Source organism: Lycium ferocissimum, chromosome 12 (genome assembly GCF_029784015.1).
Source record: "Lycium ferocissimum isolate CSIRO_LF1 chromosome 12, AGI_CSIRO_Lferr_CH_V1, whole genome shotgun sequence".
In the NCBI taxonomy this organism is placed as follows: Eukaryota; Viridiplantae; Streptophyta; class Magnoliopsida; order Solanales; family Solanaceae; genus Lycium; species Lycium ferocissimum.
In genome coordinates, this window is record NC_081353.1 from 46,786,442 (window position 1) to 46,853,639 (window position 67,198).

General features: G+C 36.9%; 3 protein-coding genes and 1 long non-coding RNA gene across 5 annotated transcripts; 3 read left to right on the forward strand and 1 right to left on the reverse strand.

Annotated features, from left to right (window-relative positions):
- The first annotated feature begins 23,420 nt into the window (after window positions 1–23,420).
- On the forward strand, window positions 23,421–26,042 carry LOC132038941 (uncharacterized). Its single transcript, XR_009410321.1, has 2 exons — window positions 23,421–23,699; window positions 24,960–26,042. It is a non-coding gene; the product is annotated as an uncharacterized LOC132038941 (long non-coding RNA).
- Window positions 26,043–39,777: 13,735 nt separating this feature from the next.
- On the forward strand, window positions 39,778–45,079 carry LOC132038940 (ras-related protein Rab7-like). 2 transcript variants are annotated; one of them, XM_059429443.1, is made up of 6 exons: window positions 39,778–39,781; window positions 40,378–40,481; window positions 40,605–40,757; window positions 41,184–41,279; window positions 41,358–41,500; window positions 44,800–45,079. In XM_059429443.1, the coding sequence occupies exons 1-6, from the start codon at window positions 39,778–39,780 to the stop codon at window positions 44,840–44,842; spliced, it is 543 nt and encodes a 180-aa protein (XP_059285426.1). In that variant the 3' UTR covers window positions 44,843–45,079. The 2 variants fall into 2 exon arrangements, with proteins under 2 accessions (XP_059285426.1, XP_059285427.1); XM_059429444.1 differs by having other exon boundaries at window positions 40,605–40,751; window positions 41,199–41,279.
- A 2,632-nt stretch (window positions 45,080–47,711) lies between these two features.
- Window positions 47,712–54,429, forward strand: LOC132039534 (DEAD-box ATP-dependent RNA helicase 39). The gene is made up of 9 exons (XM_059430007.1): window positions 47,712–48,346; window positions 49,032–49,127; window positions 49,211–49,399; window positions 49,477–49,617; window positions 51,722–51,862; window positions 52,320–52,462; window positions 52,992–53,121; window positions 53,210–53,258; window positions 53,825–54,429. The coding sequence occupies exons 1-9, from the start codon at window positions 47,816–47,818 to the stop codon at window positions 54,280–54,282; spliced, it is 1,878 nt and encodes a 625-aa protein (XP_059285990.1). The 5' UTR covers window positions 47,712–47,815; the 3' UTR covers window positions 54,283–54,429.
- A 755-nt stretch (window positions 54,430–55,184) lies between these two features.
- On the reverse strand, window positions 55,185–60,660 carry LOC132040396 (LRR receptor-like serine/threonine-protein kinase RGI5). Its single transcript, XM_059431029.1, has 2 exons — window positions 57,422–60,660; window positions 55,185–55,736 (listed from the first exon to the last, which is right to left on the reverse strand). Exons 1-2 carry the CDS (start codon window positions 60,264–60,266, stop codon window positions 55,357–55,359), a joined length of 3,225 nt encoding a protein of 1,074 aa, XP_059287012.1. The 5' UTR covers window positions 60,267–60,660; the 3' UTR covers window positions 55,185–55,356.
- Between the last annotated feature and the right edge of the window lie 6,538 nt (window positions 60,661–67,198).

A 67,198-nucleotide genomic window follows, 5' to 3' on the forward strand; every position in this document is an offset into this window, starting at 1 on the left:
GAGAGAAGGAGGTTATTAACTTCATATGGGACCACATCGTTTGTCGGTTCGGCATCCCAGCCGAGATAACTTGCGATAACGGTCGATAATTCATTGGCAATAAAGTTAATAACTTCCTCGAAGGGTTGAAGATCAAAAAGATTATGTCAACTCCGTATCACCCAAGTGCAAACGGACAGGCGGAATCAACGAACAAAACCATAAATCAAAATCTGAGGAAACAGTTAGAGACATCAAAACACAAATGGAAGGAAGTGCTACCGGAGGTATTATGGGCCTACAGAACGACATCAAAATCAAGCACGGGAGAAACGCCATTTTTTATGGTCTACGGGGCCGAGGCTTTAATCCCCGTAGAAGTTGGTGAGCCAAGTCTAAGGTTCCGGTATGCCACAAATGAGTCAAACGAAGAGGCTATGGCTGTAAAGCTTGACTTAACGGATGAACTACGCGAGAATACGTTAGTCTGTTTAGCAGCTCAAAAGTAGAGAATGGGAAGATACTACAATCGAAGGACAAACCTTCGACATTTCCAAGTTGGGGACTTAGTGCTTCGGAAGATTACCCTGCACACTAAGAATCCCGATGATGGAAAGTTGGGGATGAGATGGGAAGGACCGTATAAGGTAACCGAAATAACTGGCAAAGGATCGTATCAATTGAAAATCGGAGATGGCCAACAGCTGCACAACAACTGGAACGTGGCACACCTGAAGAAATACTATTGCTAAGGTATGACCCGCTAACCCTTTTGATTATTCTAAAAATTCTCACCTATCTTTCTACAGTGTTGTACCAGAATAAATTATGAAGGTGTTAGAATTAGGTCTGAAAACACGTGTTGCACTTTTTTCCTTAGCCCGATTTTGTCCCTAAGTGGGTTTTCTGCAAGGTTTTTAACGAGGCAACAAGTACAACGTGTTACCCTAGAAAGACGAGGCTAAGTGCCCATAAGCTCGAAGACTAGCTAAGTACCGGGACTGGATAATTGGCAGCATCATTTTTTGAATAGTGTTGCCCCGTTCATGCTTTATGGACAAACACTAGGAGACTACTATACCCCCGCCAAGACCCAAGAAGAGCTCATCGAAGCAAAACAAGAAACGACGTCAAGAAATCGTTTTTTGAAATTTGTTTTTTTTTGTAATTACCGAACCTTCTGTATTAGATTTGAATGTAAGGGCCAAACGATTGAACGAATCGTGCCTAGATAGTGTTGCTACGGTAAGAGCAGAAGGGATCGAATGAAATCCTTAGATTTGTATGAGAAAAACATTTGAGATATTAAGAGAAATACTTTTGAAAAGTATGCTTTAAATACGCTTTAACCCTATCTTTTACTACTATATAACCCTCGACTGGGGACTGTCGTCATAAAATTGACAAAGGCGGAAAGGTTGGAGTTAACCGAGCCCAATTCACTAAACTCAAACAGTCGGAGGAGGGTCTAATAGTCAAAGACCTCGACTCAAATACCCAAGGTGGTTCAGAGACGTCTGAATTCACAAAGCATAAAAAGGCCCCGCGGGCAAGCCACCTATAGTCATCGGTCAATATGAAATCGAAAAAAATAAAGCCCACAACCAATGAGTTAAGGTTGGCTCGATTTTCTAAGAAAAACGGTTAAAAGGCTTAGGGTCGAACCTCAGCCATTCTTTACGAAGCAAACATTAAAATACTAGTCGAAAAAAGTGCCCGACTCAAAGATCGAAGAAAATGATGGCAAAAGGAAATACGAATTTCATATATGGCAAAATAGGTCGAAGCTTTACACTTATGATTTTCATAGATCAAAACCAAAAAGAAAAAGGCTCATACAGGCCCTATTTTTACATAGATAAAAAAAGGCTCGTACAGGCCCTATTTCACTCTGTATGAGAAGAATCCGAGTCCTCAGAAATGGTCTCTTCAGAATCATCTTCGGAGCTGTCCTCGAGAGCTTTCTTAGCCCTATCCTCGATCATCTTTGCATCAAGTATGCGAGCCGTAATGTCTTCCATACCCCGTTGAACCTACTCGGGTGTGACCCTCCGGGATTTCCACTGCTCATGTTCAGCTAAACGAGCTTCGGTGGCCTCGATATCTTTACAAGCTTCCTCTAGGTCGGCCTGAGCTTTCTTTAATTTCTCCTCCAACTCGGACTTCATGTCACTCAGAGTGACCCGAACCTCGTTGACAGATGCCAGTTTGGTCTAAAAAGCATCATTGGCTAGAACAGTGGCCTCGAGCTGACCCTTGCGCTCATCACTTATCTGGGCTCGTGTCTCGGCCTTTTCTTCGATTATCCTCAACTTGTCTTTCTCGGCGACTCTCTCAGCTTCGAGCTGCCTAAACCTCTCTTCCGTTTTCGTAGCATCGACCTTAAAGGAATCAAGCCCTTCTCTTAGTTGGGCGATAGTAGCTTCGAACTCACTAAGTTTTGTGGCAAAATCGGTATTCTCTCGACTGAGATTTTTGTTATCCCCATCCAGGAGTTTGTTCTTTTCGACTACGTCATCGAGTTCAATCTTTAAACGGAGATTCTCCCTTTTTGCCGCTTCAAGCTCGGATTGGAGATTCGAGGGAATAGTGACCCGACTCAGTTGATCCTCTTTTTCTTGCAAGAGAAGTTTGAACTTCTCGATCTCTCGGCCTTGAGCATCTAGCTGGGCCCGCAAGTCATCTATCAAGTGCTGGGCTCGGACAAAGCCTTCATTCACAAACACGCTCTGCAAAAGTGAAATAAACAAAGATAACGAATCAACAACCGGAGATAAAAAATCATACATCAGATGCTTTAAAGATACCAAAGAATGCTTACCCGATTGCCTGCATGCATGCCCTCGTTCATAAGACATTGCCACAAGAGTCCTTCCATCTTCTCCTTGTCCGAATCTGAAACAAGAGGTCTTAGATAACTGGTAACCCCTATGGGGCGAGATAAAAAGTTGCAGTCCTCAGGGACGGTGGCCATGGTCGACCTTGTCCTCCTCGGCTCTATACTCAGGGCTGGGAAAATATCTACTAGTCTAGTCCTCGAACCTGACTCAATAGACTGACTAGTAATCCTCGCTGCTCGAGGAATTTGGAGATGGCCAAGCACCGAAGCTTTCGCCATAGTAGGAGGGGTATTGGCAAACATATCATCAAGGTTCTCCCGTTCCGAAGAAGGAGCAGGAGGAGAAGTCGGGTTGCATCGGCCGTTGGCGGTACCTCGACCGTAGGAGCTGGTTCGACACTTGGAGGCGGGTCGATGGCCATTGTAGTTTTGACCCCTCGAGTCGTTTCAACCCTTTGAGCCATCTCAGCCCCTGATGTTGGGCCGGCCCTTCTAGGCTTTTTAACTAAGGGTACCTCCCCGGGTGAAGTGTCACCTGTAATATCAATAAAATCAACTGACCTTAGTGGAATCGGAGCTTGGATATATTCGGATATTGGGGGGAAAGGAACCTCAACTTCCCCACCTGTGATAAGGGTCGGAACCTCCACCGAAGCTGTCTCGACCCCGATAGCTATGGCAACGGAGGGTCTCGATATATTTGCGATCAAAAAATAAGCCTCGGGTTCATCCCTCAGGCCCCGAACATATCCCTCGACCTTTTTTTTCTTCTTCTGGCCCTTAGTCAAGGGTTTTCTCCCTTTCTTTTCAGCCGCAGCATTAAGACGAGTTGACCCTGACATGTCAAAATTCGAGCCTAGTATTGCGGGCTCATCCGCTGGTGCGGGTCGTGAGGTCACAGAACCTTTGCCCAAACCTGGGTATTGGAAGATTAAATGAAGGTAAATTGGAATAGAAAAGGCGTGACAAGGATTAAAGGAAAGGAAAGGTTACCGTGATTCTGCGCGATCCACCGATCACGAGACAAGTATTCCAATGTTCGGTCTTCGTGCAAGTGTTGGCTGATGATTGCTTCAATCCAATCGGCGAAACCCGAAATTGCATTAGGAATTCATGCTTTGGCTGTAATATTGGAAAGTTAAAAAGAAAAGGGGAGAAGGGATGCTCGAAGATACGTGAAGGAGGCAAATCCAAGAAACTTACGTTTGTTATTCCATTTTTCAGGAAAAAGGCATATATTCGGCCGGTATAATATCCGTGGTCCTAACCCGGACAAAACGCTCGAGCCAGCCTCTGTACCTATCATCATTAACGCCGGAAAGAATTGGATTTTTGCCTCGTTTGGAGACCTTTATCACACCCCGCGGAAGATCCTCGGGCAATATAACCGAATGAAGTGAGCTAACGTAAAATCTTTGTTGACGTTATTCGCCAAAAAACGAAGGCAGGCCACGATCCTCCAGATATTTGGGCCAATCTGGGCAAGGCACACATTATACGTTTGGCACATTTCATGAATGAACGGATCAATCGGAGGGTTGAGCTTGAGAGTAAACAGATGTGTATAAACGTATAGAAATCCTTCTTTGAAATCGGTGACCGATTCGTCATCATTGGGAGCAAAAATTTGTACGGGGCGGTTGTCCCAGCCACACTCAGCCCGAACTCGAGAAAGTCGCTCTTCTTTGATCGACGAAGGGTAACGTCTCACATCGTAACCCCAATCAGAAGTCTGCATGACTTTTTCGACGGCAAATTCGTGGTTGAAATTGGGCTTCGAGGGTATTATGTCTTTGGCCGTCGGCTGGAAAGATACTTGTGTTTTATCCCCGGGATTGGCAATAGGTTCGACAGTTGGAGAAGAAACCGATGGCACGTTCTGAGAAGCGGAGTCTGTATTCGTTGACATTTTGAGTTTAAACGGTCAAAATATGAAGATATAAAGATTTAAGTTGAAGATATGAAGATTTGAGTTGAAGGTATGAAGATTTGAAGGTCAGAATTATGAAAATATGACGATTTTGTCACACCCTTAATCCGATAGGGTGTGATGGGCACCCGACCCTTACCTGGGGCCGAGCGAACCCACTGACTCTCGTAACACTTATAATCATACTGGCCCTCAAATCACGACACAAATACATAATGAAAGTTTTTCGAAGAACAATATGCGTTTTACCTTTCTCGAATCAAACGAAATCTGTAACATAAAAAACTTATAATACAATGCGTAGTAATACATCGGCTTACATAGCCGCTCACATAACCGACATCTTATACCCACGACACTGTCTGCAAAGTCTCTAACACAGAACATGAAACCGTAACCTAATACTCTGACTCGGCAAAGACTCCGAGAAAATGGAGCTCGCCAATCCCGCCGGAACATCTTTTTGCTAATATCTTGACTCAATTGGGTGTACCGCGCGGTACGAAACGCAGCCCGAAAAGGGGGTCGATTACGGAATATGTACTGAGCATGTAAAGCATGAAATACAATAAACAGGATCATACTGAAGTAAATAGTATAGAAAATCATAAGACTTGCTTTTGAAAACATAAATCATGCATGTCAATGTCATAAAATCATTGTAAAAACATCTAGCGTGTCCCGGCCCTCTAAGGAGGGACTCGGTGCGTAAAATCATAATATGCATATATAGAGTTATACATATAACGTGCCCCGGTCCTCTAATGAGGGACGCGGTAAGTAAAATCATATCATCATCATGTATGCATGTATGTACATATATATACACTGTCATATGTCAAATCAATTCGAGCCGCCTCGGAAAGTTACAAACATTATTCACTTTAGGACTTTCTACAAACATATCGAAGCGATCCGAGCCTTTCTGTGAAAGTTACGGACGTTCGTAGTTTTAATCGTTTAAGAATAAAACTCTTTTGAAAACAAAACCTTTATGCAACTTTTGAAATTTAATTATACAAATGACACAAGGACCATGATTTGACCACATTAAGAATACAGATATTAAGAAGCCAATAAGAATCATAAACATGCTCGGATCACCGGAATAGAATTACCTCGAGATTTGTGTCATAACTTACTTTCAACTAAGACATGCCAAAGAAAGAAAGGTTGAGCTTTACATACCTTAGCCGCTTCCTAAGCTAATCCAAACTTACGTCTCGACTTCTCACGATCTACAATAATGTCATTAGGTATCAACCATTAGCCATAACACTTAAAAATCCAATTCCTAATTAACACTTTTGTCTACAAAAATTTCGGCAGCATTTCCCCAATAACTTCAACATCCCCGAGAATTCAACTCGGCCAAATCAACAACAACCAAACCAACAACCATACCAACAATATCCATAAGTGATTCAAAACGCATTCTAACATTAATAATTCCTTTCTACATAATTCGACAATATTTCATTTATATTCAAATAAACTACATACGATCCATTCAATACCAATGCTCACATATTCATTTACTCATCCGTAACCATTCAAACAAGATTTAAGAACGCTTCGGACAATCCACAAAATATTCAAGACAATCCACCCCTTCCACCCGAAACTTCCAAATGCCATAAGAACATCAACAATACATTTCTTTCTTTCAAATTCGTCAACTACGCCAACAATTCGCATGTTAACAACATTATCTTCATGAATACAAGAAACTATATTTGATTCACATTATGTTCTAAATCATCCCACACAATTACGACTTCCATTTAAGTCATCAAACCTTCACTTTCATTACATAATCCACAACAAACAACAACCAAAATACTACATAAAATCAATTCATTCCTTCTACACAAACAATCCATATCCACGGCCACACACCATCATACAACATTTCATGATTTTCATCCATTTTCATGCACTATGACACGTCCAAAACATCCATAAAACATGTAGAAAAGGATAGAACCTTACCTTCTCCACCTACTTCCTCCCTCGGCTAGGATTGTTTCGCAAGAATAACGCTTCGCTTGTTCCAACAACTACTCCACGTCGACGAGGACCTTCCAATTAGTAGAGAAACAAGGAGAAAATAATTTTTCTCTTTCACTTTCCATAGACCATGGATGGCCGAACTCCCTCTCTCTCTTTTCTTTCCATCTTTCTTGAATTTTCTTAAAGTTAAAATGATGAGTTGTGCCTTGTAATTCATCACTTATATATATATATATATATATATATATAGTACATGCACATGTCCGGTCATGTGCAAACTTTTTCTCCTTTTTTTTTTTTTGCTTTCTTTTTCTCCAATTTTCTAGAAATTTCTTAAGTCACAAAAAGATGAATTTGTGACCTCGCCTTGTCATCCATGCATATATGTATATATATATATATAACTTCCACAAGTATGGAATGAGCACATGTACCCTTTCTTGGCTCAAGGCAATTGGCCAACCATATGAGTGGGGCCCACGGCCACCTTGGCCTTTTGGCCATTTCATGAAAGTTTTGTTTCCTCTCTTAGCCCTTAATTTTTCCTTATTCCAAATTTATCCTTAATGCTCCATACCAATAAAAGATGAACATACAACTTATGCATTCTTAACAAAACCGAAAAAATATCACCTTGTCCTTAACTTTCCGCCATTAACTCGGAATATCCAAATGTACAAAATGCGAGGTATAACAGATTTGGGGATAAACAAAGGGAGTTAGCAGAAATTCAAGAAGATTCGCTGTAAAATCAAAAAGACTTTGAGATCCTGGATGTATTCCCTTAACAACTTCTCGAAAATATGAAGATCTCGAAGCAAATAAAACGAAGAGCAGAACTAAATGAATGGTGAAAGTGAAAAGTGAAAAGTGAAGAAATGACTATAACTCCCTTTTATAGGCGAACCTCTACGACGGTTACCGAAGACGACCAACTGAGAAAGGACACGTGTCCGGAATTTAATGAGACGTGACCCTGAGGCGGTTACCGAAGTTGGCCAACTGAAAGGCGACACGTGGCCAAAGCCAGAAGGACGTGACTTGAAGAGACGTTTCAGTTCCTGCTTATTTTCGAGGCAAGAATAAACTTACTGGAGAACTCACCGGAAGAATTTTTTCCACTTCCCATCACTTCGGTGCAACTTTGGTCCGGAAAGTGTGGGAACTATCTGTATACGGTAAAAACCGGGTCAACTTGTGGGAACCGGAGTAAAAGGTAGAGCCAAGGGGTCACGAACACATTCAACTCTGCTTCAATACCGAGGGTATTTTACCGGACACGATAAATCTGAGCCTAAAATAGCGCACTCAATATAGGTTCGGATAATCAGTAATGGAGCAGGCCACGCATCATCTAACCGTTCCGCCACTTGTGCTGACAATAGTACGGGTGTCAGGCCGTACGAACGCCTTATCCATTTTAGGATTTTTCTAGAAGGGCCTTTTCTACATTGTACTAGGGCCCATTTGCTGTTAGCTATAAATAGAGGGCTATTCCTTCTTTTTTTAGGTTAGCTTTTTACTATTCAATATATTGTAATCAGCAAAGTAGCATAAATATTTCCTCAAGTATTTTGGCTCGGTTAAAAGAAGCTTCTTCCAGACCGGATCAATTCGCAGCATTTGTCAACTCTTCTACTTTAGTTTCCATCGCTATTATTTGCTAATACATATCATTACTTATTCGTTACTACCTTATATTATAATTAAATTTATCCACATATCCTATCCATCACTTACAAATTTAATTGTTGTCCACTATTTGGGGGTAAACAGTCATAATAAATAAATGAAACAAAATATGAGAAGGTTCTTTTTGCGAAAATGAAAGCAAAAAAGTATTCGACTTTGCATTGTTGCAAACTTCTTAGAAAGCAGAGATGAGGAGATTCTGATATATGTCCACATCAGGTGGGGTTGACAAAGTCAATTGCATGAACGGTTCCTTATTTGGGCACATGTATGAACTTAATTATCTGCTTTACTTTTTTATCCTAGTCTAATTTCGACAGCTAAGAGAAGTCTCAATCTTGAGGGTTGAGATGTAACATACGGTAAACTGAAAGACCGTAGAGGAGACTAAGTCACACATAATATGTAAATATTTGTATTTTGATTAGCTTGAGATTTTGTACCCGATTTAATTTCATGCATAGGAAGGTACCAAAACACATAACACACACACCAAAAAAAAAAAAAAAAAAAAAGAGAAATTAGCGACAGAGTCTTCTGTCAATAAACCTATTTAGCTACGGATTTGCAGCCGTTGCTAATATGCTCGTTGCTACAACGTTTTTGTGGAGAAAGAAAATTGAATCCGTTGTAAACCTTGTGACGGGTTAGCTATTGTATATCGCCAAATTTACGACAGAAAAATTCGTCCCTATTTGATGGAAAATAGAAGCTTCAAAGAAACTAGTTCTCTGTGGATTAATTTTATGCATGATATGATGTTATTATATTCTGACTCGCAAATTTTTCTGTTTTTTATTGCTGTTTGATTGTTAGAAAGACTATAACATAACTAAAACGTGGCAAATATTAGTCAAAGAGCAGATGTTAAGTTCATACTGATGATTTGCCTCTAGAGGGCACAATGCATTAAGACGAAATAAAATTTCAACAGTTGTGAAATTCTTCCAAGTAATATTCTAATAAATTGGATTTTATAATAAGTGCTTTAGGAGTTGGGAAATTAAAGTCTTGACGTGGTTGTACATACATCAAGATTATCCAACAAATTGTTACGATGTATCTCAATAATTTTAGTTCTCGAGAAAAAGCATCCTTCTGGAAAACTTAAAATTGAGTTGGAAACAATTAACAAGATCATGCATATGGACTGAAAAGGTTATTCTAACAAGTCTTTACAAACTTGACTAGAGAATGGCGACCAAGTTAAAAGAAAAAGGGGTGTGAACGGAGGGATATATTTCGTAGCCATGCTGAAATTTAGATTTTACCTTAATTGGTTATAACCCAAAAAATATATTACTTATAAGATCCATACTGTTTTAAGCTTGGACACACTCCCTAAAAAAATATAAACAAAAGAAGCCCCGAATTTTAGTTAATTATGTATGAATAAACACACAACCTTTTCTGTCTTCGCCTTCCAAAGTTCTCACTTGAATATTGACTATTATTACCAATTATCTGTGCCGACGCCCACTGGTTCCAAATACTAATCGTTAATGTCAACATACAAATATGTATAGTTTGTAGGCCGTTGTATAAGTTCAACGAATGTCATCCAATTATCTCCCCCAATTAATTCTAGGGAAAAGGGTAAAAAATGTCCCTCTACTTTGGGAAAAAGGCTAAAAATATCCTCCGTTACGAATTTGGGTCAAAAATACCCCTCCCGTCATTAAAGTTTTCAAATATACCTCTGTCTTACAGAAAATCCCCAACATAACCTGATTTTATTTTTAAACCCACGCCATTTAAACCAACCCAACTAAATAAAAAACTCATATGAGTTACCTGCTCCTGTGCCTAGTGGCTCCATATGTAGGACTCGGGAACAAGTTGGTCGCATACGAGTTTTTTATGTAGTTGGGTCGGGTTTAAATGGAGCGGGTTTAAAAATGAAATCGGGTTATTTTGGGGGATTTGGGCATTTCCGTTAAGATAGGATGGGAGGGATATTTTTGACCCAAATTTGTAACTGAAGATATTTTAACCCTTTTCCTAAAGTAGAGAGGCATTTTTGATCCTTTTCCCTTAATTCTATTGACATTGACAATTTTGGTTAGAATGCTTTAATCTCTATTTGATACCTCCATTTGTTCACTCATTTAAGGATGATAAGGGTCGTCAAGTTGGGAGCTATTTAGAGCTTACTGGTCTTAATAGATAGCAGGTCTGTAAATATAAGTCAATTACACTTCCGTTTAGAACATTAAAAAAAAAAAAAAAATCCCTCCTATTATCTAAAAATAAAACTTAAACATCTATGACCACTTGGTGTATTACTAAGTCAATAATTATACGTACAATATCTCCTTAATGAAATTCTCATCGTAAACGTGATAACTGGTGGGGGATTTTTTTAAATTTAAAGCATAGACAGTAGTTGCAATTGATGTATTTAATTGGAAATTATGTTGATGGACTGAGATGTAATATAAGTTTCACTTTACGTGCACCTATCTCCAAACATGTTTCCTAATTGTCTTCTTGTTGTGTGGTTTGCTTGCCTTTAAAAAAAACCATTGACTTGGTGGTGACTTGCTACTTTTGTTTTTCTTTCCTTTTATGTAGCAAAGCATTTTATTTATTCCTGAATATCTACCAAATAGATTTATTTTAACGAAAACGTAAGATAATTAATAAATTAATTATCGACACTTGAACTATTGAGACTTTATATTTTACCATCAATTACAGGGGTCAAGGGTTAAAACAATGATGAATCAAGTTGGGAAATGAATGTGCCTAATGTCCGATCTAAGATCGGAATTAGGTCCATTTTTCAGTATTTTATCCGGCTATAAACTATGGGTGCACTTCTAGTTACGCTAAACTATTGTGAGTTCATTTAACGAGTAAATGTTTTGGGTGGACATTCAAGTAGGGGTGGGCTATTCAGTTCGATATTTTTAAAGTTCGGGTTCGGTAATTCGATAGTTGAAAGTAGATACCGAATATCGACCGAACCAAAAAAGTTCGGTTCGGTAATTGGTAAATCAAAACTTCGGTTTGGTATGGTATTCGGTGATACTGTATTGAAGTTTGAACCGACTGAATTATAAATTTATTACTGTTCCTTCAATTATTTTTGTTTTTCGATGCGGAGACACGATATAATAAAAGATCAACAACTAAGAAGACATCGAGAAAAGCTAATTGACACAACTAAAAGACATCTAGGAAATTAAATTAGAAAAGGCTAGAAGATAATCCAAATGCTGCTACTAATGGATTATCCAAGAACTGCAGATAGCAATAGCACTAGTTACATGCGCCTATCTTGCTACTTTGTTTTGAGTTACTCAGATACTCAAAGTCGCATACGATTGGTCATAGCTCATAGGGAATAAGGATTCTTTGGTTTACTATTGATGGTTCTGTTAGATATATGAGTTATAATAATTAGGGGTGAAACCTTTATTCAATAGATAATTCAGTATTCGGTAAATACCAAATAGTGAACGGTATTAATATTCATACCAAACCCGAACCCATATACTGTAATTGTAAAATTTTACTCCCAAATATCGTACCGGATACCGAATTACTGAATACCAAATTATTAAAATTTTCAATTTTGTTTGGTAATTCGGGTTTCGATATTTTATGCCCAACCCTACATTCAAGTAATGTTTATTGCACAAAAGTTACAACGTTAGTTTTATCACCTAACTTTATTATACTTAAATTTTGTGTTACACTCGTCGGAAAACCAATTCTTATACTGAAAATCTGATGTGGCACGCCAAATTAGCTAAAATGCCAACTTGGCATGACACATATTAGCACAACATCACCCTCGATAATTTCAACAAACAGAACAAACCGGACACAATGGAAATGATAGCTAAGAAATATAAATAAAGAATGATAGATATTGATGAATATATAAAGAATTTTTGTTCACCAAAATGTAGTAGTAAGTTGCTTGATAATTGCTCTTGAATTGCTAGAGCCGGGTTATGAGTTATCACTAGTGTTTTGAAAGACACGCTTCAGGACTCGTCCCAGGGCTCGCCTCAGGGAGAGGCACTAGCAAAATGTCTCGGGACTCACGTGCGAGGCTTAGTTCCCGTGAGGCTTACGCCCAAAGCGCCGACTGTACGCTCTAAACACACCTAACACCTGTAGAGGGTCGATATTTTCTGATTCGTATTTGCACTTGCCTCATTTAAAAAGGAAAGTGTCCCGGGAAAGTACGGTTGTCAATCGTACCGGAAAAAATGAAAAATATACCTCTACGTGGATGGTGCTCTAAATGGATATTGTTTAGAGTCACCACCTAATTTTTAGGAAATTAGGAAAAATCAATTCGAAAAGGGTTCATCTAAAACGGTTAAATTTTAAAAGAAACCTAATCTAACCAAATTATGGATAAGGATTCTGGTGATCCCCCGGAGAAGGTGTTAGGCACCCCGGTATTAAGGATCCGTAACATACAGTTGACCTACGAGTTCTAATAGTATGCCTTTGTAGATATAAATTGTTTTATAGTGAAAAAAAATATTGTTTTAGCTTATATTTCCGCTACAAAAGAATTTAGTCATTCATACAAGATACGTCACATTTCAATAAACGAAAGTGGTAAAATTTTGCCTAAAATTGAGCGTTTTGGGTTTCGGACTAGAACACCTAGGTTAAAACCCGAAGGCGTTAACTTAAGTAGAACACTACGTAAGCGCACTCGGCGCTTTGGATTTCGGACTAGAACACCTAGGTTAAAACCCGAAGGCGTTAACCTAAGTAGAACACTACGTTAGCGCACCCGAGTTTAGAAAAACATTCTGTAGTTTTATAAAATCATTTTTTGTCATACTATTATTATTATCCATATTTTAACCATATTTTATATCATTTAGATTTTTTAGTCTTTTTAGTCCAATATCAGTCCAGGGTCATTTTAAGTCCATTTGTCCAAATTGTCCATAGGTACGGTCCCAATTTGTCTTAATGTCCATAAATTTCCAAGTCCTTTTTGTCCAAATAATTATATTTTTAAGTTTGAGAAAATGTCCACTTTTTGCCCACAAGTCTGTTTCTGTCTTAAAAATCAATTTTACATGCCAATTATTATCAAAAATCAGTTTTGTTACTTGAAAATGATTTTTAGCAACTCTAAATTTGTGACAATTATTAAAGGGTTCCAATAAGCATATAATAACAAATAAACAATGTAAAGTAGGGAGTTGGGCCTACCAAGCCCAACAGAGAAATAAAATAACGCAATTGACTTAATCCGCTCCAAGTTATGCTCCAATGCATACGTCGCCCATCGACTGAGGTCGACTCGATCTAAATGGAGGTAGGCCTCGTTGGACCCACCAACGTAATGGGGATTTTACAAAATAGAGAGGTATGACATATATTAGTACTAGGACATAAATTTAATTACATAGCCACAAATATGAATTACAAAGCAATTGGGCCAGGCCCATAATATTAACTAAAAGGGGAAGGGTCATTTTATGCAAAAGGACAAAAATTAAAAGGATCCCAGCTGAACTCAACGTCTAGGCCCAAAACTGGCCTAATTTCTCAAGTGAACACATGTGCTTGTATTTTTCTAAGTGTTGGAACATCAATATACCAATATACTAGGTGATATACACATATGTAGAGAGCAAAACCCCCTAAAAGGGCCATTACCCTCTGCATATATTTGCTATAGATTGAGTATTACTCAAGTTTTTTCCTCAGAATATTCAAGAATCTACCCATAAATGACTTTAGCTTTCCAGAGAATACCTAGAACCCAAACAGTGATACAGGCAAGTGAGTAGAACAAGTCTTAGATAGGTAATTCAATAGCACACAAGTGACTGAAGGCCCGCAGTTTGGGCTAACAAATAAGCATCTTAAACACAGTGTATTGTATAGATTTTGAGGTTAAATAAATACTTAAGGTCCAAGATTAAAACAATATAGATTAGGGTCAGTTTTCAATCAGCAAGAGTCTTCAACTTTCCAGTCTTAAGGGAGTAGAAATGCTGGTTAAGTAAATACAGTACATGGGCACAATTTCAATCCAAACTTAGTCAACTTGAGGAAAATTAGGGACGAAATAAGCACACAGATTTCATGTTTTCAAACTACAATTTCCAAACTGTTCCTCAAGGTTTAAACTCACATAGCTTCTCATTGTTAACTTAAAGTGAGTCATTTTACAAGCTAAGGCAGTTTTGAGCAAGTATCAGGCAGGAAAAAACCATAAAAAACCAGCAGTTATGGCTAATAATACAACTAAGAAGGAAAGCAGGAGATGGATCATGGTCTAGCAGGTTACATGTCTATAAAACAAGCAAGGCCAGGCTAAACTCCTAATGCCAAGAATCACACAAGTAGCAGTTTCATGTACATAGAACAAGATAAGAGTCCAAGTGATGAGAGGGGAAAACAGTAGCATAGAGAGGAAATGAGGTAAGAGAGTGTCAATCAAGCCAAAGAAACAAACAAAGAAAGGGTATGAACACCAAACTATTTTTTAGTTTAAAAAAATCAAAGCAAATAAGGCAGGTAAGAGGATTAAGTTAACAAGAGTGTATTTTTTTAAGCTATTCCTAGATTAAACTAGTGTCAAGTTCATATTTTATCTTTGATTACCAAAACAAGATAGCACAGAGCAATCATAAAAATAAGATAGCACAGAGCAATCATAAGTGTAGGAATCTGTCACGACCTAACCGGAGGGCCATGACGGGTACCCGGTGCTAACCCACCCGGGCACCTCTTATCATACATTCACATTTACATCTAGGTGAGCCAAATAGCTAAATCATACTTTCTATCCATCATTCATACTAATCCCATTGGGTAACAATACATTTATATCACCATCAACAACTATGCCCATATCAATCTACATAAGCCGACGAGGCTAACAAAATGATATACAAGTTATAAACCGACAAGACTAAATACATCTAACCATATACACATGTCTACGAGCCTCTAGGGAGAGTATGTCACATCATATAGGCGGGACAGGACCCCGCCATGCCCATAAGTATGTACACAAAAGAATAGATACCAAAAAGTCAGCTCCCGAATGAAAAGTCCTCTCACGTAGTCCCTGAGTAATAAAGCTATGGATCAAGCCTGTCTCCCTGGCCACCTGCGGGCATGACACAACGTCCACAAACAAAAGGACGTCAGTATGAAGAATGTACTGAGTATGTAAAGCATAATCAACATCATTATAGAAGCATAAGAGATAACATAAGAAATAGCATAAGATGGGAGGTAGTAGAACCATCGTCATAGACACTTACTTGTCTTTCATAGGGACCTTCCATTTCTAATGCGTGTTTGTGTACATACACATGTACATATCCATACATTCATATATGTATCCGTATTCGTATCCATATTCATATACATTTTCATATCCATATTCATATTCGTAATCGTATTCATATTAGTATTCTTAGCATACCCGACCATGAAGGATTGGTGTTTCACATACCCGGTCATGGCAAGGCTCGGTGATTATACATACCTGGCCTACCAAGGCTCAGGGTTATCCGTACCCAACTGGAGTGGTGTGCGCGTAATACATAGCATACCCGGCCATATAAGCTCGATGTTACATAATAGTCACACATAGACACATATCCATAAGAGCTCAAAAGCATCTTCGACATCATTACTATCATCGTTTCATTACATCTATCCTTAGAGGATCACCCATCATATAAGGAATTTGGTAGAATCGTAAACATAACGAGAATCATGAGCTTTAGTAGCTTTAAAGATAGAATCATTTGGAGGACATTATACACTCATGAAAGGATAGGTATATAGCCAAGGAACCGTGCCTTATTGAAAGAAGGTTTAGCCTTACATACCTTTTCGTTTAGCTATTCTATCGCTTGAACGTTCTCCTTCAATGCTCACGTATCTACCTTCATTAGAGTTTACACTGACATTAGATAATCGATAGCTTAGCATGCTTGACTAAAGCTAGAGAAAATTGGGCAGCTTCTCCTTTGTTTATACAAATTTCTCCATATCATATATCAACTCCCAAACGTCTATAATAATACTCACAACATCATAAACAATAGTCTTTATTCACCTACGTTATCCATATTTCCCAATTCACTTCAAATCATCCATATCCATGGTCATAGCACACAATTACATTCACTCATATACAATGTCCATCCCATGTTCTTAACGTCATTTATAATATAATTATAATCACAACATATCAAGAATCATGACTCATTCCAACTACTACTTAAAAATGCCACTATTCTCACATTCATGAGCCATTTTCTTTCTCCTTCTACAATCCGAGTCTTTCGACCTCTCAATACTTTAAACAACATGGAAAGACCATAAAACTTACCTTAGATGGTGTAGGAATGGACTTTAGATGGAAACACTTCACTTGAGCCAAAACCCAAGTTCACCTCCAATGGGGTTTCTTGCCTTGGATGAACCCTAATGAGTTTCTTACACTTGATTCTCTTAGTTTGATGAAGTTAATCATTAATTTCCTTTGAATTCTTGTGAAAGAGGTGTGGATAAATATTCTAGAGAGTTCTTGAGAGAAGGGGAGTGAAGATGAAATGAAATGAAATGAATTTGGGTCCCCTTTTTAATAACTCCCAATCTGTCCCGACTCAGTTCTACGGACCAACATACGGTTCATATAATTTATATGGATCGTATGTCTGGCCGTAGTTTTGGTCCAGAGAGGCTGCCATTCTGGGCAGATATACAGCCTAACATACGGCTAGTATATTTTATACGGCCAGTATGTTGGGCCGTATAATGCCCATCTTTTCCGAACTCGCTCTCGTCGACTCGTTTGATCTCCAATCCTTATGGAACCTTCTTAACACTTGTTAAACACCTCATTAACAATCTAAGGGACGTTTTAACTCTTTTCCAAGACATCATTAAGTCATCATTAACTTATTACTCATAAGTCCTTTCCGATACATAACGTATACCTTGCCTTTCTTGGCAAACTTTCTTCTCTCACCTCGAATGTCTTTGAATTCTCAATAGGGTCATCAAATGCTATTTCTTACTTATTGAAATATCGTATACTTCGTGCCCTTCGTTAGTCTATTCATTGTGCATCAACGAAAATTTTTTCGAGGTGTAACAGAATCAATTTCAGTCTAGTTTTTTAGCCTATCACATGATTAAATGCCTAAATGATTCAAACAGTAGGTTCAGGTAATTCCAGATTCCCCAGTTTCATTAGTTAAGGTCAAAACAAGTTCAAGTTCAGAATTTTTCCAAGCAAAGGTTCAACTGCAAATCACAAGGTGTCTCTAACAACATTAGGTCTTATAGGGACATTGGTAAGGTCTTCAAATGATAGTATAACTCAGTTTAACTCCCAGAATCACACAAATGAGCCAAAGGCACAAGTAGAGATCAAGTAGGTACATATAGTAATCAGAACTAGTCACAACCAATAGGAAATTTCAAATAGATGCACTACCAGTTTAGGAAATCAAAAGTGAAACTAAAGAGGAGCATGATACTACTCCTAGGTGCAAGTACAGGTCAGTTATAGTCTTAATCAGAAGGAGTTTAAAGAAGGCACACTTAAAGCTAAACTATGTGATCCAGTTAGGGAGGTATAGTGTTTATGGTACTCACCCTAGATCCCAAGTGGTATATTAAGTCATGGTGCTACTCAAACAATAAGCAAAGACAGGGTACAAACATATAAGCTACAGAATTGTTCAGGAAAATAGCAAAGGAAACGACAAACAACACAGATACTGAACTTAGTCTTTTCAAGCAGTTTTAGGCTTAGTTTAACCCTCCTATGCCTATCTTATATGTGATATAATATGTACAAATTTTCGAGAAACTATGACCAAGAACTAACTTAAAGGAGCACAAGTTATAAGAAGGAACAGACTGCGGGATATTCTAGGTAAGTAACAGGTAAGAAAGGAAGACAAGTCACACAACAGTCTTAAAAAAAAACTAGTTTAGACCTCTTATACTTAGTTTAAAACAAAAATTTAAGCCTCCAACCTCCCTACACTTCTACCTCTTCTAAATAGGTTAATAGAATAGGCATTAACAACACACACAGTGTTCAAAATGACACTTAGATTTCTCAGAAATCAATAAGACTAGCAACATGTGACATAGAACATCCAAAACAATCTTTTACACTCAGGTTCTCATTTTAAAGACCACATAGCTCACTAATGGTTTCTAGAATTTCAAACAAGTTTCAAAATCTAACAAACCAAGTCTAAAATCCACTCAACCCTTTAAAAGACACTTAAAAGGACCAAAGAAAGACAAGACAATATCCAAACAAGGCAGAAACAATTCCATAAATCATTCAAGTTCTTCATCCTTAAGTTTTAACAGCCTCGTAACCACAAAAGGAATCAAAGGTACAAGTTTTTAAAGCATTCATGTAAACACTAGGCAAGTTGTTCATTTGAGGATCCAAAACAACGTTTCAAGTCATCTAAATATCTTCATGTTAGTCAATTTTGATGAGGAGAAGGCTAAGATGTTATTGTTTTTCTTAAAAGTGAGACTAAAGAGGAGCATGATACTATTCCTAGGTGCAAGTACAGGTCAGTTATAGTCTTAATCAGAAGTAGTTTAAAGAAGGCACACTTAAAGCTAAGCTATGTGATCCAGTTAGGGAGGTATAATGTTTATGGTACTCACCCTAGATCCCAAGTGGTATATTAAGTCATGGTGCTACTCAAACAATAAAAAAATACAAGCTACAAACATATGAGCTACAGAATTGATCAGGCAAATGGAAAAGGAAAAGACAAACAACACAAATACTAAGCTTAGTCTTTTCAAGCAGTTTTAGGCTTATTTTAACCCTCCTATGCCTATCTTCTATGTGATATACTATGTACAAAAGTTCCAAGAAACTATGACCAAGAACCAACTTAAAGGAGCATAAGTTATAAGAAAGAACAGACTGCGGGATATTCCAGGTAAATAATAGGTAAGAAGGGAAGACAAGTCACACAACAGTCTAAAAAAAAAAACTAGTTTAGACCTCTTATACTTAGTTTTAAAACAAAAATTTAAGCCTCAAATCTCCCTAAACTTCTACCTCTTCTAAATAGGTTAACAAAATAGGCATTGACAACACACACAGTGTTCAAAATGACACTTAGATTTCTCAGAAATCAATAAGACTAGCAACATGTGACATAGAACATCCAAAACAATCTTTTACACTCAGGTTCTCATTTTAAAGACCGCATATCTCACTACTGGTTTCTAGAATTTCAAACAATTTTCAAAATCTAACAAACCAAGTCCAAAATCCACTCAACCCATTAAAAGACACTTAAAAGGACCAAAGAAAGACAAGACAATATCCAAACAAGGTAGAAACAATTCCATAAATCGTTCAAGGTCTTCATCTTTAAGTTTTAATAGCCTCATAACCACACAAGGAATCAAAGGTACAAGTTTTTAAAGCATTCATGTAAACACTAGGCAAGTTGTTTATTTGAGCATCCAAAACAACTTTTCAAGTCATCTAAATATCTTCCAGTAAGTCAATTTTGATGAGGAGAAGGCTGAGAAGTTATTGTTTTTCTTAAAAGTCCTTTTGACACTAGAAGGAGCCAACAAGAGACAAGTTTTCGTAACTAATCACCCAAATTCGGACAAACCACATAGAAATCGTATAACACCTATTCATCCTTCAAATTTTTAAGTTCAAACAGTTATAAAATGGAGGGAACACAACCAGAAACCAGTGAATCATTTTTAAAGATCCTATTAGATTTTGAAAATTCATCTTTTAGACATAAAACCAAGTCAAATAAGCAAACTAATAGACAAAATCAATCCATGATTAACAGACAGGATCATCTTCACAACATAATGAACAGAAATCAACAAGAACAAGACTAAATACCTAAATTTCTAATGAAACGGTACCACATAACAAAAGCTGGAACCTTAAACAACTTAATACAATAGGACTAAACTCCAAACACAATCCTTTATATCCCATCTTCAAGTTCCAAAATTCCAGAAGGAAAACAAACAAATAAAATCTCAAACATGATTCAAAAACAAACTCAGTGACATTATAGCAATTTAAACATCATCAACACTATATTATCAACTAAACTAAGGCAGAAATGTATTCAAATAAGTGAAATAAAGTCTCAAAGCACATATTTAAACAACAATGGCTTATTTAAACTCATATGAAAACTGAAGTTGAATAAAAGAGTAGTATAGGGATATTACCTCTTACAAAAGCAATACAAAGATCAAATGGAGAGATTGAATCAATGTTCTTCAATAACAATCACTCAAAAACCTTTTACAAAGCTTTTTTCTTCTTGATTTTCAGAATATATCGTATAGTATTTTCGAGTAATTTCTTATATATTATAGTAGTATATTGTAGTATATCTATTAAATTGGTAGTATAGGTATATAAGTATTAGAGTTTTAGGCAGATTCTGATGAAGAACTCATAACCTTAGCAGACGAGTAGTATGAGTTTTTTCCAAAAAAGAACCCCCCTCCAAATATCACATACCTTTTCTATTTATAACATGCAAAATCAATTTAGGGATAAAAATGGAAGATTCTAGGTTTCCCTAACTGAATTTCCCCCCTGAATTCCTAACCTCGTCACAAAAATCAAATTCAAACAAGTAATGACAAAATAAATACAGCACATCGTACTAAATCGTACAAAAATCCCTAATTTTTTGCAAATTGTACAAGGAATAACAAAACGAAATCAAATTGTACATACTAGATGGCGAATCGTACGTCAGCACCTATAAAAATACAAAATCATACCAACAACAAATAAATAGGACCGTTAAAATCTCATCCAAGGCGTACATGTAGCCAACACAATACGAAGAGAGGGTTCATAGCCTTCGAGCAATTCGCCACACCCCCCCCCCCCTTTTGGGGTGGTGTGGTAGCACAAGATGGATAAAGCTTTAATGCCTCACCCATGGCATCCCACACCACAAAAAAGGTGGGGAAATACCAAATTTAGGCTAAAAAGGGTGGAAACACGGTGGAGGGGCAGTGGCCAGTGGTGGAAACCCTAGCGCCGCCGTTGGGTTCACTCTAAGAAAGAGAAAGGAATCGTTTAGGGCAAATAAAAATGGCGCGTAAAAAAGACGAGAAGTAAATATGTGGGGGGGAGGGGGGGTAAGTATATTATTTACTCCCTCCCATTTATAAAATATAACACATATTTTAAAAATATGGCACATAGTTTAAGTTAATTAGCTTAAAACGCCCTCGTAAAATAATATTTTGATGAAATAAAAATTGTAATATGTCAGCTTCAAAATGAGCCCAATATTGATATACTTCGGAAAATATTTAAAAATATAAAAAATGCGGTCAAAATGGGCTGTAATTCATACGTCGTCTTGATTACCAATTTTCCCAAGTTTAACGGAGCGGGATATGTATTTCGTTTTTGAATTATATTTATGAAAGTAAATAACTCGTAATTTCTTGCAATTGTCAATTTTTAGAGAATAATAATTAAATGTCAATTTTTGCAATTTTCTCGGGATTTTGAAATTTTAATTTTTGAGGGTGCATCCTTGCTCCGTCTTTGACTCGGGAATTTTGAAAATTGAAATACGCGTCAACAACACCCAATTCTCGGGGCTCGCCTAACAGTTCTTACACAAATTATATATAAAATTCCTTAATTAAAATCATCGACCCTCATAATTCTTTAACAAATGAATGATACTTAATAGTTTTTCATCTATATAAATAAGAAGATTGGGTGTAACTTAAATAACAAGCCGTAATATTGCATATTTACTATTTGAGAACATCGTGAGGGTGAATATCACTTAATATTTCTTTTAAAACTACATAGCCGATTTGTCCATTTTCACTTGTCATTGGTCTTTTGTTCTATGTATCAAATTTATCATATTTTATTGTTTCGCTATTTGAAAGTAATTTTAATTTTATTCATGAAAGAGTTACGTTTTCATTATGATATTGATAAAGTTTATTGAGATAAAATGAATAGTATGATAGTAATATTATTTTAAGAAATTGTGATTTTTTCATTGTTTGAAAGTTAAGATGTTAGAGTTGATTTGTATTCCATAATAACTTTTATTTCATTTTATTGTATATACTTGTAAAATTATGTTATATATAATTACAAATTGTAAGCAAGGGTGGCTAGAGGGTGAGGCTAGTAAAGCTTTTGCTTTAGGCCCCTAAACTTTTGAGGCCCCAAAAATTTTTACCGATGAATTTTATGGTTTAAGTTTCTCTTAGATAATATTGAAGATTGTAAAAGGAAGTACAAAATATAAATATAACAAAAAAAAGAAAAGGAAAAAGAAAAAACACTATCTATGATTTATGAACTAAACTACTCAAATCTTCATATTATTAAATAAAGTTTTTAAATAACATTCTAGGTAATGTCTTTAAAACACATGGCTAATATCTTATTGACTTGAATGGATTCTTACTAATATAAATATTAATGTTACTATATGAAGTAAAAGACAACAAATTTGAAAAATAAAAAAGACAACACTGGTTTTTTGTACATGTGTCTATACTCAAGGCTTCATATTTAAATTTAGCTTTAGGCCTCTAAACTATATATATATATATATATATATATATATATATATATATATATATAAATAGTTTATTTACAGTTTTCTTTTATTTATATTTTATGTAATTTTACCGATTTATATTGTAATTATATTATTTTATGAACTACTAAAACTTAAATACCCATGAGGCTTACGCCCGTAAGAACAGACTTACACCTCTCCGAGGCAAATGTAAAACACCCTGCTTTACGCTTCCGCCTTTTAAAATACTGGTTATCACATAGTATTTGTTGTGAACGTTGCCCATAGGCTGGATGTGTCCAGACGTAGCTCTAGGCCCATTCACCCTCCAAACCATTTGAAGGACTTTGTGGTCCCAAATGACTAAGGATAAGGAATAGTACCTGCCAATTCTGTTATACAGGGTCGAATGCCACCATTACCTAAGGAATATCTCAGCAACTGATAGTATATAGAGTAGTAAAGGTTCTACAATGAAGGCTATGTTATCCGGCAGAATTCCTTAGTGGTGAAATGTTCAAACTGCCAATTTGGTCAGCATTCCATAGATTATATGGGGCATATTATCTCAGTGTCGGGCTTGCAAGTGGATCCGGCTATAATTGAAGCAATTACTGCTTGGCCAACTCCTTGCTCTATCTAGGACGTTCGAGGTTTTTTTATCCTTACAGGTTATTATCGCCGCTTTGTAAAAGGGTACGCCCAACTTGCCTCCCCTTTAACTGATTTGCTAAAAAAGGATGCCTTTCACTGGTCTGAAGGTGAGACCAGGACCTTTGTTACTTTAAAACAGGCCTTGAGCTCGGTTCCTGTCCTCGCCCTCCTAAATTTCACTAAAGTTTTCTCAGTCAAGACGGATGCTTCCGTGACTGGTATTGGAGCAGTTTTATCTCATGAGGTCCATCCCCTTGTTTTCTTTAGTAAAAAACTATCCTCACGTATGCAGGCTGCTTTAACTTACCATCGTGAGATGTTTGCCATCACCTAGGCTGTGCAAAAATGGCCCCAGTATTTGTTGGGGCACAAGTTCTTGATCATTACTAATGAATAATCTCTCAAAGCCCTCTCGGACCAGGTCATTCAAACTCCTAAGCAGCAACGATGGTTATCCAAGTTGATTGGATATGACTTCGGCATCATATATCGACCAGGACGACTTAACTCTGCTGCTGATGCTCTCTCACGTGTCCCTGCCCTTCATTCTCTCATACTAGCAATAACTGAGATTGCTTTAATTGATAAGCTTAAACAATTGAACCAATCAGATTTCGAATTTTTGGCTCTTCAGCAACAATAGCGTGCAGACCCTGGTACTCTTCTTCATTACTCATTTCAGGAAGGGCTCTCTGTTTTATCGCAACAGGTTGGTCATTCTCAAAGATTTTGCTCTTCGCAGAATGCTCCTATAGGAATTTCACTCTTCCCAAATAGAGGGACATGCAGGAATCTCTCGGACTTTTCATCGCTTATCATCCAATTTTTTCTGGCCAGGCATGTGTTTCGATATCAAAACATTTGTTTCAGAGTGCCAGGTTTGTCAACAAATGAAGGACTCTTCTTTCCAGCTAGCCGGTCTTATGATGTCCTTACCCATTCCTGTTGCTATTTTCGAAGAAATCTCCATGGATTTCATCACAGGCCTGACCCCGTCTCATGGCCGAACTGCTATCTAGGTGATTGTGGATCGCCTTTTCAAATATGGGCATTTCATAGCACTGTATCCACACTTCAACAGCCAAAAAATAGCTGAAGTCTTTGTTCAAGAATTTATTTGACTTCATGGCTTCCCTACAAAGATTGTTTCTGACCGCGATCCATTTTTTTTATCTGAATTTTGGGAAGAAGTGAACAAATTGCAGGGTCCTAAGTTAGCTAAGAGTTCAGCATACTATCCATAATCCGATAGGCAAACAGAGGCCTTAACAAATGCTTGGAACAATAATTGTGTTGCTTTACTGTGGATACGCCCAATACATGGTTTAAACTACTGCCTTGGGCAGAGTTTTAGTATAACACTTCCTTCCAGACCAGTGCTAAGATGACTCCATTTTGAAGTTGTATATGACAGACCACCACTAACAATCTCTCGCTTTGTGATGGACGGCACATCTAATCAAGTTGTTGCTGAGTCGTTTCATCAAAGGATGAAAGTTTGGGAATTCTTAAGGCCAATCTCCATCAAGCTCAGATTCGTATGAAAATATTAGCTGACAAAGGAAGGCGGGAAGTTTCATTTTGATGTAGGTGATTGGGTCTATGTTTGTTTACGCCCATATCGCCAACTTTCACTCCGTTTGCAGCGACACAGCAAACTCAGTAGACGGTTCTTTGGACCCTTTCAAATTATTCAGAAAATTGTCTAGGTTACTTGCAAACTCAATCTTCCATTATCTTCAAAGGTACACCCTATTTTTCACGTCTCTATTCTTCGCAAGTGCATTGAAAAGACTGAGCAAGCATGTCACCCCCATTGATTTGATTAGTCCATCTTCTTCTATTGATCTTGTTCCTGAAAAGGTCCTGCAACATCGCACTATTGCCAAAGATCAACACCAGCTATCTCAATGTCTTATCAAATGGCAGGGCTTGCCTATCTCTGATGCAACATGGGAGGATACTTCTCTGATTCGGCCCATGGGCTGGATGTGTCCAGATATAGCTCTAATCTAGGGCCATTGACCCTCCAAACCATTTGAAGGACTTTGTGGTCCCAAAAGACAAAGGATAAGGAATAGTACCTGCCAATTCTGTTATACAGGGTCAAGTGCCACCATTACCGAAGGAATATCTCAGCAACTGATAGTATACAGAGTAGTAGAAGTTCTACAAAGAAGGCTACGTTATATGCCAAGTCTTTTTATATTTAGTGAAGAGAAGTTCTGTAGCTTTTTCCTTTCTAGGTTTTTCTTTGTTTATCTTTTCAATTCCAGCAATTGTTTGTAAGTTTTCTACTAGTTTTATTGAATCAACGAATTGCAGTTGCTAGAAATCTTGTTCAATTCAAGTTTATATCAGTATTCGTTATATATATATATATATATATATATATATATATATATATATATATGGGTCTTTTCTTGTCATACTACTAACATCTTAGTAGTACATGTAGTATGTTAGCAACCTCCTCATTTTTTAATTTCCATATATGTCCTTACTTTTTATTTAAGCACCTTAAAAGTGAATACCTTTTTGTCATTTAACCAAAAATCCCAATTCATTTCCCCTTCCTCTCTTTTCTTCTCTCTCTCTCTCTTCAATGGTGATGCCATAGCAATTTTTTTTTTTTTTATCTCCCTCATCAACCTAAATCTATCTATTGTTGCAGAAATTTCTTTCTCTCTATGTTCTTCTACATAGTTTTAGTAACACGTCAAGCAGAAAAGCATTTGTGATGCTTTCTCTTCAACTATTGAACCCAGACATTAATGGTGGTACAAAAGTCCTCCAATTTCTGATGATACAGGAGAAATAAATTGGTTTTTTTTTTTTTTTTTTTTTATGAATACAATGAGTACTCTTCATACTGAATCTAACAAGAAAATTGGTCAAATGCTATTGAGAAGTTAATGAAAGGCAGCGTGTATATTTATTCATTCTCTTTGTCTCTTGATTTGGTGTTCCAAATTTATGGCTAACAAATATCAAGCTTAAATAATTCTCTCCTAACAATTCCTTTCATTAAGTACTGGATTCCCTCCAATAATTACTGGATCTTGAGTGTATCATGTACAGCCTCCATTTACTTTAAAGTAGCTTCTTTCCAACTTTTGATACTTTATGCTTTGTTTTCAATAAGAGGACACGGGTCTACTACTGATTTAAAAAAGTTTCACTCATGAAAAAAGTTAATGCTGGTAAATGTTGAAACTTATGTTTGATGTTATTGTCCTAGAGATGGGTAGTCGAGAGATTGAGTCTATTTTATTGGTGTGTTGGACGAAGAAAAAGATTTGAGAAAAAAAAAATGAAACATGTGATGGAGTTGGCCGGAGGAGGAGGATGAAGATGGAGGGTTAGTTTTCTACTGGAGTTCAATATGGCAGCAAAATGTAGAGGAAGAATTGGGGACTTTAAGTGAAAAGACAAAAATACCCATTATACTAATATGTGGTTAGTTTAGCTCCAGGGGTAATTCTGAGAATTGAAAAGTGGGGAGGTTGCTAACATACTACATTAAGGTAGTATGTTATATATATATGGGTGTGTGTGTGTATCTATGTATATGTATGTATATATCTATATATATATGTGTGTGTGTGTTTATATGTATATATATATATATATATATATGTGTGTATATGTATATATGTATATGTGTGTGTGTATAACCCAACCTCTATTTACCTCACTAAATTCTAAGTGAATTGAATTATTTATGACCTGTAATTTACCTAACTTATTTTGACCTGTGTAATCTTCACTCAACCTACTCATTAGTTCTCAGCTAGATAAATCCATGAATGTACTAGTCAGTGACATGCTTAAGCTTTTGACCAAGTACATTCCTATTCTTTCACCCAAACTTCCAATACATACTTGTAATAGCTCATTTAACTGTAAACATCCTTCAAGTTTCTCAAACTTAACCAAAAACATCCCTCTGTGAGTTTTCCATCCACTACTAATAGAATCTATATTTTTCTCTTGCTGCTACTGTTCTGCTCTTTCATTTCTTTTTCCTCTTTCACCCACAAGATTTATTAGTAGATTCTTGAATTTGGTAATAAGTGCTAGTTCCTTTAGCATTTTCCCTATTGAGTAAGTTATACTACTTTTTAACTGTAAATACAAATGAATGAATATCCCGAGTCCAGATATTCTTTTTTTTAAAAAAAAAAAAACTTTATTTTCAAATATTTTCTTTTCAAACTTCAACTAAAGATTCCATTCAAATGCCTAGTAAAATTTTGAACTGTAGTTATACAAGCCTTATAGTCAACTTCTCTAGCTCAAGCTTACCTCCTTGAGAATGGCACGACAAATATATTAAAAACCCAGATCTTGATGCCTATTTTATAATTGAATGCAAAGATTACATCTTTCAATGACTAAACTTCCAGCTATTGAAGATTGTGCAGGCCAGGAAGTGGATACTTAATTTCAATCGTTATGTCAATCAAATCCAAGATTATACTAGTAACTACTAGTAATTGCTTTTCACCTTTAGAGATTGAAAAATGAAATTTCAACAATTTATTAAACTGTTCTCATACCGAAAAATGTTGAAATGCAGAGAATATTTTCAAACTAACAGGTAAGTTAGTTAAAGTAATCCACACAATTAAGAAAAAAGAATTTGAATAAAAGAAGTATTCAAAGTTTTAAAGGGCTCCCACCACAATCATTTATATACAAATCTTAGTACACATATATATAATAACATACATGTCAAGATTGTGCCATCATCAAGTGCATTTGCGAAAGGATCCATATTGGTTAAGCAGGAGAGTTTTCTGTAGAAGGAAGAAAGTTTCTGTTCATTGCCAGAAGTTCTTTGTTTCTGGGTGTTACAAAGGAGTATCACGTGAGAAATATGCATTCCATTAGAATAGATGAAAAACTTAACAGAGGGAATTTTTTGGTTAAGTTTGAGAAACTTGAAGGATGTTTTCAGTTAAATGAGATATTACAATGATTTAGTGAAAGTTTGGGTGAAAGAATAGGGATGTATTTGGTCAAAAGCTCGACATGCTTTCCTATCTCTATGTACAAGTCTATTTTTACTCCTCCACGGGCTCACTAAAAATTTCAGAAATATACAAGTTGGTCACTTACATTGCAAAAAAATAGCTCAAAACTTACATTATAAAAAATAGCCCAAAATATACAAACATATTAATTAAAATTGAAAAAATTATACATGTAATTAAAAAATGGGTCAATTTTGATAGCATTGTTGCCCCAATTAACACATATTCATTATGAATTAAATCTAAAGATTAAATCAAATAATGTTTAAAAACATTTAATTTGTTTCCTTTAATTTCACAGAAATATCGTTAATTTGAGTATATTATATCGAAAATTAGATGATACTTGACATTTTGTTATGATACAATGCACTCAAACAAGGACATCACAATGTAACATAGATTAGTGTCTTTTAATATCATCATTCGTCAAGGCGGTATATAATATTAGGCTGTATTTAGATTGTTGAATAATTAAGATCTTGGCCCTCTAATCCCCCAAACCAAAATAATAATAATAATAATAATAATAATAATAATAATAATAATAATAATAATAATAATAATAATGAAGGAAATATAGCTTGAAATTTATTAATAGAATTTTCAAGTAGTTGCTATACATTATTTTCGGAAGAATAGGTAAAATGAGACGATAACGAGTTATATATTGTATTTAATTCTAGAAAAGAAAAAAGAAAAAAGATCTTTATTAAAAACAAAGATTCTCACCGGAAAATATTGGATAGGGGGTTATCGTTCCCATTCAATATGTGAGGAGGTATCTTTTCCCAACCCTTAAATATTAGGGGGTAAAGTGAGATTCACTCATGTAATAATTTACTATTTGTAACGACTGCAAAAACAAAAGATATTTAATTTATGAAAAGAAATAAAACATCTCTGTCACTGGACTAACCTATGTTTCCGTAAAGGCATCAAATTGCCCTTTTCATATAAAAATATCAAATAGTTATCCCTTTTTCTAGTTAGTACATTTTTGTTCCACAAAAGAAAAAAAGGGGATTATTTCTGACTTTTCTTAATTATATCGCCTCTCATTATACGTATGAAAGAACGACACTTGATTATAAAATTGGAAACTAGTAACAGAAAGTGTGGTGGGATGAATTAGATCTCTCGACTGACCATTAGCGAAGCAAATTTAATATACTATATGTATAAAATTGATTTTTGACCTATATGTATAATATAATTTTTCAATGAAAAGCGGTTAGAATAAATCACGATTCAGTTTATGCGACTCCGACCACTGCCACCAACCTTAACCAGAGGTTTCAAGTTCGAGCTTTCGGAATAGAAAAGATCCTGATAGGGAGAGGCTTTATGCATCAAAATCTGAATTAATCGAGTCAGTATATTTTAAATACCGGATGAGTAGAGGGGAAAAATAAAGAAATTGGAAACAGCATAGAACCTCCTAGGAAGGTGGTGAGGAAGCTCTCTCAAAACAAAGATACACAAAAAAATATACAAGCACACCACCATTCTATCAAAGTCACCCTTCTCTGAGTCACCTTCCTCTCACCAACCATTGAAGCTTCCTCCAAGCTTCCTCACACCTTCCTCCTAGTTTCCTCCTACCTAGTTTTTGTCCTCATAAATAGAGAAGCAGGTTTTGTAAAGCTTTCTATAAGCAAATATTAGATCATCACAAAGACAACCAAGAAGAGTTGTGTAATATCCTTGAGAGATTTGTGAGGTTTTTTTTGAGTTTTTGTTAGAGCTTGTATGTCTCTTATTTCTATTCTTGAAAGTAATAGAAGTATTTTTCTCTCATATTAGCTTGATACTTTAATTTCCCCAACAAGTGGTATCAGAGCCAAGGTTCTGTCTGAGTATGCTCTGTGGTTGCAGCAAGATAGTCTGAACTTCCACATCAGAAAAGAATTACCTTGGTGCTCTCCCGCATCACCGCCACGTTATCGGTCAGTTTTGTAATTTTGAAAAATTGCAGTTTGGTCCCTCAATTTTTTTTGAAAATTATTCAGAAGGTGAAAAATGACCATTGACGAGTCAACTTCATCTTCTGGAGCTATGATTATGCTCACGGCTACCAACTACACGCTGTGGAAACCTCGGATGGAAGATTTCCTCAGTTGTAAAGACCTTTTTGATCCAATAGAGCTGAAGGGTATTAATCCTGACCCGCCCAAGTCAATAGAGTGGAAGAAAATTAATAGAAAAACTATTGGTCAAATCCGACAATGGATTGACCATAGTGTCTTCCACCACGTTGCACAAGAAATCGACGCTTATGCCCTTTGGAAGAAGTTGGAAGACATGTACCTGTGCCAAGACCGCTCGGAACAAGGCCCTTCTGATGAGACGCCTTGTCAATATGAAGCTCAAAAGTGGAACTTCTGTTGCCGAACATACCAGTGAGTTCCAGAGTCTGGTAAATCAATTATCTTGTGTAGAAATGCCACTTGGAGACGAAATGCAATCTCTACTACTTCTTAGTTCCCTTCCTGATAGTTGGGAAACACTAGTTGTTACTCTCAAACAACTCAGCCCCAGATGGCAAACTTACCATGTCTGTGGTCAAGGATGCATTGTTCAATGAAGAGGCAAGAAGGAAAGACATGAGCACGGATCGACTCATGCCCCGTGACGGAGAATCGAGGAAGATCACAAGGAAAACAACAAAGAAACAAAGAGAGAGGAAAATGGCAAAGTAGAGGCAAAAGTCGGGGGAGATCATCAGATGGCCGAAACCTTCTTATACCTGCCACCATTGCGGTATAGAGGGTCACATGAAGAAGAATTGCTACAAATGGCTAGAGGAGCAAGGCAAGAGCAGTTCTCAACCGAAGAACAAGGGTGGTGAAGCGCTCATCACAATCTCAGGTGATGTAGCATACTGCACTACCCATGATGAGACATGCCTTCACGTCTCAAGAGAAGACACGGAATGGGTGGTAGATACTGCAGCATCCTACCACGTAACTCCCCACAGGTACTACTTCACGACATACAAAGCTGGAGACTTTGGAGCGGTGAAGATGGGTAATTCCAGTTCCTCTGGAATAGCCGGAATTGGTGATATACAAATAAAGATAGGTACCGGGAGCACAATCACTTTGAAGGATGTCAGACATGTGCCAGATCTTCGGCTCAATCTCCTGTCAGTGGTATCTCTTGACAAACAAGGGTATGAAAACCATTTTAGCAGAGGCACATGGAAAATGTCAAAGGGCGTTTTGACAATTGCTCGAGGACATGTTTGTGGCACATTGTACAAAACGCATTTGAGAATTTGTACAGACGTGCCTCAACATTGCAGAGGAGGCTTCTCGTGATTTATGGCACCGAGAGACTCGGCCACATGAGCGAGAAAGGGTTGACTACCTTGATGAAGAAGAATCTTATCAATGTTGACAAGAACGCTGCACTATTTCCTTGCAATCATTGTCTATTTGGTAAGCAACACAGAGTATCATTTAATTTCACTTCAACAAAAAGATCAGAGTTGTTAAGTTTGGTACACTCTGATGTCTGTGGTCCTATGGAGGTTGAATCACTCGGTGGAAGCAGATATTTTCTGACTTTTATCGATGATGCTTCTCGGAAAGTGTGGGTGTATTTCCTGAAGACGAAAGACCAGGTGTTCGAGTGCTTCAAGTCATTTCACGTCTTGGTGGAACGTGAAACAGGAAAGAAGCTGAAATGTCTCCGATCTGATAATGGAGGCGAGTATACTTCTAAGGCGTTCAATGCATATTGCAGAGCATATGGCATTCGACATGAGAAGTCAGTACCACGCACCCCTCAGCACAATGGCGTTCTTTGAAAGAATGAACCGGACTATCATGGAGCGTGTCCGGAGCATGCTGAATATGGCTAAACTTCCAAAGCCATTTTGGGGAGAATCAGTCAATACCACATGTTATCTCATCAACCGATCACCTTCGCACCACTCAACTTTGAAGTTCCAGAGAGGCTATGGACAGGTAAGGATCCTACATACTCACATCTTAGAGTATTTGGGTGTTCATCATATGCACATGTATCCAAAGAGCTCAGACAGAAGCTTGATGCGAGAACTATCCCATGCATTTTCATTGGCTACGGAAATGAAGAGTTTGGATACAAAGTTATGGGATCCTAAGGAGAAAAAAGTGATCGAAGCGTGGACGTTGTGTTTCACGAAAATCGACAATAGAAGACATTGAAAAATCCACGATGTCTCAGAAGTCAAATGAGGGTGCTCAAGTTTCAAATGAAGCACCAGAATTGTTCTTGAGAAATAATGACGAAGTGCCAGAAGAAAACTCAGAAGCAGAAGAAGATGAGGAGACAGAAGAGAGTGCTGAGCAAGGGGAGCCACAACCCACCTCACCAGAACCATCACACGACACAGATGATGGTAGTTCTTCTCAGATGGCTCCAACTGCTCGTAGATCTGAACGAGGCCATATACCATCAAAAAGGTACTCATCATCTGAATACCTTTTGCTTACTGAAGATGGAGAACCGGAGAGTTTTCAAGAAGCGATGTCTCATAAGGATAAAGCAAAATGGCTGATAGCAATGCAGGATGAGTTAGAATCTCTGCAGAAAAATCAAACTTATGAGATCGTAGAACTTCCGAAAGGGAAGAAGGCACTGAGAAACAAATGGGTGTTCAAGTTAAAGAAGGATGCAAGCGGACAAGTGGTGAAACACAAAGCTCGGTTGGTTGTCAAAGGGTTCCAGCAGAAGAAAGGAATTGACTTTGATGAGATCTTTGCACCAGTTGTCAAGATGACCTCAATCCGAGTTATACTTGGCTTGGCAGCAAGTATGAACTTGGAGCTTGAGCAGATGGATGTGAAGACAGCATTTCTTCACGGAGATTTGAAAGAAGAAATCTATATGCAGCAGCCAGAAGGTTTTGAGGTTTCAAGTGATAATCTCGTGTGCAAGCTATCTAAAAGCTTGTATGGTTTGAAGCAGGCACCAAGGCAGTGGAATAAGAAGTTTGACTCATGCATGAAGAGTCAAGGCTACAAGAAGACTACTGCGGATGAGTGTGTATACATCAAGAGACTTCCAGACGGTACCTTCATTGCTCTTCTACTATATGTAGACGACATGTTGATCGTTGGGAAAGACCCAATGAAGATAAACCAACTAAAGAAAGAACTCTCTAAGTCTTTTGATATGAAAGACTTAGGACCGGCTCAACAAATTCTTGGGATGCAAATCACTCGAGACAGGAAGAATCGCAAGTTATGGCTATCTCAAGAGAAGTACATTGAACGGGTACTTGAGAGATTCAACATGAATAATACCAAACCAGTTAGTGTTCCACTTGCGAATCACTTCAAGTTGAGCAAAAGAACATGTCCCACATCCAAGGAAGAGATCGGGGAGATGTCAGCGGTGCCCTATTCTTCAGCAGTTGGAAGTCTGATGTATGCCATGGTATGCACACGGCCGGATATCGCTCATACGCTGGGTACGGAGTCGGTTTCTCTCTAACCCCGGGAAGGAGCATTGGGAGGCAGTCAAATGGATTCTCAGATACTTGAAGGGTACCACGAAGTTATGTCTTTGCTACGGTGGAGCTGATCCAGTCTTGGAAGGCTATACAGATGCTGATATGGCCGGAGATATTGATAGTAGAAAATCTACTTCAGGATATATCTACACTTTTGCAGGGGGAGCTATTTCCTGGCAATCAAGATTGCAGAAGTGTGTCGCTTTATCTACAACGGGAATACATTCTTTCGCCGGCTTCGTAAAGAAATGTTGTGGCTAAAGCGCTATCTCCAAGAACTTGGGATCCAGCAGAAAGAGTACAAGATACATTGTGACAGTCAGAGTGCTCTAGACTTGAGCAAGAACTCCATGTATCATTCCCGTACAAAACATATTGATGTTCGGTATCACTGGATACGCGAGACGATTGATCAACAACTGTTGAGACTAGTGAAGATCAACACAAAGGAGAATCCATCAGACATGCTGACAAAGGTGGTGACACGAGATAAGCTAGAACTATGCAGAGACATAGTCGGGATGCTTGTTCTGAATATGCCTGGAAGGGGAGAATTGAAGAATTCAATTTCCAGGACATATCCAGTTACAAGCAAATTGAAGAATTCAACTCCTAGCAATTTCTATGAAGCTTCCTCTAAACCTATGAATGACAAGGGATGCTTCCTCACACCTAGGAGTCACCTTCCTCTCACCAACCATTGAAGCAAATATTTCCTCCAAGCTTCCTCACACCTTCCTCCTAGCTTCCTCCTACCTAGTTTTGGTCCTATAAATAGAGAAGTTCTTGCATTAACCAATTTAAAGCTTTCTATAATTTGCAGTCTATATTAGATCATCACAGTTTTTGAAGACAACCAAGAAGAGTTGTGTAATATCTTGAGATCTTGAGAGATTTGTGAGGTAACACAAATCTAAGGTAAATTATAAATTATGAGCTCATGCATGCCCATCTCACCAATTTTTTTTTCACGAGTTTTTTTTTTTTTTTTTTTTTGTTAGAGCTTGTATGTCTCTTATTTCTATTCTTGAAAGTAATAGCCAAGTAAAAATCTTTTTCTCTCATATTAGCTGGTTTTGTATATACTTTAAATGGAAATTAATGCTTCCTTTTTTGTCCTCACCTGTGTCTAAATCACGAGGGGCAAATGAATCTTAAATAGATTGAGATGAACATTCTCACTGACCAAGTTGTTTATTTGCTATTAGGACCACTTCAAGCATTAGCTGTACTCAATCTTATTGGTACGCAAGAGCATTATAATTATCACAATTCTTGCTTTCTAATGTGGCCATTTAATAGGTACTCCTTCCGTTTCAATTTAAGTGTCTTGCTATTCTTTTTAAATGTTTCAAAAAATGCTTCTTTCTATATATGTATTTAGTGAAGCTTTAGTTTCAACAAAGGAAATGACATATTTAAATCCACAAGATATAAAGACATTTTGATACAATACAAACATCTTTAGTTTGGGACCATAAGATTTGAAAATCTTCCTTCTTTTTTTAAATTTCATGTGCCTAACAACTAAGATACTATCTATTAATTATAATTGCTTCTCCTTATGTCTAGCTAGTCACATGTCCCTTGTCCTGTCCCTACGGAATTCATTTGCTACACTAAATGAAAAATGTTTGACTCGAAGCATATATAGATCAAAGGTCATTACAATTTGTTTTCTTATAGTTGTCGTTACTGTGCTGGATGGAGTAATTTAGATTCACACAATGACATATCATGCATGACCTTATGAATAAACTTGTGGATGTGGTGATCGAAGATGAATTTCATTCCACTGCTCAAAATAATATTTCAACCATTTTAGAAGATAAGCTTAACAGAAAACTATAATAAGTATAGTACTTGGTTTGGGAAATTATATGAAGGTTAGAAAAATATACCTGCACATCTATTGATTGATGTTTAGAAGTGCCTTGGAGAGTGGCAGCTTGAGATAATTTGATCGTATGTCCAACGTACGTAGATCTCCATATGCATAGAACTATAAGTGTGAAGTTATGATGGTTGAATGTACTCCCTCAATTCATTTTTACTTGTCAACCATATTATAAGTAGATGTCCTCTTTTACGGGAAATCAAGAGATTTATCATTTTATACATATTTAACTCTTATTATTAAGTATTAATTATTTTCAATTCATTTCGCAATGAGTTAGATGCCTTATAATAATTAGGGATGATAAAGTATAATTACTATATTATTTATTGCTTTTTAAATGGTGTGCCAAGTCAAATATGAACAAGTAAATATGGATGAAGGAAGTACGTACTAAAGAGGAACATGATAGACCTCAATCAGATGTAATCAAGGAAGTTACCCGAAAAGATTTGAGGAAAATAGTCTCTCTGAATTAATGTTAATGTACCTAAGAAATTAAACACAACTTAATAGACCCAGAGAATCTATAGGCGATATCAATTATTTGAGTTTAAGACTTAGTTCTCGTTGCGCTTACATGAGGTCCAATTATTTTTAATCCAGCAATTAAGAGACTCATATGTAAAACTAGAGAGATGAGTGTTGAGAACCTTTAATTTGCCCAAAAGATAAATTATTCAGTATTGAATTGAAATGGATATGAATGAATGTCATGATGCATGTATATAGAGGACTAGCTCATATAGCAGCAGATTCAACTAATGATATGTTTACGTGTTTTGCAAAATCAAATAGGAATTATTACAAGTGCTCAATTCAAGAATGCAACGTAAAGAAGAGGGTAGAAAGAGATGGACATGATTCTAGCTATTTGATAACTACATATGAAGGCAGACACAACCATGAAAGGAACTCCTCTATTATTTACAATCATGAAATGCCACTCAGTTTGACTCTGCAAACAACGTAGCCTCAGATTTCATAACTTCTCCATAAGAAGCAATATTGGGATCCCTTTGTGATTTTCGTGTACAAATATATATTGGAGATTGTGTTACTTCTGTTTCATGGTTATGAGCCTTTTAATTAAATTAAACTTTATCATCAGTACTCAATATGTGTTTAATTACATAGCTATCTATATAACAACTTGAGAAAATGAAGATAAGGAAAAACAGAGAGGAGCCAAATTCCATATTTATCTCGTAAAAAATTTTCTCGCTTATATGTCGATGTCAACGTCATCGTTGTATTATGTGAAAAATCTTCTGCCAATATCATTTATACGGTAAATTTAATTATTCGGTAAAATATTTTTTCACCGGATAACAAAATTAGAATATTACGAAATTATACATTAATACTCTTTTTAAAAAATTAATTCCTTCAAATAATTCTTTTGATGGTCATATAGAAGCTGTTAATTTAAAAAAAAAAATCATATTAAAATTGAAAAATACATCGTCATAAACAAGAAAAGGAAAGTAATCAAAGCAGAAAAAAATAACCAACAAGGTAGGTAAATGGACATATAATTAATGAGAGATAAAAACATAATTGGCTCAATCATTTGAATAACCTCAACGATATCTGGGGAAAAAAAATTAAAAACAACTTAGTTATGATAATTATAAAGAATTATATATTGTTCTATATAACAATAACAATGTTTTGATAGGCTTCGAGTCTTGAAGGTCCAAAACAGAAATTTTTGTGGGCGTACGATTTACTCTCGGGTATGTATGTCAATGTTATATGACACTAAATACTGGGTCCCTAAGAGATTCAATATATTCATAAGATGATTGTCATATAAGTGTGTCGGTTTTGATAGATATGTGGTCATACATAAATAGACAAATTAAAGATATTTGACAAAAAGTTTAAATAACATGCAAAAAAAATAAAATGAGAGACTATCACTTGATGTCCGTAATCTTAGGATACACCCATTTTTAGATGTGACATCATTGTGACTGAAATGTATGAGTAATGAGATAGACCAAAATAAAATGCAATGAATGAACAGGATAGACCTCAAATTAAATTAGATAAACAAATTCTACAAGTGTTGTCACTTTAATTATTTGTTTTCTTGCTAAAAAGAGGGGAAAAAGGATAAGATAACTGATGTCAAGCAAGAAGTTGTCCTACAATTAATATGATTGCTACTCCTTTCGTTCAAAATAAGTGTCGCTTTTTTTAAAGAAATTATCCCAAAATTAGTATCGCTTTAAAAATTCAAGACAAAAAATAGTACTATGTGTTTCCAACTATACCTTTATATTAAAGAATTGCTTCTTCTTAATAGTGCTAAATTATCGAAAAACATTTAATAAATAGGGATATTTAATAAATTATATATTATATTTATTGTTTTTTTTTTTTTGAATGAGCGTGAAATGATGACGGAGGGATTACATTAATTATATTCTTGTTTCATTATCCAACAAATCACGGTAACTATAGTGGCGGAGCCACACTATGCCGAGGGTGTTCATCCGAACTCCTTCGGCGAAAAAAAATACTGTTTTTACAAAGTTAAAATTATTTTTTATGTATATATAGTAGATGTTAAACCCCCTTAGACTTCTTCATATGTTTATCTTTTTATATTTTAAACCTCCTCGGCGGAAATCTTGGCTCCGCCACTATAAAAGCTATCTAAATTGGCGCCTCTTTTACCCAACCCCTTCCTCTTCGTTCCAACATTTGAAATTACAAAAAAACCGAATGCAAATAACACCCCCGCCCCCCCCCCCCCCCCCCCCCACCCAACGGGAACACAACCCCACCAGCAACAAAAAAAAAAAAAGGCAATCAGAACTTTGCTTTTTCTGTTTATTACTATATTTCTAATATTAGGGAAAATTTGAGTAAATTTCTTTTGTTTTCCCATTATTTCATTTGTAATTTTGGAGTATATATAGGGTGTGTTTGATACGACGGAAAATGTTTTTCAAGATTTTTATTTTTGGGAAAATAAGTGATTTTACTACTCATTTTCTTTGTGTTTGGTACGCAAGCATTTGCCTATATTCAAAGTAAAACAATATGAGGTTCTTGAATTAGGAATCGTGGGAGGTGGGGTAGGCGGGCTTGTGGGGTGGGTGGGGTGGGGTGGCATGGCGTGTGGGTGCGGTAAGCAGGTAGTGGGTGGGTGGATAGTGGGTTGATGTATTTTTATTGATCCGGAAACATTTGCCAAAATACTTAGTAGGCGTTTGGCCATGAAATCAAATATCTTTCACTTTATGTGGAATTTTGAAGTTACAGTTCAAGTTGGAGTTGAAGATGGAGTTGTGTTTGGTTCTAGTTTTTGCAAAGAATATTTGGTTGTTTGAATGCATTGAAAGTGAAAAAAGTGGGGAAAAAAAAGTAAAAATAAAGTTTTAGGTGTTTTTAAATTCCAACTAGAACTTTAAGTTGTATTTGAAATTTTCATGGTCAATCGTTGATTTCCAAATAAAGTAAAATAATTTTCTGGAAAAAAGTAAAAAATTCTCATGGCCAAATGGGTTAGTGCAACTAAACAAGGGAAAATAGGAAAACAATTTCCGTCGTACCAAGTAGTATTTCACTAATTTCTCTTTTGTTTGCTCTCAGGGTTGGTAAAACTTCATTGATGAATTGGTATCCTTCTTTACTGCATTCCACAAGTATTGAAGATCACTTTATTTGTTATCTCTTTACTTTTTATTTTTTCTTATTAATTTCACTTCTCTTTTTCAAATTCCAAATTGAGAATTTTGATTTTCTCAATTTTCCCTTTTTTTAAACTCCAGGTTGTGGTAAGCTTACTTTTTTTTTGTTGTTGATGAAATTGCAAATGTATTTCTTGGGGTCCAGTAAAAGAATGGCAAGATCCATTTTTAATTAGAAAGTAAAAGGCAGGTGCGCCTAAGTTAAGATTATATCTGCGGGGTCAGGAAAGAGCCGGACAAAAAAAAAAGGTGTATTATTTAAACCTTCCTCGCATTTCTATATAGATAATTATATATATAAAGTATTACTATAAATACCAATTTTTATAGTTAAAAAATAACAGCAGTTAAAAATGTTAGAAAACATGTTGTTAAAAGAAAAAGACTGTTGACTCTTCTAATAGTAAATTAACAGTGCCATTGTCTCATGTGTTTTTTCAATAAGATTGTTATTAGGTCAGCGTTCCTACTTACATTATGTATCTTTATGTGCTTGTATTTGTGGATCATTAACTGCTTGTATAAATATATACACAAGAAGTTCTGTCAGCAATACAAAGCTACAATTGGAGCTAATTTCGTGACAAAGGTGCTTCAGATTGATGACAGGCTTGTAACTCTTCAAGTGAGTTATTTTCTGATGAAAAATAGTTTATATTGCTTGTCTTTAATGTCTAAGAGGAGCTCAACAATTTTGGCGATTATATATGTTTTTACTGAATGAGCTTATTTTGTGATATACTGGTAGATATGGGATACAGCGGGTCAGGAGAGATTTCAGAGTCTTGGACTTGCATTTTATAGAGGAGCAGATTGTTGTGTTTTGGTCTATGATGTCAATGTAATGCGATTGTTTGACAACCTTGACGACTGGCATGAAGAAATTTTCAAAGAGGTTTGGGTAATTTTCTCCTTTAAACACACCAGCTTCAGTGGTTTTTCCTTATTTCTTTTATATGTTTGGATTTCTTGAATGTTTTTCATACATGTCTAAGACTCATGTTTTCGAACAAGTATGTAATATCACTGTGATGCTTGAACTCGGGATGAAAATATTTTCATACAATGTTATGTTGGTTTATTGTGGGCCAAACTTGCGAGCTCTTAATATCGCAATCAGGAGGTTGACAACATATTCCGCACCTAGCTGTCAGTGAAGCTTCGACCTTACAGCATATTGTAGATGCTTTTACCATTTTCAGCTTAAATTAGTATCTTTTGAATAACGCCCTCCATTTAACGTTTTATGTGATTGGCTAGTAGTTGATGGATGGATTTTATTGAACTGCTGAATAAAGATCAGCTATGTCTATGTGAATCGACCTAGTTTATTGTTCTGCAGGCTAGCCCACCGGACGCTAAGACATTTCCTTTCATATTACTGGGAAACAAGATCAATATAGATGGTGGAAATAGCCGAGTGGTAAGACAGTTCCAGTGCTGTAGTTATTCAATTTTTACCTCTGGACTTCAGTTGATATATTTTTTGCACACCCAACAGGTTTCTGAGAAAAAAGCAAAGCATTGGTGTTCATCAAAAGGGATACCTTACTTTGAGACATCAGCAAAAGAGGATATAAATGTTGATGCTGCCTTCTTGTCTATTGCAAAAACTGCTTTGGCCAATGAGCACGAGCAGGATATGTGAGTTTATATTGTCACTTTGCATGATTATAGACAAAGCATGATGTTGTCATTCGCTTCTGTGCGATATAATTCATATGTAGTTAGACCTTTTCTCTGGTAGTTGTTGGGTACTTTGAGACTTCTTTGGTAATCAAAGGCTATAAGATGAGCCAATTCTGGGAATGAGTAGCCAAAGATGTTAAACATCGTAATTCTTAGATATGAGCAGTAAGAAGATCTCAATTTAATGCGATGGAACTGTCTTTTTACAATAGGCGAAAAATGCCTCTTAAACTATGGATAAGGAGGTATTGCTGTCAAGTTTAATGATGACTACATGGAAAATGGCGGAGAGCAAAGTTATGACAAAGACTAGAGGAAATAGATTCTTTCACAGGGTTAGGCTTGTTTAATTTTAGAATCCATCTAAAGTACAACTCACTTTGTGCTTTTGAGGTTCAGAAGTCTAGGCTAAGATGCTGAAGATTTATCTACCTACTTGACTGTAGCTTGGAGCATTCTCAATAGCAAAGATTTTTTTATTCTTTTTGGTTCACATTTTTAAGAAACGCAATAGCGATCTATATTTTAGAAAAAAGAAAAGGTGTCATCATTGAAGCGTAAGCTTAAAAGACACGAATGGTACTGGATATATCTGTAACATGACTTGGGTGGAAGTTATTGCTATGCTTAACGAACAGATGGTAATTTTTATGTTAATACTTGTGCAGTACGTCTATTTCTCTTAATATATTGACCATTCTGCAGCCTGAAGCTTCTCTTCATTGTCTTATTCATGGTGCTTCTTTTCTTAATGACATTGGATGTTGATGTCCTTCTAATTGGTTTATTATTGTTCAGCATTTCCTTTGGCACTTATATTGGAGGATAGATATAAAATAGAGAATTACCCGTATATTGCAATGAGGAAGGTTTGCAGTGTAAATGTCTGCACAATGTCTTTTCTGCTAAATCACGGTTGTTGTGTAGTTATAACATAAAATCATGGAAGGACATAAATAAGAGAGAGCATAAACATGGTCTCAGGGATAATACATGGGCATGACATAACACATCGTCTTAGTATTTCAATTCAAGGTTATATTGTTTTGAAACTTGTGTGGATTAGTCGCCCCCAGGGATTTGGTCTATTGGTAAGATCAGAACTTGTGATTTGTGGGTTAGGCGCACATCACGGGTTCGAACCTTGCCGCAAATAAAAACTTGGTATTTAAGTGGAGAAGGGTAAATGGACAGACCTATTATCCATCGAGTTTCAAATCGTGCGGAAGCCCTCGGGGTTTTTTCGGTTATAAAAAAGAACCTGTGTGGAATAGTCTTGTGTCTGTGAAGACTAATCTGGTTCTACTCTTTGTCAAGCTGAAGCGCAGGAGGTTGAACTGGCGCTTATGCTGATTGGAATTTTATTCATGTCAGGCAGCTGAATAAAGCTGAAGGGAAGCCTTGGCGTAACTGGTAAAGTTGCTGCCATGTGACCAGGAGGTCACGGGTTCGAGCCGTGGAAACAGCCTCTTGCAGAAATGCAAGGTAAGGCTGCGTACAATAGACCCTTGTGGTCCGGCCCTTCCCCGGACCCCGCGCATAGCGGGAGCTTAGTGCACCGGGCTGCCCCTTGCCCTTAGGCAGCTGAATAAACTGTACCACAACGTCCTTAGCCTTTCCTAAAAAAATTGCCTAGTGACTCTTGTATATATGAACCATTGTCGCTCTTGCTCATTTTCCTTCTCCCTGGCTGATTTAGTATATTTCCGCACAAATGTTGCTGAATTATGATGGAACGAGCGTAGAAATGGAAGCGCATTGCTTCTAGGATCCCCCTGAATGTAAGATGGATATGACATTTCTATTTATTCAGAGTTGGTGATAATTTGGGCTTTAGACCTTCAGAATAAGTGCAGTGCTGGATCTAGTCAATATTTTCTGCATAAACATGCTGTTAGCATCTAAAAACAGGTAAGATTCTGATGTGCTTGGAATATTTTTGTCTATATTACAGGTTGCTTTCTAGTGATTCAATTTATCTGCAGGTAGATCCTACTAAGACATTCAGTGTACAACACTGAGTTGTTTGATGCACAAGTGGGGCTTCTTCTGTGTGCCCTGTATAGGAATTTCCACTTCTTTGAACTTACTGGCTAATGGTTTGGCAAATTTTCTGGCACACTTGATGAAAAATTCTAGATGTTTATGGAATTTAAATATATGTAACCGATAAATAGTATAGGAGGTTAAAGAGCTTTGTTAAGGAGGTGATGTTACGAAACCAAATGAACTCATTATTGCTATTTGTTGCTATCTGTGAACCAAACTTGAATCTGTCTTGCTGGATTAATGCAAGGATCTAATTTAGGTTTTAGACCTTTTATCCCTGCTTCCCTTAGATTTACTTCCACCACATTGGCACGTGTAGTGATCTTACACTATTTCAGGTCTCATTTCTTTGTTTTCATTGCTTCATGAGTATATTTGCATCCTATATCTATTTCTTTTTCAAATTCTACAACTTCCCAACCCAGTAAAAGATCCCTGCACAGACATCTTAGACAAGTTTGGTACCATTTAAGATGCCCTAACTGCGGATCAAAATGGTGAATATAAAAATAAGCTACACGACTTGATATTAGACCAAGTGATCCTACATCTGAAACAACATTCAATGTGCTACGAATACCCATTACAAGCTGATATCAATATATCTAGTATCTACCCTGGTATGATGCAGCTGGGTAAACTTTGACAGCTTGTTGTCAATCTTAACTTTGACAGCTTGTTGTCAATCTTGGACGACAGAGCCATAGAATATATGGTTTCCAAGGTTGAGTTTTGGACGTTAAGTTCAATTCACTAGGTTCGATGGTTAACAATATGGAATATTGGTATTATAAGAAGGCTTCAATAAATATGGAGAATTGCAGCAAGAAATTCCTGTAAAAAGAAACAGGGCGGGAAATAATGGTTGTATTTTCCTGCTATTCTATTCATTTAGTCTTTTACAAACTAATGTGTGGAAGAAGCTCGAGATGATTCTGAGGAAGTGAGTGTTTGGGTGTTCAACCATGATGCTAAAGAGGACCAACAAGACTGCCAAATCAAGGTGGATGGAGTTATTTCGATTCCCTCAACTACTTGAGTCTTGTTCTGCCAATGAAATGAACCTAGTTTGTCTTCCTGTCATTAACCCTTCTCTCTTCTAGTTACGGTTATTTAATTCCTATCCTACCCTTCTCTCTGCATTAACATAGTGCATCTTAGGTGCTAGAAGACTAAAAAACACTCTTTTTTGCTGTTGTTTTCAGATACTTCCAGGGCATTCCAGCGGCAGTTTCAGAGAAAGAGTAGAAAGGTGGTCGTGCATGCTAAGTTGGATAAAGCGACTGGATAGAGTGTGTCATAATCCATATTGTTGCCTAATTTTTGTGTAACCGTATCATCAGTGTTAGGTCATAGGCATTCTTGTATACCCACTGCATTAAGATCGAATATGTTTCTCCACATTTCTTCAATGTTGTTTTAGAAGAAGCTCTCATCTTTTTGTATTCAGATATTGGAGGTGTGAAATCTCAGCCAAATTCAGTACTCGCAATGGCAGGTTGCTCAGATAAAGATTGTGATTTTGCGACTATTCACCATGGATGGTTAAGAGTTTATATGAACGTAGAAAATCTTTTGTTTCTCCTTGTGTTGTATGAGTTGTAATTCTAACTGCCATTGTTCTTCATTGCTGGTTTATTTGCTGTAGGAGCCACAGTGATTGAACCACCATTTCTTGATCCGTTCTTTCTGGCGAAGGGTGCAAGGTTTAAACGAACTATGGCCAAATGGCTACGTTCAATCCAAAAAGGGTGACCTCTATTTCAAACCAGAAGAAGTACATCACCTAGGGAGGAAGCCTAAAAGTAGTGACGGGGTCTTTATTTTTCCTCTTAATGGCCTGCAGAACCTGTTAAGAATGAACGGCATTCTTCCAGCCTATATCCAGTTCGAAGGAAAGACTAGACGTTTCTCGTTCAGCGTCTACAGCGCACTATGCTTTGCTTCAATAATAGAGTTTTGGCGGAGCTGTTGAACCATACGAGTTGGTTAAATGTGTGTAACAACGACGATATAGTCGTAGTAATCATCTGATGGAAAATCTGCTTAGATCCACCAATGATTCATAGAACTATTTATCATGTACGAAATGTCAAATACCAGAAAGTGTGATATTTCCTACAACGACCGACATGGTTTGAGCAGTTATCGCACAGATTGACGACAACTTCACCCAGATGACACAATCTTCACCAGTAGAAAGAAGAGGAGGAAAAGCCCATTGCAAATAGAAAAGCTTCAGAGAGTTAAGAGTAGAGTGAATAATAAAAACAAGTTGAATCACATTAGCGTGGTCATTATTAAAAGCGGGTTGAAAGGTAATACACATTAATGTTTTCTTTATTGATATAAACATATGATATTCGGAACTTAGTGGCTCAACTAATTCAGATTCGTACTGCGTAAAGTCTAGCGCTCTCGCTCTCTCTACCAAAGATTTTTTCATCCCAGTGCTTAAACTCGAAACAGAGAGTGAATAAATTCCATCCATCCCACCACACCCCTCGGTAGTAATACACATTAGCGTGATCATTATTAAAAGAAGACTGATTTATTTTCAATTGCTTTCGTGTTAGATATCATAGTTACCAGAAAATATAGTGAAAGAGTGTTACATTTTCGGCTATATCCGGCCCTCTCTTTGTTTGATGTTGGGAACATTTTTTTGCGCGGATTGCCCTTCTTTTGGGGTGGTCTTTAAATTTTTTTTCATATTTGTGTTTAAATTATGACCTCATATTCTTTGGTCATTAATTTTTGCCTTCGCATTGCAACTACGGCGTTCGCGTAAATCATGAGGTTCTGAGTTCGAACCCCCGCTCTAGCATAAATTAAAAAAAAAAAATTGCAAGGCAAGGTTTGGATTGCGTGTATGCCGGACCCGGCATGCACTTGTTAAGGAATTGCCAAATTTATGCCGAACCCGACATACTCATGCCTTATGGGCAGACTTGGCATAAAAACGTGCCGGTACCCAATATAACTTTAGAATTTTTAACAAGTTTATGTCGTGGGGGCATACTTATGGGCAAACTTTATGCCGGACCCGGCATAAACTTGTGAAGAAATTACCAAAGTTATGTCGGACGCGACATACTTATGCCAAGTCTGCCCATAAGGCATAAGTATGCCGGGTCCGGCATTACTTTGGTAATTCCTTCACAAGTGTATGCCGGTGGAGGAATAGCGAAATTTAAACTTTGCCTTGTGAATTTTTTTAAAATTTTGATTGTGTGGGGGTTCGAACCTGGAATCCATGGGTTTTAACCGAAGGGCAAAATTTAAAGATTTCAAATATGAGGGGCAAAATTTAAAGACCACCCCAAAAGAAGGGCAATTCTGCGAATTGCCTTATTGGGAAAGTCATCTGTAATTAGTAGAATCAGCCTATGAGCCCGTTTGGATTGGCTTATAAGTTCTTTGAAAATAGCTTATAAGCTGTTTTTAGTTTTTTTGAGTATTTGACTGGCCAACTTATAAGCCATTTTGTGCTTAAAATAAGCCCAAAAAATAAGTTGGGCCAACTTATTTTTTTTTTGGCTTATAAGCTGCTTAAAAAAAGCCCATCCAAATAGGCTCTATAGCAATGATTAGATCATTGAACAATGTACAATATACATACGGATAACATTTTCGTCGATTTCAAGAGTCCGGTGTAATTTTTTGATGTGCGATTTCTATTACTCTTTGGTCTATTTTTTTTTTTTGTATCTGTGTAGTTTTATGTTGCAGTTTCTTGAATTTTGACAGAATTTTCTGCTGCTTTAGGTTACTTATTTCTCCCAATTTCAATTAAATTTAACAATCAGAATTTGGTAAATATTTGTTGGACACCATTTTTGACAAATATAAGGGACCTAAACTGTTCAATTGATACTTAAGGGACTATATTGAACCCACATGGACCATATTTCTCATTTTCTCAACAAATATTTCTTCGTCTAACCAAAATCAGAGATATTCAGCCTCGGAAGAGATTTACTAGCTCAGTTAGTTGGTTCCTGTCCCCTCCCCCGTTCCTCTTCCCCTGCCCCTACGTAATAATAAATAAAAATTAAAATAAAAAAGAGATATTTAGCCTTGTATTACGAGAAAAAAAAATCATTTTCCTTTTGCTATCTATTTTTAGATTTCTTTTAGGTTCCATTATCAGAACTGAGGCTTTCCCCATTGCACTCCATTTCAATCATCAACCAAAACACAGTAAACAAGAATCCCAAAATGGGAGGAACAGGAAGAGCTTTGCTAAACCTCTCTCTCACTTCATCCACTTGTTCTTCACTTCGTTTCTCACTCTTTTCTTCCCACTTCCCCTTAACCAAAAAACCTCTTTATCCACTCCTTCATAAACCCCATAGTAGTAGGGTTTATCTAGGGTTTAGACCCCTTTGTTCTACAACAACTGAAGAAGCACTTCAACCTCTTAAACATTCAATTCTTTTAGAAAGACTTAGACTTAGACATCTTAAAGAATCCCCAAACCCCACTTTAGAACCCAAGAAACAAGCATTTAAGGTTGTGGTTGATGATGATGGGGTTACTAAAAAGGGTAAGAAAAAGGTGGTGGCGTCGAGTTTTGAGGAGTTGGGTTTGAGTGAAGAGGTTATGGGGGCATTAGGTGAAATGGGTATTTCTGAACCAACTGAGATTCAGAGTATTGGTATACCTGCTGTCATTGAAGGGAAAAGTGTGGTTTTGGGTTCGCATACGGGTTCCGGGAAGACTCTTGCTTACATGCTGCCTATTGTTCAGGTGAAGTTTTGGTTTTGTCAGTTTTAATTACTGTTTGTGCTTACATTGGTTGTTTGATCATGGATTATGGCTTGTATTTGTTGTTAGTTATTGAGTAATACTCCCACCGTCCCATTTTAACTGTCGCGTTAGCTTAAAAGGGTAAAAAGATTACAACTTTAAGGGAAAACCAAGAATAATCCTAGGTAATTAGCAACCCCATTTAGTAAAAGATTACAACTTTAAGGGAAAACCAAGAGTTTTGAGGAATTGGGTTTACTACTTGTTTGCACTCACATTGGTTGTTTGATCATGGATAATGGCTTGTATGTGTTGTTAGTTATTGAGTAATACTCCCTTTGTCCCATTTTAACTGTCGCTTTAGCTTAAAAAGATTGTCACAAAACAATGCTCACCATAGGAATTCAATCCAACTCCTAATCCTATTTCTCTTGGCGTTGCATAAAAATGAAGTATTCAACCTGACAATTTTTTTGAAGCTATGAAATATCGTGACTTTGTAGGTTTGAAGAATTTAACAGTTTTAAGTAGCATAAACTTCATTGGTTGAGGTACTAGTGAACCATTATATAAACGCTCATGTCTTCGTGTAACGTCATATTAAAGCTGATTGGTAGGTTAACTCTTATTCGTAGTTTTGCATTTCTTTTTAGCTTGATTTGACATATGATGTTTGATATTTCAGTTGTTGAGACGAGACGAGGAATTGGATGGTATGCTCATGAAGCCTAGGCGCCCCCGAGCTGTTGTGTTGTGCCCTACTAGGGAGCTCTGTGAGCAGGTTTGTTTACTATTAATGAAACGAAGAATTTACTTAAAACTGAGAGGACTCATCTGGCTAACAGAATGCAATCGACACTGCAGGTTTTTCGTGTGGCCAAATCTATCAGTCATCATGCTCGATTCAGATCTACCATGGTTAGTGGTGGCGGCCGTTTGAGACCTCAAGAAGATTCTTTGGCAAGCCCAATTGACATGATTGTGGGGACTCCAGGGAGGCTTCTACAACATATTGAAGAGGGAAACATGGTTTATGGTGACATCAGATACTTGGTAATTGTTTTTGTTTTCCCTGTAGGGTGCTTTTTTTTTTTCCCCCCATGTATCTAACTGTGACAATCTCTGGATAGGTCTTGGATGAGGCTGATACCATGTTTGATCGTGGTTTTGGTCCCGATATACGAAAATTTCTTGCACCATTGAAAAACCGTGCTTCAAAGACTGGTGATGAAGGATTTCAAACTGTGTTGGTGACGGCAACAATGACAAAGGTATGTCAAGTGGGTTGTGAAAGACTAAATAATTTTTTACTTTAAACTGATGGTTGCTTTCGCCGAAATGTCTCCCATGCTTTTGTCTTAAAAATGTATCTTGATAGCTTTGGTTGAAGTTTAGCCATTGATCGGAAACAACCTCTCTACCTTCTCAAAGGTAGGGGTAAGGTATCCGTACAAATTACGCTCCGCAGACTCCACTTGTGGGATTACACTAGGTTTGTTGTTGTTGTATTGGTTGCTATGAAGTTGACCCACATAAAATTTCTTGGTCAACAAAGTTGCTGATGTTTTAAGCTTTTGATACGAAGAGGTAATTCTTTTTTTTTTTTTTTTAATAACTGTTGTGTCCGGGTTAGCTTGCGCACACCTCGACTAATTTCACGAACACCTACTACATTCCACCAGCAAGTACTGGAGAACTCTGTCTACTAAGGCTTGGACAGAGGGAGAAAATCACCTAGTGTTTTTGCCTCTGCTGAGATTTTAACCTGAGACCTCATGGTTCTCAACCCTCATCATTGACCACTAAGCCACACCCTTGGGTGCCAAGAGGTAGTTTTTATTACTCATGAACTATCAAAGGCAAAAAAGAAAAGGGGAGTCTTTAATTTTGTCTTATTTATAAAAAGAAAACTTTTCCCGGCCTGCATTTGGTGGACAATATGGAAGGAGAGGAATCAGAGATGTTTTGAAAATAAATATATCACTTTCCAGAAGTTATAAATGAACTGTCTAGTGTTTTTCTATTTTTTGTGTATTCATGAACTCCCTCAGGAGGCAGAGGACATAGCTAAGATTTTAGGTAGCTTATGAAGGAATAGGTGGTAGGTTTTGCTTTTGTGACTACTACTTGTAATTACTACTGAAGTACACTATTGGTGTATTTCTTTGTTCATAATAGAAATGTTAACTGTTCCCAAAAAAAAAAAAAAAAAAAAAAAAAAGAGAGAGAAAAGAAAACTTGATTGCTGCAGTATATGCTCCATGGGAGGTTGGGTTTCCACCATGCATGATGCAGCTGTGGTGGAAAAGGGCCATCCAGCAAACCCCTAAAAGAAAAAGAGAAAAAAGTATAAGTGTTTGCTACATAAATTAGTGGGCATAATAATTGCTAATGAGTTTTTTTTTTTTTTTGACAAGACCAATGGTGATATTTGTTTAATCTGATTGACAAAAGTGAAACATGGTAGCATCTTTAGACCTTTTAGATTTGCCAAGAGATTAATGTACGTGCACCTTCTGAGTGTATTAATGAACTCTGCTAAAAAATTTCAAGAAGTTAAAGATAAAGGATAGATGGGGAAAACAATGGATAGAGCTTTGTCAAAAAATGGATAGAGCTTTGTCCCATAAATTTCAACTACGGATGCATGTTCAAAATTGATATATAATTATCCTTCTATCACTGGATAATCTGGATTTGTGAAGGATATTTATATGCTCTGCAAGAGCAATAAAACAGTTATGACTAGGATGAAAAGTTTTGTTTGAATTATTATTTCATGTGCAAGAGCAAGACAAGGAGAATTTCAGCTCGTATAGCTAAAAGCAGTGCTGTCATTGTATTATGTCACTCTAATTGATTAAGATCCTGTATTAACTCCTCCCTCCGGTTCAAAATAAGTGTCCACTTAACCTTTAGCACACCCCTTAAGAAAATACTAATTCCTAGGGAAAAAAAGGTATTTTGACTAAATTACCCTTTAATTAAAATCTACCTACTTAATAGAGTTTCTTATCGGAAACAGTCTTTGGGTAAGGTCCGCGTACACTCTACCCTCCTTAGATCCCACTTGTGGAATTACACTGGGTATGTTGTTGTAATATAATAGGGGTAAATTTGGAAAGAAATGATTAATTGCTTCTTGATTATGTAAGTGGACACTTATTTTGAACCAAAATAAAAAAGCTAAGTGGACGCTTATTGTGAACCGGAGGGAGTACTAAGGTTTCTAGGTCAGTGGCTTGTCATCAAAATTATTCTGGTGATGTAGCGTTATTTGCATGTGATTTATCTCAATCTTACGCATTTTCAATTGATTCAATTTGCACATTTTCTACTTGGAGGGGGTTCAGTTGATATTTTTATGCCTTGCAGGCAGTTCAAAAGCTGGTTGACGAGGAATTTCAAGGGATTGAGCATTTACGTACGTCTTCATTACATAAGAAAATTGCTAATGCTCGTCATGACTTCATCAAGCTGTCAGGTTCTGAGAACAAGATGGAGGTGTTGCTTCAGGTGTCATTTTGTACTTGTTTCTGTCATGCCAGGCATGTTTACGAGTGTGTATGTACAGTTTGATGTGATGTTTGTATTCAACAGAAAAATATAAATCTAAATGAAACCCAAGTATAAATCTAGTTGACAGACTGTGTCACACATTTAATGAAGAAACTCTGCTGTGATTGTTAAAGTTCTACGGGGTTAATTTAAAAATTTTGGTCAATCTGCGGAAGTAGAAATAATTAAGATTTTAAGAACTAATTGCACTGCTCTTGTTGTCGTCTCTTGGCTTTAGTGGCATACGTGTAGCACTCAACACTCAGCAGTCATAGTTTCATATGCCAGAAGTGTGAATTCTTGCCATGGGGTGGCACTATACAAGTTGTTCACAAAAGAACAAACTAAATTTTGCATATTATTGTGCTTATCGTAGTTCACAATATATAAATCAGATACGTTATGTAATTTCCAGGTTCTTGAGCCAAGTTTAGCAAAGGGAAATAGAGTGATGGTATTCTGTAACACGTTGAATTCCAGTCGTGCTGTGGATCACTTTCTTAATGAAACCCAAATTTCTACTGTTAACTACCATGGGGAAGTTCCAGCAGAGCAAAGGTAAGAGATAGAAGCTTAATAACATTCCTGCAACAGGCAACACATTGCCTGTTCTACTACATTGACTCGCTTTCCCTACCCTTCATTTATGGGGGGAAGATATGAATTTCTCACTTTAGCTTGATTTGTTATCAGACATTCCTCCTCTTGAGCAACATAAGAATAACATATCTTGTTTGTTAACTCTTTATTATTATTATTATTTTTGATCAAAATGAAAGTTTTTTTTTTTTTTTTTTTTTGTTAATTCTTTATTTTTACACTATTCTGTTGTGCTCTCTTTTGCCACTGTTTGTGGCTTTTTCCTCCAACAAAAGATGGAAATAACCAAAACTAAGCTCAATTTGCTACTCAAAACTTTTCTACTAGGGGGAAACTTTGCTGGAGTCAAAGATCATGAGCTATTTATTTCTTAGGTGAAAAGTTCCAATGTGTTAGAAAGTCAAGATCGATAGAAATGTCCATAACTCTGTAATAAGTTTTAGATGCTACGCTTTTGCCCTTCATTGGTAACACTTTTCTTCTGCAGAGTTGAAAACCTTGCAAAGTTTAAGAGCGACGAAGGAGATTGTCCCACTTTAGTCTGCACAGACTTGGCTGCTAGAGGACTGGACTTGGATGTTGATCATGTTATCATGTTTGATTTCCCCAAGAATTCTGTAAGCACCAGCTTCGGCATTGCCAATACAAGCTAACACCAGTTCTTTTTATGTATAAATCCTTATCCTTTTCCTTTGACTATTTTAGGTTGATTATCTTCATCGCACTGGAAGAACTGCTCGTATGGGTGCCAAAGGTTGGTTTGCATGAATCATGATAAAAAGAGTTTTCCTAGTTGAATTTAGTCCTTCACTAGACAATTTTTTTCTGGTGCTATGAATGCAGAACACGTTTTCTTGTTTCATAAACTAGATTTGCAGCTTTAATAATCTCACATAGCTGTTTTCATTTTGCTGAGAATATCTTTTTGACGAGGTAATTATTCGTTGAATATTATTTGGGAAAATCCTGGTATGCGAGTTGTATAAAAAAGTGAATAACCTGCACAAAAACATGGCTCTCCACAAAATGGACTCAATCGTATCTATGCTAACAGAAATTTTCCGGATGCTTCAAAAGTTAAGAAAATCAAGAAATTAGTCCTGATTTGTCCATATTATTTTCATCTTGAGGAAATTATACAGCTTCCCCTCGGTGATTTTGATAATGTTTTTTTGCTTGCTTGGTTTTCGAAAGATGCATGCGCTTCCCATTTCACATATGAACGTTTGAAATTCTGATTATCCATTTTTTTCGGTTTGCATTTATTTCAGTTCACGCTATCTAAAGCCTGCTAAACTCAACCTTTTTTGCATGTGGTAGGGAAAGTAACAAGTTTGGTTGCCAAAAGGGACTTGCTTTTGGCCAATTGCATCGAGGAAGCCATAAAGAAGAATGAAAGCTTGGAGTCTCTCTCAGTAGACGGTATCAAAAGAGACAATGCCAGGTCTCGCATAACTGAACAGAAGGACAAGCGCGAAAAGTTAGTGAAAGTTTCAAATTCAAAAGGCAAAGCTACTAAAGCTGCCACAGGCAAATCCTCGGGTGTTACCAGAAAGACTATCGATCCAAAAAAATCTCCAGGAGCCAAGTTTGGCAAAGGACCAGCTAAATCAAAACCTAAGATAGCTATTAAGGTGTCCAAGAAGACCAACAGTTCCACTGGGAAGAGACAAGTAGATAGCCGAAGCTCTAGTACACCCACGTCGAAACTAAATGTTGTCGGATTCAGGGGCAGGAGTTCAGTGTCGAGTAAAAATGGAAGGGTTAAGGCTGCTTAACACGCTTAGGGCTCGATCATGTATACTAAATTTTGTTTCCTTCCTTGTAAAATTTTCGGTAAGTTATTTTTATTTGTCTGGCATCAAATTGTGCAATGCCAAGAGCCATTCTTCATGACATGTCATTGTTGATCTCTTTCTGTCACCGTGACAATCATGTTACTCTTTAGAGCGTGTCTAAAATTGGAGTCGCCCTCTGTTATCAGACTCAGAAATCTCTGCCAAAAGGATGGGTGAGCCAAGGTGGCTCTTGCCACTTTCTGCACAATTTCTTGTTGCAACCTAAGACCTCGTGGAAAAGAATAACAGCTTAATAAAGCCTTATTTTTCATGTAACTCCCTTCCTCCACTGCCCCCCCCCCCACACCCCCCACCACACCCCAAACCCCCCTCCCCACAAAGAAAAAAAAAAAAAAAAAAGATAGAAAGAAGTCTCTGACTTGATCTTCGAATCATAAGTTTCAACATATGGCGGGACTCTGACCTCGATCTGTTGGAGCTCCTTTTCCACCAAGAGAAGGCTACTTCGCGAAATAATGAAGCTTCTATGTCACATTGCTGCCTCCACACAGTAAAAATCTACCCGTAAGGCTGTAAGTGTATCTTTCATCCTCCACTTCTTTTCTATACAATTACAACTCAATAATTATAGCATTTGAAAGAAAGGGACATTAATTGAAAATCTTATGTAACTAAGAATTGCACCAGCTCTGCTGACATGCTAACTGATTAGTCCATTTCCATGAGCATGGTGTGGTAGTTAGTTCCTGAGTTTCTCTGTTTTTTTCTAGGATAAAGTTCTAACTTTTCATTTCCACTTGCCAATCGTAGACTATTTAATAACAACTGTAATCATTCATAAGCAAATCTTGCAGCATAAGAAATTAGTGAAGAAAGGAAGAGGCAACTAAGCTACATCCAATCTCTGAAACTGTACAAGAATCCCAACAATGTCCCATCCCAGGAAACTAGCTTACCCTTTTTCTACCTAGAAACAAAGAAGATAAATGCCTACAACTCTAAAATAAAAGAGGAGAAAAAAAAAAAAAAAAAAAAAGATAAACAAAAATAGAATCAACTATGAGTTGACTGATTTATTAAAGGCTGAGAAGTTTTTCCAGATTCTTCAGGTGGGCTCTTCACTTCCATTAAAAGTGCCACCACTTCCTTCATAGTTGGCCTTTCAGCAGGTGATGAATTCACACAGAACATAGCTATTCCAAGTGTTTGTAGCATTTCTTGCACCATTTGATCCGGTAAACCCCGTAGCTTGGAATCAAGAATTGTAACAGCTGGTTCAAAGCTTCCCATCTTCTTCTTTACCCACTCGACAATGTGTAGTCCATCACCAATCTGAGGTTCAATCGCGCTACGTCCACTCAATATTTCCAGCAGCACCACTCCATAACTATAGACATCGCTCTTTTCTGTTATGTTCACTGTGTATCCATATTCTGCAACCAATGAGATAAAAATTTGTGTCAAAATATATGAAGGGATGACTTGTTTAGCTTATACTTCAAAAGTTGACTATAAGCTGTGACATTGTGACTCTCATTTTGACCTATATCTGAAAACTGCTAAAGATATAATTAAATAAATAAAAGTACACCTCTATAACAATTTTAACTTTTAAATGAGATGGTCACACAATTCAACATGGTATCAAAAACAGCAGATGTCTTGGTTTTAAGTCTTAGTGTTGCCCATATGAATTTCTATGTGCTTGGTAAAAAATAATAGGGATGGCAACGGGGCGGGCCGAGTTTAGACATATGCGGTGCGGAGCGGGTATAGACATTTGTGGGTGCGGGGCGGTGTGGGTAGGGATGGCAACGGGGCGGTGCGGGTGCGGGGTGGGGCGGGTTTAGACATATGCGGTGCGGTGCGGGTGTAGACATTTGTGGGTGCGGGGCGGGTCGAAATAAATTATTTTAAAATTCTTTGCGGTGCAGCGGGGGTGTGAGTTAGAGGTTAAAATTATGTATGTGTGTTTGCTTTCATCGTGCCAACTGGCACTTCGTCCGTCTATATCTCAATTCTCTAGATAATGGGATGAAAGTAAATTTGAAAGGCAACTGAATGCCATTTTTCTTGTCATAATATATTCTAACTTTGCAAATAACACATTAATTTACATGATCATTTTCATTTATTTTTTCCGTAAGAAAAAATAAGTATGATAGAATAGTTTACTTAACTAAGACAAGATTTCGTTTATCATTTTAAGAAGATTCCGTCGAAGTTAAAATAAAGTCCATCTTATTTTATGGGAAGGGGCATCAATTTTCGCTGAGTAAAAGTAAACTCTTTAAAAAAAATAGCATTACATATGTACACAGTAATAATTCTTTTCTAATTCCTAAATTTTCAGTTTTCCCAAAAAATAACTAAACTTTTATATATAATTAGTAAAGTTAATTTTTTAAACGTAAACTAATATTAGTTACTGTAAGTGAGCCTAGATTTGGATGAAAGCAACAGAGTGTTAAAATAATAACTTCGTTACAGTTGCGTGGTTATTATCTAAAAGGACTTATTTAAAGTCCAGTTATTCTCAAAAGGACAGAGTTCAAAAATGAATCAGAGAGTGGATCATCATTATTGGAACAAGTTATACCCGCGGGTAGATGCGGTTTTGTGTGCGGGGCGGGTGGATGCGGGTATAAATGCTTTGCGGGGCGGGTTGAAAATTTGCGAGTTAAGATAGAACCCGCACCGCACCCGCACCGCCCCACCCCGTTGCCATCCCTAGCTCAAAATGACATCATGACTCTCGTTTTGACCTATATATCAAAACTGTTGATATAATTTAGTAAATACATGTTTCCCATCTCTAACAGCTTAAACTTTTAATTGAGATGGTCACACAATTCGACATGGTCTCAACACCACCCATGATCATAAAGAGTTTCCACGTGCTAGGCAAGAATCAGAGCCACATTTTTTGAAGATATAATTAAGTAAAGAGAAGTGTATCCTCTCTAACAACTTAAGCTTTTAGATGAGGTGATCACACAATTCAACACAAAGCATCATATGTATTAAAGAAATGAAAAAGATTGACCTTTAAAGGCAGCAGAACATTTAAGTTAAGATGAAATAAAAGTTGAAAGATACTTGCCTGGAGCTATATAGCCATAAGAGCCTGCTACTTTGGACATAGCTTGGTGATAATTTGGAGAATTCATTAGCTTTGCAAGTCCAAAATCTGCTAAATAAGCCTCGAATTTGGAGTCGAGGAGTATGTTGTTGCACTTGACATCTCTATGAAGAATTGCTGGCACACAGTCATGGTGAAGATAAGCAAGTCCTTGAGCTGATCCAACAGCCATCTTGTACCTGATTTCCCAATCCAAGTTCCTATTACTTTGCAAGAGCTGGTTAAGATTACCGTTTGAAATGTAGTTGTACAGAAGAAGCTTAACACTCTTGTTTGAACAATATCCAATGAGCTTCACTATGTTCCGATGCCTTATGTGACCGAGAATTTGAATCTCAGCAGCGAAAGAATCTACTGGTTCGTCTTCTTTCTTTGTTTTCCAGAGCTTCTTCACTGCAATCAACTCGCCATTTGGCATTTCTGCTCTATAAACAACTCCCGAACAGCCTTTCCCAATAATGTTTTCGTCTTTCAGGCATTCCAGGATGTTGTCAACGGTGCAATTGAGTTTCTGGAAGGGGATGAAAGTCCACGGATAAGAAAAATCTTCCGCCCCTATTGCAGACGCTGACATGCCCAGGGATTTCTCAAATTCATATCTATGCTTCCTTGTCAAAATACACCACGTTGCCACGACTGCTATGGCTACAAAAGTCACAATTACTGCAACCAAAACTATGGCTTTTACAGACTTCAATCTGGTCCGTCTAGTTATATGTGAAGAACAAGTTGAACCATCAATTGATTCACACAGGCGTAAATTGTCAAGAAAAGAGTTTGATGTTAGAGTTCTAAAAGAGGGTGTTACGGGAATAGGCCCCGAGAAATTATTATACGATACATTTAGAGTAGTGAGACTGGTCAAGAAGCTTAGAATTGTGATCCTTCCGCTCAGCATATTATGAGAAATATCAAGAGATTGCAGCTGTGTCAAACCGGATAACGTCTCAGGGAGTTCACCTGTGAAACAGTTTGAGCTCAAATCTAAACTGATTGTTAAGCTTGTCATGTAACCAATCTCAGGTGAAATTCCACCAGATAAACTGTTAGAGCTCAAATCAAGTAGAGTTAACTTCTGCAAGCTGCTAAATGACTTTGGTATTGGACCAGTAAGCAGATTATTGCTGACAATAAGTTTGTTCAAGTAACTAAGATTACCAAAACTCCATGGAATCTCACCAGTGAAGCTGTTTTCGCTGAGATCAAGCTGCTCTAAATTCAGGAGCTCTCCCAATGATGATGGTATTTCCCCGGTAAGGTAATTGTTATGCACATCCAACAGCTCAAGAACCGTAATGTCATCAATTTCAGAAGGCAATTCACCAGAGAAATTGTTCATGTATAAATCAAGAAACACAAGATTCTGCAGCTGTCCTATCTCCTTCGGTATTGGTCCAGAAAACTGGTTTTCGCCAAGCCTCAACCTTACCAGAGACTGACATTTCCCCACACTCGGAGACAATTTTCCCGTTAACGAATTTCCAAGAAGCAACAACCTACTCAGCTTATTCAAACTGAATATCTCTTCAGGTACTGAACCAGTAAGATTGTTCCTTGAGAGGTCAAGTGAATACAGTTCAGTACAGTTTCCAAAAGCAGCTGGGATGGTACCTGAAACCGAATTTCCCCAGAGTAAAAAACTCTGTAAGTACTTCAACTTACCGACTTCCTCGGGAATAGTGCCTGATAATTGGTTCTTATCCAACTGAAGAGCTGTTAAGCTGCTACAATTACTCAACTGCATTGGAATAGCACCAGTAAGTGCATTATCAGATAAGTGAAGCTGTTCAAGTACCTCTAGGTTTCCTATCTCACCCGGAATTTCACCAGACAAGTCGTTTGCAGAGACATCAAGAACCACAAGGGATGAGCAATTCGAAAGCTCAGCCGGGACAGGGCCAGTAAGGGAATTTCCCCATAAAAGCAAACTAGTAAGCTTTTGTAACTTTCCCAACTGTGGAGGGATTGGACCAGTAAGCTTATTCATGTGTAAATACAAGTTCCTCAGCTCTGAACACATCCCAAGTTCTCGCGGTATTGAACCAAAAACTTCAGTATCATAAACTGCCAGAGTTTGAAGATTAACTAGATTACCAAATGTGTGTGGAATAACCCCGGCAAGTCCAGTGGCCGCGACACCAAACATGGTTAAATTTGTAAGTAGGCCTAATTCTGCAGGTATTTCACCAGATAACTGTGGATTTCCACCGATCCTGAATTGTTCAAGTGACACCAAGGAGGATAACTGTTTAGGAATCGACCCATTAAGGAGATTATCTTGGAGACAGAGGATTTCTAGTGAAGAAAGATTGGCTAATTCTTGTGGGATTTTACCAGTCAATCTGTTTGAATTCAAGAAAAGGAACTGAAGTGAGGTGAGTTTACCAAGTTCTGAAGGAATAGGTCCTGTAAGAGAGTTGGAAGAAAGATCAAGAAGCCTAAGATGTGTAAATGAACCGAAAGATGAAGGGATTGAACCAGATATATTTGTAGAAGAAAGATTGAGAAGCTGAAGGGATGAAAGTGAAGAAAGTTCAAACGGTAAATAAGAGAGATTGAGGAATGTATTTGGAAGAGAAACTGAAATAACCCTTTGTAGAGGAGAACAAGAAATGCCTTGCCAAGAACATGGAGTTGAACTTGAAGCATTCCAAGAAGAAAGTACAAATGATGATGATTTTGCATAAGGGTTATCAGCTGCTTTGAGAAGAGAGAGCAAAGCTTGTCCATCAGAGGACAAAGAGTTCACTAATACTACAAAGAAGAAGAAAATAATGAAAAAATAGGTGACAAAATGCTGGCTTGTTGTCATCTTCTCCATTTTTTGAGCCTTTGAAATGGACTAACAGTGAAAATCAAGAAATGGGACTTTGCAGAGGTAGTGGCACACACAAAAATGTTAAAGTCAAAATTGTGGAAGTGAAATTAGTCTACTCTATAGGAGACAACATGCATGTGAAAGGGTGCTAGTTTAGTTATAGGAATGCTTAAAATTCACACTACCTCTAGTTTGAAAATATATATCATGCATGTGAAGTAAAAAGTTATTGTGTAATCTTTATGGAACACTGACTTGATATTGCAACAGAAAGTAGTTATGTAAACTTTCTTGCCGGAAATAGTGAATACCTCCTCCCTATACGGCGGCACTACTAGAACTAGTGTTGGTGCTGAACATGGTGGCACAAAATTAAACAAAATAGCCTATCATTTTAATTTTTGAGCTATCTTCTTTACTTTAATATTGAAGCTCATTTTGAGAAACTAAAGAGGAAATGTAGCTGCATTTAAATATCAGTTTTCTTTATGTAGTTTTCATTGAACAGGGTGATTAGGGCGCCACAGCTATCTGTAAAGAGTTTAAATTACTTATGCCATCTATAGCAATTTTTACACAATCAAAGTCATTTATATCAATTGTATAAGGTAACATATTCTATTCTCAAGATTATGAATCCCACATTTTAAAGAGGTTTACATGTAAATATCCTTTGGAGGCCTATTCACTTTTTAAACATCGTACTTAGTCAAACACAATAGATTTACATTTTTTTGCACGGATTGCCCTTCTTTTGGGGTGGTCTTTAAATTTTGCCCCTCATATTTGTGTTCTTTAAGTTTTGCCCTTCGCTTGGATACCTGAGGTTCTGGGTTCGAACTCCCGCTCGTGCATAAAATTAAAAAATAATTTCGCAAGACAAATTGGGAGAGTGTATGCCGGATCCAAGCATACAATCCTTAAGAAAAACCAAAGTTATGCGGAGGGCGACTTTGCCTTGAGACATTTTTTTTTTTTTTTTTTTAACTTTTCAAGGCACACTTTTAGTTAAGGCATACTTTTGGTTATGCCTTAATTAAAAAGCATGCCTTATAAGGCATAGTTCCTTAAGGAAAATTTTGCCCCATAAGGCAAAACTAAATTATGCCTTGAGGAAAAGTTATGCCCCCCTATAAAGATAACTTTAGTTTTTCCTTAAGGAAGTTATGCTGAGGAGGGCAGACTTTGCCTTGAGACATTTTTTTTTTTAACTTTTCAAGGCACACTTTTAGTTAAGGCATACTTTTGGTTATGCCTTAATTAAAAGTATGCCCTAATACATAGTTCCTTAAGGAAAAATTTTGCCCCATAAGGCAAAACTAAATTATGCCTTGAGGAAAAGTTATGCCCCTCCAAAGATAACTTTAGTTTTTCCAGCGAAGTTATCTTAGGGGGCGACTTTTGCCTTGAGACATTTTTTTTTTTTTTAACTTTTCAAGGCACACTTTTAGTTAAGGCATATTTTTGGTTATACCTTAATTAAAAGTCGCTCTATAAGGCATAATTCCTTAAGGAAAAGTTTTGCCCCATAAGGCAAAACTAAATTATGCCTTGAGGAAAGTTATGCCCTCCAAGATAACTTTAGTTTTTCCTTAAGGAAGTTATGGGAGGGCAGATTTTGCATTGAGACATTTTTTTTTTTAAACTTTTCAAGGCACACTTTTAGTTAAGGCATACTTTTGGTTATGCCTTAATTAAAAGTCCGCCCAATAAGACATAGTTCCTTAAGGAAAAGTTTTGCTCCATAAGGCATAACTAAACTATGTCTTGAGGAAAAGTTATGCCCCCTCCGGCATAACTTTAGTTTTTCCTTAAGGAAGTTATGCCGGAGGGGGCAGACACTCCCTCCATCCCTACCTTGCGAAATTATTTCTTTATTTTATGCTTGAGCGGGGGTTCGAACCCAAAACCTCAGATATCCAAGCTAAGGGAAAAACTTAAAGACCACAAATATGAGGGGCAAAATTTAAAGACCGCAAATATGAGGGGCAAAATTTAAAGACCACCCCAAAAGAAGGGCAATTATGCGAATTGCCCATAGATTTATAATCTTATAAATAAGATAAGTTACGCGATAAGTTACCTGATATACTAGGTAAAACTCACCTGATTGTATAAAAATTACTCACACCGACAATGTATATAGCTCAATCCTCTAAGTATATTATATAAGTTCTATTTGCTTTTTAAACTTGGTACGTAATTAAATATAGTCTCATAAAATGAAACGAAGAGAATAGTTAGTATAACGTTGCCCCCAAAATTACCCTTATACAGGGATTAAATAATTTACCATATGAATATTATAGTTTCTCTCCTTTGAGAACTGACAGTTGTGCAGAATTTTCTGAGAACTCCCTTTAAATGGAAATGTTTAGTTCTCTTACATCCTAGCAAGAAACTGCCAATGTTTACGTAGTGTTAAGACATTATACTTAACTTATGCATGCAAAATAAAATGATTTGATCTTTTCCTTGCTGGAAGAGAACAAACAGTTGTTCAGAATGTTTTCAAACATGTCAGTTAATTACACCCTTATCGTCAAGATATATATTTGTACATATTACATTTCATGTACAAAATGTTAATCATCAAACGTACATTTTTTTTGCGCGGATTGCCCTTCTTTTGGGGTGGTCTTTAAATTTTGCCACTCATATTTGTGGTCTTTAAATTATGTCCCTCATATTGCTGGTCTTTAATTTTTGCCCTTCGTGTTGCAACCCTGAGCGTTCACGCAGAAATCATGAAGTTCTGGGTTCGAATTCTCCCTCAAGCATAAATTAAAAAAAAAATTGCAAGGCAAGGTTTGGGTCGCGTATATGCCGGACCCGGCATACACTTGTTAAGGAATTACCAAAGTTATGCCGGACCCGGCATACTCATGCCTTATGGGCAGACTTGGCATAAGTATGTCGGGTCCGGCATAACTTTGGTAAATCCTTAACAAGTTTATGCCGGGTCCGGCATACTTATGGCAAACTTTTAATGGGGCAAACTTTTAGTTAAGCCTTAACTAAAAGTCTTTTCCTAGTTATGCCTTATGGGGCAGACTTTTAATTAAGGCACAACTAATTAAAAGTATGCCCCATAAGACATAACTAAAAGTATGCCCCATAAGGCGGAACTTTTCCTTAAGGCATAACTAAAAATTTGCGTTATAAGACAAAGTCTTTGTCTTAAGGAAAAGTTATGCCTTATGGGCATACTTTTAGTTATGTCTTAACTAAAAGTCTGCCCAATTACCAAAGTTATGTCGGACCCAGCATACTTATGCCAAGTTTACCCATAAAGCATAAGTATGTCAGGTCCGGCATAACTTTGGTAATTCCTTCACAAGTTTATGCCGGTGAGGGCATAGCGAAATTTAAACTCTGTCTTGTGATTTTTTTTTAAAATTTTTGACTGAGTGAGGGTTCGAACCTGGAACCCATGGGTTTTAGTCGAAGGGCAAAGTTTAAAGATTTCAAATATGAGGAGCAGAATTTAAAGACCACCCCAAAAGAAGGGCAATTCTGCGAATTACCCTCAAACGTATTCCTATAATTATGTAAATCCTTTATTAGATTTGATTTGGCCCAGAACTCACTTGTGAAATTACACTGGGTATGTTATTGTTGTTTTTTAGATTTGAATCACATCGACCTAAAATTTTTGGTTAAGCCTATTAGGTAAATTTGAGTTTTTAGCTTATTATCATAATTCGACTTGTATAACGGACCGAATTTGGATTTGTTGAGGTCCTATAGCTTGTTTACAGCTTCTTATCCCAAAGTTAGTACTGTAGTATTTATTTTCAAGAAGTTCTGTCTATATTTAAAAGGTTAATATATGTATTGTTTTCACGAAATGGATTCTAAATTAATATTTATTTTATTTATTCAAGAAATAGAATCCCTAGGGAAAGGGAGAAAGAGTGGAGTGACACAACAAGGAGGCAGCTTAGGAGATTGTGAAAGATAAAAAGAGAGAGCATTGGATTTAAGCAACCAATTATGATATAATTTTCCCTTAAAAGTCTCATTGAATACATTTTTCTTTTTACGGATTTATTTGATCCTCTACGTCAATACTCATTTAAATTACTATAGTACTCCCTCCGTTCACTTTTACTTGTCATGTTGTGACTTTTTACGTTATTTAAGAAATAATGATTAAGATAGCTATTTTATGACAATACCCCTATTAAATGGTGTATAATCGTATTGGAGTTGGGAAAATGATTTGAAATGAGTAATAAATGCAAAGGGTAAAACAAGAATTTTCTTTGTCTTACCTTGATATGTGAAAATTGACAAGTAAAAATAAAAATTTATAAAGAAAATAATGGATAAGTAAAAGTGAACGGAGAGAATACTATATGCAGTATGTTTCAAGAAAGGGGCGTACTTTTTAGGGGAAACCTAATTAAAGCAGCTAGCTTCTTATGTTTTTTTATTAAGAGAAAATATCCCTCTTTTTTACTTCTTGTCTTATTGGGTAAAGTTAAAAATATGATAGTAACTTTCTTTTGTTTCTACTGCCTATGCTATTGACTATAGTCACTGAGCTGCGGTAAAAATAAGTCAAGTGTGATTTGGTTATCGAGGAAGAAGTAGTGCGACTATTTTGGGAGAAGGAATAAAGGAAAATGTTGTCACATGAGAGAGCAAGGGGAGTAATTGCTTAGAATAAATTAGGGCACAAGTAACGATTAGGGTTTATCTGTATCACACTCATGTTCAACCACAGTTGGAATTTTACAGATTCAATAGTTGATTCGTAATTTACCTAACTTTATTTAAACACTATTTTTCAGGAACATTACCTTTTGAAGAATTGGGATAAACTTTAAGGGATCTTTACACCTTATGATAACTTGGGAAAATTAATTACCCGTTTTAGCCCATTTTTAATTTTTCACCCGACTTAGTCGTTATCATCGTCGGCGACGATCGCCTTGTATTCAGATGCCCATCTCATCGTCCATTGCGGGAAAGTCAAAGCTGGACATATCCATTTCTGGTTCATTCAAAAGCAACCCATTCCTATCATTTGTAGGTTGTGCATAATTAGCTAAAATCATGTTCTATGCTGTTGTGGAGGTGAGAGCCTTCTATGGTGTTTTTTTTGTAGAGCTTGGTGGAAGAATCAGCTGGGTTCTGGAGATGCTCTATTTTTATGATTTTTTTAACTGAGCAAGATGACTGTGGTGTATCCATGACATGTTTCTTAGCTATTTTTCGAGATGGTCTTGGGTGTATTCGTAATGGATCAAAATCTATTTTTATACAATTCTGTATAACAATGTAAAAGTGTGTATAAACACCTCTATACATTATGTATAAACCCCTCATATGTATAAGCACCTCTTGTATAAGTTTCTATAATATGAAACAATTCCCTAGGGTTTAGACCTTGAGCCTTGAGTTTGGGTTTTTCTTAGAAACCCTAGATTAGGAATAATGATTTCTTGCTTAGATTATTAGAGTATATGTTAGAATTAATTTGGAAGGGCTTGGATTGACTTACCTTGATGTTTTGGATTGTTAGGAGAAGAATACCTTCGTTCTAGGGCTTGGGGAATGTGAAAAGTGGAATAAGAATTGAACATGACGTATTTATACTTAAATGCGTGGGAAAATTATATGGTCAACTTATACGGTCCGTATAAAGTGACCGTATTTAACATTGGTCAAAATCCCAGAAATTGGAATTTCCCACTTGAGTTGCACGAGCGGAAATATGGTCCGTAAAAAAGCATTTCCCAATTCTAGCAGAAACTAGAATTATTCTCATTTGAGTAATACAGACTGGTTATACGGTCTGTATAATGTTATACGGTCCGTATAACTGCTCGTGTAAATGGGATTTTACTGAACTGAGACGAATTTATTTCCCACACTTCTCATTTGGCCCTCTAAGTCTCAAATCATGAATATAGCCTAGTTTAAAGGTACGAGGTCTTACAATATCTCCCCGTTGGGATCATTCGTCCTCGAATGATAGGTCATGGTTAAGAAGATGGCTGGACATGGCTTGAATACATTAACGTGACGGAAACATGACATGAAACATGGAGACTGAACTAACATGACATGGTTACATGGAAACATGAATACTGAGACATGGAACATGGGCACTGGATACATGACATGAGCGTGAAACATGAGACATGGCATAACATAGACTATGGAAAGTTGCCTTGAGAGTTCTCTGCTTGCTCTTCAAACAAAAATGGGTACTTGGATTTCATATCCTCTTTGGCTTCCCATGTAGCTTCCTCAACTTTCTGACTTCTCTATAAGACTTTCACTGAGGCTACTTCCTTAGTTCTCAATTTGCAAACCTGACGATCAAGAATGGCTACGGGGATCACCTCATAGGTCAAACTATCCTTAACTATTATAGTATCAGCTGGAACAACCAACGACGGGTTTCCTACACACTTCCTCAGCATGGACACATGAAACACTGGATGTACGGCGGCCAACTCAAGTTCATAAGCTACTAGACCGACCTTTCGTGAAATTCTGTAAGGTCCAATATATCTGGGACTAAGCTTCTCTTTCTTCCCAAATCTCATAACACCATTCATGGGTGAGACTTTAAGGAACACCCAATTATTAACTTGAAATTCCAAGTCACTTTGCCTCACATTGGTGTAAGACTTCTGGCGACTCTGAGCCGTTTTCAAATACTCCTGTATTAACTTGACTTTCTCTATAGCCGGATAAACCAAATCTGGTCCTAACAACTCTGCTTCACCGATTTCGAACCAGCCAATTGGTGATCTACACCTTCGCCCATATAGAGCTTCAAATGGTGCCATCCCAATGCTAGCATGATAACTGTTATTATAAGAAAACTCAATGAGAGGTAAGTGATCATCCTAATTACCCTTGAAATCTAGGACACATGCTCTTAACATGTCCCCGCGGTCCGAATAGTGCGC

Bases quoted from the DNA above. Each gene is read 5' to 3' on its own strand.
- LOC132038940 (XM_059429443.1), top strand. The intron at 40,482-40,604 runs GTGAGTTATTTT...ATATACTGGTAG, and splicing joins ACAGGCTTGTAACTCTTCAA to ATATGGGATACAGCGGGTCA. The intron at 41,280-41,357 runs GTAAGACAGTTC...CACACCCAACAG, and splicing joins ATGGTGGAAATAGCCGAGTG to GTTTCTGAGAAAAAAGCAAA.
- LOC132040396 (XM_059431029.1), bottom strand. From the start codon at position 60,266: ATGGAGAAGATGACAACAAGCCAGCATTTTGTCACCTATTTTTTCATT. The intron at 55,737-57,421 runs GCTATATAGCTC...CATTGGTTGCAG, and splicing joins CAAAGTAGCAGGCTCTTATG to AATATGGATACACAGTGAAC.
- LOC132039534 (XM_059430007.1), top strand. From the start codon at position 47,816: ATGGGAGGAACAGGAAGAGCTTTGCTAAACCTCTCTCTCACTTCATCC. The intron at 49,400-49,476 runs GTAATTGTTTTT...ATCTCTGGATAG, and splicing joins ATGGTGACATCAGATACTTG to GTCTTGGATGAGGCTGATAC. The intron at 52,463-52,991 runs GTAAGAGATAGA...TTTCTTCTGCAG, and splicing joins GAAGTTCCAGCAGAGCAAAG to AGTTGAAAACCTTGCAAAGT.